The sequence below is a fragment of the Somniosus microcephalus genome, chromosome 3 (assembly GCF_052327205.1).
Source record: "Somniosus microcephalus isolate GS21.2 chromosome 3, FLI_Smic_1.0, whole genome shotgun sequence".
Classification (NCBI taxonomy): domain Eukaryota; kingdom Metazoa; phylum Chordata; class Chondrichthyes; order Squaliformes; family Somniosidae; genus Somniosus; species Somniosus microcephalus.
The window spans coordinates 148,350,869-148,421,342 of NC_140989.1; the positions used below are offsets into that span (position 1 = coordinate 148,350,869).

Consider the following 70,474-nt stretch of genomic DNA (forward strand, 5'->3'; position numbering starts at 1 on the left):
ATTCCAGGCCCCGAGTTTACTACAAGGTGTCAGCCACGGCTTAGTGGGTAACACTCTTGCCTTTGAGCCAGAAGATTGTGGGTTCAAGTCTCACTCCAGGGTCTTGAGCACAAAATTTAGGCTGACACTTCAGTGCTATACTGAGGGAGTGCTGCACTGTCGGAGGTGCCGTCTTTTGCATGAGACATTAAACTGAGGCCCCGTCTGCCCTATCAGGTGGATGTAAAAGATCTGATGGCAATATTTTGAAGAAGAGCTGGGGAATTCTCTCCAGTGCCCTGGTCAATATATGTCACTTAACTAACGTCACTAAAACAGATTATCTGGTCATTATCACATTACTGTTTGTGGGACCTTGCTGTGCGCAAATTGGCTGCTGCATTTCCTACATTACAACAGTGACTACACTTCAAGAGTACTTCATTGGCTGTAAAGTGTTTTGGGACATTCTGAATTTGTGAAACGCACGATATAAATGCAAATCTTTCCTTCTTACAAGGCTAACGGGGGTTAGAGAACCATTGAGTGAGCATGGGAGCACTCAGCAAATTTCCTGATATCCTGATAGCCAGTCCACCTCTGATAGCAGCCAAAAGAGCTGCCAATCCGTACCCTGATGATCTTTTTTTAAATAATAACTTTAATGTATTATTGAGTTACTCAATATAAAATGGTAACTTTGGGGCTGTGCCAAAGGTAATTAATAGATGATTATATAACTAACGACAGAGGCTGAAATTACATGAGAACTAGGAATAGCCCTGTTAGCAGAATTATCTGGCATCATATATCCACAGTTATTATTAGCAAGAGTAAGATGACTCACAGGAGTCAAAAGGACACCTTCATGGTTGTGTAACATGTTCAGTCAGTATTCATTTGGAAGAATCACATTTCAACTTTCTCGAGACAAATGCTGTCATAAGTATATTGGCTCATTTCATGGACAACATTAAGATTAGAAATATTCCCAAAGTCAGAGCAGAAGAAGCAGTTAGAGTGAACACGACATTGATTTGATTGATCCTCCCACCTGCTATGTTGGAGGGGGGGGGGGAATCACATGACGCCTTGTTTAGTTTGAATATATTTGTGTTTATTGAGGAGTGGCTATGTATATTTATTCTCACTAATTTTTAATTCCAGGTATTAATATTTATCTAATTTTTAAAAATTCTTATGTCAGCATGTCACATTCCAAAGTCTAACACATAATTATGGCAAAATTAATGATTGGCTGAAGTACGCATGTATCTGTTAAAGAAAAAAAGAACTTGCAATAATATAGTGCCTTTCACCACCTCAGTGTATCCCAAAGCGCTTCACAGCCAATGAAGTACTCATTCACCTCATTTTCTCCATCCACTTAGAAGGAGCACAGTTAGAAAGTAGAAGATACAGAGTAATACAAAAACAAAATACTGCAGATGCTGGAAATCTGATATAAAAACAGAAAATGCTGGGTATATTCAAGTCAGAGATCGATAGATTTTTAGATATTAAGGGAATCAAGGAATATGAGGAGAGTGCAGGAAAGTGGAGTTGAGGTAGAAGATCAGCCATGATCTTATTGAATGGCGGAGCAAGCTCAAGGGGCTGAATGGCCTACTCCTGCTTTTATTTCTTATGTTCTTATGTTTTTATATTCTGTCAGCAGTGGCGCAGTTGGTAGCACTCTCGCCTCTGGGTCAGAAGGTTGTGGGTTCAAGTCCAACTCCAGAGACTTGAGTACAAAAATCTAGGCTGTACTGAAGGAGTGCTGCACTGTCTTTCGGATGAGATGTTTAATCGAGGCCCCATCTGCTGTCTCAGGTGGACGTAAAAGGTCCCATGCCACTATTTTGAAGAAGAGCATGGGAGTTATCCCTGGTGTCCTGGCCAATATTTATCCCTCACCCAACAGCACAAAAAAACTCTGTTCAGGTGCTGAGACCTGGAGCAATTATGGGGCAATGACAACATTAACATTGTTTTTGAGTCCTTAATGAGCCTAATGCCCACTTGGGCTCTGCACGTGCCACTATGGGCGCATCTATGCCGCCTCCCATGGTGGAGTGACTGGGAAGCCCAGTTGCTGTTTCCGGCAAGATGCTGATTTCTACCCCCAACCCTGAAAAAGGGACTGCTAATTAAAAATGACTCTCCTCAATCTTTGAGGGTCCAAGTCATGATCCCGCCTAAATGCCCAAGTGTGGCTCACTAATGCTACTTGGGCTGGAGACACAGGAACTTTCAACACAGGGAGGCACTGCCCCCGAGCCCTGCCTCCTCCTACTCGATGGCCTTGCTTGGGGTGGGTGGATGTTCCGCCTCCAACAGGTCATCCAGGAAACTCCTGGGCAAGGTTGGGACCCGGTAATCCTGCCGGAATGGCCATGGATTATTGAGTCCTGGTATGCAGACTCTCTGTGCCACAGTTGCTTCCCACTGGATAATAATCTTCTTTGTGCAGTGTGTGCACAGCAGGCCTCAGCGCTTGATAACATGGGTCATTAGTGATTAAGGATGAAATCGCTTCAATGATAAGAGAGGATATAATAAGAGGTAAAGCAGGCAGTGGAGACTTTATGGGTAGAATTAAGAAATAGTAAAGGATTTAAGATTGTAGTGGGAGTTGTGTATAGGCCCCCTGGTAGTAGCCGTGAAGTGGTAAATTGTATAAATGCAGAGATTAGACAAGCGTGTATCAAAGGCAGAGTGGTTTTAATGGGGGATTTTAAGTTTCATATAGATTGGGATAAGCAGACTAGCACCTGTCAGAAAGATAGTGAATTTCTTGAGTGTGTCCGGGATAGTTTTCTACAACAATACAGTACGTCCTAGAAGCAGCAAGGGAGCATGCCATTTTAGATTTAGTAATGAGTAATGAGCCAGATTTAGTTAACACCCTAACTGTGCGTGAACATTTATCCAATAGCAATCATAACATGATTGAGTTCAATGTAGTATTTGAAAGGGAGAAACGTGAAACAGCTACTAAGATTCTAGATTTAGGTAAGGCCAATTTCAACAGGATGAGATAGAGACTGTCCACAGTAAAGTGGGCAAATCTGTTAATGGGTAAAATTACAGAAGATCAGTGGGAGATGTTCAAAAAAGAATTTAATGGCCCAGAACTTGGTGTCGGGGGCTTGCCGCGCGTGCAAGCCCCCAATGTGCACTTAGCCGGCGCGCCGACATCTGAAACCTGGCCCGCAGTGGATTTCCTGTCAGTGGCCCGGTTCTGATGTCGGCGCGCTGTGCTAACCTGACCCAGCGGCGTAGTTAGTGCGATGTGCCGGCTGGGATCAGGTGAGCACTGTTCAGCCAATCAGGGGAGGGGAAACTTCATTCATAAGTTTGAGAGTAAGAACTGTCAAACTCATGAAAAGTACTGCACACCAAAACACTACTTAAACTTTAAATAAAAATTTAAAAAACATCCCAATCATTAAATTAATCTATATATATAAATCGGTCGATTCTGTCTGTCATTCTGTCATTCTGTCTGTCATCGCGTGTGCATCTGTCGGGCTGTGCGCGCGAAAGTTACAGGGCGTACCTACGCGTGCGTTACGTCGAAAGAAAGCTTACCTTTCCAAAACGGTTTTAAGCGTATTTACGTTTCGGCCGGGCTAAAATCGCGCCCGCGGTATCCGAAAAACCTTAACATTCCGCTCATTAGCATCTCATTATCCGCTCATTAGCGACAGAGCGACCTCGAGCTCGACCAATCGTACGCCGGGTTGCTGGCGTGTGCCGCCGGGCCAATCGGTGCGTGTGTGGGCGGGCCTTATCGTTCTGAACCGAGGTGAGTCGCCGCCATCTTGATTCCAAACTTTTCCTTTCTTTTTTCCGCTTTCTGCGTCTTTAAAAAAAACGTTCCTTTTAAAACACATATTGTTTTTTAAAAAAATGATTTAGAAACGAATTAACTTATCTAATCTCATTAATTTTCCTACCTTTCCCCGTTTTTCCAGGTAGGCCTCGAAGCCTCGGCTTCTCCTCCGTACCCACGCCCGAGCTAGGCACCTCCCGGCCCCACTCGAAGGCTGGAGGGGCGGGCCTGCGCCGCTACCTTACTAAAGGGTGCGTGTGCAGCAGGAGCTGAGACGTGGCGTCTCTCTCTGGCTCGGCCGGGGGGGCGGGGCTTGCTGAGCGTCAAGGGTTACCCTGGCAACCGGGCCCGCCGGCCGTCTCGCACAGCCGCAATCGGCGGTCTTCACCTCGGGGGGGGCGCGACCCTCGGGGGGGGCCGCGACCCTTGGGGGGGCCCCCCGCCCTCCCCTCCCCCCCGCCCCCCCCCTCCCCTCCCTCCCCCCCTCCCCTCCCACCCCCCTCCCTCCCTTCCCCGCCCTCCCTTCCCCCCCTTCCCCCCGCCCTCCCCCCCCTTCCCCCCCGCCCTCCCTTCCCCCCCGCCCTCGCCCTCCCTTCCCACCGCCCCACCCTCCCCCCCCGCCCTCCCTCCCCCCCCCCAGTCACTCTCTCTCTCTCTCTTCCAACAACAACATGCCCTCGAAAAAGCCTCGGCACCGCCGGGCACTTCAGCTAGTCTATATATATAATAAAGGAATCGATCTGTCTGTCTGTCCTTCTGTCTGTCTGTCCTCACGTGTGCGTCTGTCCGGCTATGCGCTCGAAAGTTACAGAGTGTACCTACGCGTGCGTTACGTCGTAAGAAAGCTTACCTTTCCGAAACGCTGGTAAGCGTATTTACGTTTCGGCCGGACAAAAATCGCGCCCGCGGTATCCGAAAAACCTTCAACATTCCGCTCATTAGCATCTCATTTTCCGCTCATTAGCGACAGAGTGACCTCGAGGTCGACCAATCATACGCCGGGTTGCTGGCGCGTGCGGCCGGGCCCTCCTACGGTCGAGTGATGGGACGATTGACCAATCCTAGGCTTTGGTGACCTGACGGTCGACCAATCGGTGCGTGTGTGGGCGGGCCTTGTCGTTCTGAACCGAGGTGAGTCGCCGCCATCTTGATTCCAAACTTTTCATTTCTTTTTCCCGCTTTCTGCGTGTTTCTTTTCAAATCTACATTTCCAGCAAAAAAAAAGTTGCTTTTAAAAGACAAATTGTTTTTTAAAAAAGTTAATTAATTTGTAAATCTTTTGTCTAACCTCTATAATTTTCCTACCTTTCATCGTTTTTCCAGGCCTCAAAGCCTGGGCCGTCTGTTGACCAGCCACGCCCGAGCTAGGCGCCTCCTGTCGCGATCGACAAAAGGCCATCTTTGTGAAGGCTGGAGGGGGCGGGCCTGAGCCGAGCGTCGCCACCGCCGCCATCTTAGTCAAGGCGGGCGGGGCGGGTGTCAGCGTCCGCGTCATCTTCCGCCCGGAGCGCGACTTGAGTCCGGCCGGGCCTCACGCGGTAGGTTGCGCGGCGGCGTCTCTCTGGTCTTGAAGCCGGCTCGGGCGGGGAGCGGGGCTCGGGAAGGTGGAGCTCGGGAGAGCGGGGCTCTGGAGAGCTGGTGGGTGGGGCTCCGGAGAGCGGGAGGGCGGGGCTCGGGAGGGCGGGGCTCGGGCTGAGCCATGTCAGTGCGTGGGGCGGCACGGAGCTCCGCGGAGCCATCGGGTCTGCTAGCTAACCCCCTCCCCTCTTCCTCCCCTCCCCCCTCCCTTCCCCCCTCCTCTCCCCCCTCCCCTCCCCCTACACCCCCCTCCCTCCCCACATCCCCCCTCCCCTCCCCTCCCCATTCCCCCCTCCCCTCCCCCCCATTCCCCCCTCTCCCCTCCTCCCCACCCCCACCCCCCCCTCCCCCCTCCCCCTCCCCTTTCCCCTCCCCCCTCCCCTTCCCCCCTCCCCTCCCCCTCCCCCCTCCCCCCTCCCCTTCCCCACTCCCCCCTCCCCTTCCCCCCTCCCCTCCCCCCCTCCCCCTCCCCCCAGTCGCTCTCTCTCTTCCCCCCGTCGCTCGCTCTCTCTCTCTTCCCCCCAGTCGCTCGCTCTCTCCCTCTCTTCCCCCCCAGTCGCTCACTCTCTCCCTCTCTTTCCCCCCCCAGTCGCTCGCTCTCTCTCTCTCCCCCCAGTCGCTCGCTCTTTCTCTCTCCCCCCCAGTCGCTCGCTCTCTCTCTCTCTCCCCCCCAGTCGCTCGCTCTCTCTCTCTCTCTCCCCCCCAGTTGCTCGCTCTCTCTCTCTCTTCCCGCCAGTCGCTCGCTCTCTCTCTCTCCCCCCCAGTCACTCGCTCTCTCTCTCTCCCCCCCAGTCACTCGCTCTCTCTCTCTCTCCCCCCCAGTCGCTCGCTCTCTCCCTCTCTTCCCCCCCAGTCGCTTGCTCTCTCTCTCTCCCCCCAGTCGCTCGCTCTTTCTCTCTCCCCCCCGTCGCTCGCTCTCTCTCTCTCTCCCCCCCAGTCGCTCGCTCTCTCTCTCTCTTCCCGCCAGTCGCTCGCTCTCTCTCTCTCCCCCCCAGTCACTCGCTCTCTCTCTCTCTCCCCCCCAGTCGCTCTCTCTCTCTCTCTCTCCCCCCCCAGTCGCTCGCTCTCTCTCTCTTCCCCCCAGTCGCTCGCTCTCTCTCTCTCTCTTCCCCCCAGTCACTCTCTCTCTCTCTTCCAACAACAACATTCCCTCAAAAATCCCCTTGGCACCGCCGGGCACTTGAGCTAGTTAAGTATAAATGAGTTTTTAAAAATAATTTAAACAATTTTTTTTTTTGAAAAAAATAAATTTTTAATAAAAAGGGTCTAAAACTAAACTTACCTTATTGTAGATTCTTTAAAATAATAAACCTGTGGAAAAAAATTCTAAATTGCACTAAAACACCACTTACCTGTAAAAATAAATACTTAAGTGTGCTTTTTACAAGCGTAAAGACCGGAGGCCTTTACACATGCGCAAATCCCCCAAAACAGAAGAAATCCAAGACGCACGCACTGCCCCCTACAGCGCACGCGCTAGCCTCTTCACCTCTTGGGTTAGAGGAGAGGAAATGCCGGTTTTCAGCGCATGCGCTGTGCATGCTGAAAACCGGCATTTCCTCCGGCCAGACGCGTGAGTACCCCTTCCATACTCACGCGTTTGGGGAGGAATTACTGCCTGTGGTAAACCACTGTATTGTATATTGCCACCTCTGGGTGGCGCTGTGTATGGAGGCATGCCTCAGCTGACTCCACCCACCACTGTGTGGGTTTCGTTCAGACTTGTTCAGTCACTCACGAAGAAGCATGGTCTCTTCTTAGCTAATAAAAGCCTTATTCATCTCTTCTTTCGACTCATCATCTCTTCTTCGACTCATCACCTTTTATGAAGTAATTGATAAGCGTATCAATTTTATTAGCTAAAAGTTAAATGGCGACACCTGAGGAGCAACAACAGCAATGGATACAGCAGACATTGCTGAGAGCCCTCAGACCACCACGCCTGGACCTCGACCCTCAAGATGTGGGTGCATCAGCCAAGTTTGAACACTGGCTGAGCTGCTTTGAATCCTTCCTCGCAATCTCACAGGTTACAGAGGAGGATCACAAACTGAAAATTTTGACCGCCCAGGTGAGCCATCAAGTATATATGCTAATCCGGGACTCTAATACGTACGTGGCGGCCCTCGAGCTACTAAAAGGGCAATATACGCGCCCAGTGAACACAATTTACGCCCGACACCTCTTGGGATCCCGCAGGCAGCAACCGGGAGAATCGGTAGGGGCATTTGCACGGGCGCTACTGGCACTCTGCAGAGACTGCGATTGTAAAGCGGTAACGGCTGTGGAGCACGCGCAGGGACTCGCCTGTGATGCCTTCGTCAGGGGCCTCCAGTCAGACCACACCCGGCAGAGACTGCTAGAAAGCAAGGAACCCGACCTGAAGACGGCCATTGCCCTTGCGCTCTCGTTAGAGGAGGCCCACCGAAACCTCGAGGCATACCCCCGTAACGGCGCCGAGACATGGCAATCGAAACCGTGGGACACGGGACCGCCGCCCCCGGCACCAACCGCTGCAGCGACCCAACCGAGACAGCAGCCTCCAGTAAGAACTGCTTCGATGCCCAGTAACCAGGCCCAAAAATGCTATTTCTGTGGCCAGTTAAAACATCCCAGAGCGCACTGCCCAGCTAAGACAGCTACCTGCTCGGGCTGCGGGAAGAAAGGCCATTACGCTAACGCCTGCAAGGGGAAGCCAGCCAGCAGCGCAGCGTGCGGGCCGTGGGAGCAGCCATCTTATCCGCCATTTTGTGTACCCCCGGCCGCATGGCATCCGCCGCCATCGTATCCAACGCACTCAACCGCCATTTCGTCACCGGAACCGACCACCGTCTCGGCGGATGACTATAGTGACTCACTAAGCCACATACTGGCCTCCGTGACGCTGGATCAAGGCCACCCTCACCATCTATCCAGCTCCATGATGGATATCGCGGTAAACGGCCGCGCCACCAGTTGCCTGATCGACAGCGGGAGCACAGAGAGTTTCGTCCACCCCGACACGGTACGTAGCCACTCCCTCACGATTCTGCCAACGCACCATCGCATTTCTATGGCGTCCAAGTCCCAGTCAATGGACATCAGCGGCTACTGTGTGGTGACCCTGTCAGTAGGGGGCACTGAATATCAAAAATTTAAACTGCTAGTCCTGCCCCGTCTTTGCGCTGCCGTCCTGCTAGGGTTGGATTTTCAGTGCCACCTTAAGAGTGTCACACTAGCATACGGTGGACCCCTCCCCCCACTCACAGTCTGCAACCAACAACTTTTAAATCGCCCGCTGCAAACCACCTGCAGCCTTTCCACATTAAAAGTCCCCCCCCCTCCCCTGTTCGCTAACCTCACCCGCGACTGTAAACCCATCGCTACCAAAAGCAGGCGGTACAGTGCCGGGGACAGAGCTTTTATCAGCTCTGAGGTGGAGCGGCTCTTGAAGGAGGGCATTATCGAAGGTAGCACTAGCCCCTGGCGAGCCCAGGTTGTAGTCGTTAAAACCACTGCAAAACGCCGCATGGTAATCGACTACAGCCAAACCATAAACCGGTACACCCAGCTGGACGCGTACCCCCTCCCTCGCATATCTGATATGGTCAATCAGATTGCGCAATACAAAGTATTCTCCACCATCGACCTTAAGTCAGCGTACCACCAGCTGCCCATCCGCCATGAGGACCGCCAGTATACTGCCTTCGAGGCAAACGGCCGCCTCTACCACTTCCTTAGGGTCCCCTTCGGCGTCACCAACGGGGTTTCGGTCTTCCAAAGGGAGATGGACCGAATGGTTGACCAGAACGCGCTGCGGGCAACCTTCCCCTATTTGGATAACGTCACCATCTGCGGCCACGACCAGCAGGACCACGACGTTAATCTAGCAAATTTCCTCCGTACGGCCCAACGGCTGAACCTAACGTACAATAAGGAAAAATGTATGTTTCACACCAAGCGCCTGGCCATCCTCGGCTGCGTGGTGGAGAACGGAGTCATCGGGCCCGACCCCGACAGAATGCGCCCCCTAATGGAGCTACCCCTTCCCCACTGCCAAAAAGCACTGAAGAGATGCCTGGGGTTTTTCTCCTACTACGCCCAGTGGGTGCCCCTCTATGCAGACAAAGCCAGGCCCCTCATCAAAGCCACCTCCTTCCCCCTGACACCAGAGGCGTGTGCAGCCTTCACTCTTATCAAGAACGATATCGCGAAGGCCGCAATGCACGCGGTGGATGAGTCCATCCCCTTCCAAGTGGAGAGCGATGCCTCCGACTTCGCCCTAGCCGCGACCCTTAACCAGGCGGGCAGACCCGTGGCCTTTTTCTCAAGGACCCTCCAGGGCCCCGAGACGAGACACTCCTCCGTCGAAAAGGAGGCCCAGGCTATTGTAGAAGCGGTGCGTCACTGGAGGCATTACCTGGCCGGGAAACGATTTACCCTGCTCACTGACCAGCGTTCAGTAGCTTTTATGTTTAATAATAAGCAGAGGGGTAAAATCAAGAACGACAAGATCTTGAGGTGGAGAATCGAACTCTCCACCTACAATTATGATATCTTGTATCGGCCAGGGAAACTCAATGAGCCCCCAGATGCCCTATCACGTGGTACATGCGCCAACGCGCAAAGTGATAGGCTGCAGTCCCTCCACAATGACCTCTGCCACCCGGGGGTCACCAGGTTTTTCCATTTTATCAAATCCCGTAACCTGCCCTACTCCATCGAGGAGGTCAGGACCATGACCAAGAGCTGCCAAATCTGCGCCGAGTGCAAACCGCACTTCTATAGGCCGGACAGAGCAAGCCTGATCAAGGCCACCCGCCCCTTCGAACGCCTGAGCGTCGATTTTAAAGGGCCCCTCCCCTCCGCTGACCGCAATGTGTACTTCCTCAACATAGTTGATGAGTACTCCCGTTTCCCCTTTGCCATCCCTTGCCCAGACATGACCAGTACCACGGTCATCAAGTGTCTGAATGACATCTTCGCTCTGTTCGGGTTCCCCAGCTATATACATAGCGACAGGGGCTCATCGTTCATGAGCGACGAACTTCGGCAGTACCTGCTAACAAGAGGTATCGCCACGAGCAGGACCACCAGTTACAACCCCCGGGGGAACGGCCAGGTGGAAAGGGAGAACGCGACGGTTTGGAAGGCAGTCCTCTTAGCACTAAAATCTAAGGGCCTTCCGACCTCCCGCTGGCAGGAGGTCCTCCCTGCAGCGCTTCACTCCATTCGGTCACTGCTTTGTACTGCCACTAATGCGACCCCTCATGAGAAAATGTTCGTTTTCCCCCGGAAGTCTACATCGGGAACCTCGCTACCGGCATGGTTGACTTCTCCTGGGCCCGTCCTACTGCGGAGGCACGTGAGGACGCATAAAACGGACCCCCTGGTCGAGCGGGTGCACCTCCTACACGCCAACCCCCAGTATGCCTGGGTGACATACCCAGACGGGCGGGAGGACACGGTCTCCATACGAGATCTCGCACCCTCGGGTACCCCTGAATTACCACCGTTATCCCCCTTACCACCGTTATCCCCCTTACCACTGTTATCCCCCACCACCCCTCCCAACCCAACCCCTGCAGACGGCATGCCAAAGCCCCAGGAATCTTCGCCAACCACCCAGACACCAGACCCGACGTCGGATGCTGCAACACCACCGCCGCCACCATGACGATCAGGACGTCAGACAAGGCCTCCTGATAGACTTAACTTGTAGTACCCTTCACCCCGCCGGACTTCACATTAAACAAGGGGTGAATGTGGTAAACCACTGTATTGTATATTGCCACCTCTGGGTGGCGCTGTGTATGGAGGCATGCCTCAGCTGACTCCACCCACCACTGTGTGGGTTTCGTTCAGACTTGTTCAGTCACTCACGAAGAAGCATGGTCTCTTCTTAGCTAATAAAAGCCTTATTCATCTCTTCTTTCGACTCATCATCTCTTCTTCGACTCATCACCTTTTATGAAGTAATTGATAAGCGTATCACTGCCCCATTGTGATATCGATCCAGTTTATACCCCTAAGGGGTAAGAGCTCTACTTGCCAATAAAAACAGCCATGGATGACCAAACAGGTCAGGGGCAGCATTAAACTAAAAGAAAAAGCATCCAAAAATGCAAAAAATAGCACAGATCCTGGTGAATGGGAAAGATTCAAAGAACAGCAAAGGGTCACAAAACAGATAGTAAGAGCTACAAAAAGGGAGTATGAAAAGAAACTTGCAAGGGATATCAAAAACAACACAAAGAAGCTTTACAATTATATTAGAAAAAAGAGGGTAGTCAGGAGCAATATTGGCCCCTTAAAAACTGAAAGCGGTGATATTGTTGATGATGCTAAGGAAATGGCAGACATGTTGAATAATTACTTTGCGCCAGTATTTACAGTAGAGGAAGAGGATAGCATGCCCGAATCCCAAGGAAACTAATATTGAATCAGGGACAGGGGCTCAATAAAATTAATGTAAGTAAAATAATAGTAATGAAGAAAATAATGGCACTAAAGAGTGACAAATCCCCAGGACCAGATGTTCTCCATCCCAGAGTTTTAAAGGAAGTAGGTGAGCACATTGCAGATGCCCTAACTCTAATCTTCCAAAGTTCTCTTAATTCAGGAACTGCTCCTTTAGATTGGAAAATTGTGCATGTCACTCCGCTATTTAAGAATGACAAGCAAGGGAAACCAGGGAATTATAGACCAGTTAGCCTAACATCTGTTGTTGGGAAATTACTAGAGTCTATAACTAAGGATAGGGTGACTGAACATATCGAAAATTTTCGGTTGATCAGAGAGAGCCAGCATGGATTTGTGAAAGGTAGGTCATGCCTGACAAACCTGATTGAATTTTTTGAGGCTGTGACTAAAGCAGTGGACATGTCTATGGATGTTATTTATATGGACTTCCAGAAGGCATTTGATAAAGTCCCACATAAGAGACTGTTAACTAAGGTGGAAGCCCATGAAACTGAGGGCAAATTATTGACCTGGTTAGGAAATTGGCTGAGCAGCAGGAAACATAGAGTAAGGATAATGGGTAGGTAATCAAATTGGCAGGATGTGACTAGTGGTGTCCCGCAGGGATCTGTGTTCGGGCCTCAACTATTCACAGTATTTATTAACCACTCAGACGCTGGCATAGAAAGTCATATATCCAAATTTGCCGATGACACAAAGATAGGCGGGATTGTAGGCAATGTAGATGAAAACATAAAATTACAAAGGGATATCGATAGATTAAGTGAATGGGCAAAAATGTGGCAAATGGATTTCAATATAGGCAAATGTGAGGTCATCCACTTTGGACCTAAAATGGATAGAACAGGGTACTTTCTAAATGGTGACAAGCTAAAAACAGTGAAGGTTCAAAGAGACTTGGGGGTCCGGGTACATAGATCATTAAAATGTCATGAACAGGTACAGAAAATAATCAAAAAAGCGAATGGAATGCTGCCCTTTATATCTGGAGGACTAGAATACAAGGGGGTAGAAGTTATGCTGTAGCTATACAAAACCCTGGTTATACCACACCTGGAGTATTGTGAGCAGTTCTGGGCACCACACTTTAGGAAGGATATATTGGCCTTGGAGAGAGTGCAGTGTAGGTTTACCAGAATGATACCCGGACTCCAAGGGTTAAGTTACGAAGAGAGATTACACATATTAGGGTTGTATTCCCTCGAATTTAGAAAGTTAAGGAGTGATCTGATCAAAGTTTTCAAGATATTATGGGGAACAGATAGGGTAGATAGAGAGAAACTATTTCCGCTGATTGGGGAGTCTAGGACTAGGGGGCATAGTCTAAAAATTAGAGCCAGACCTTTCAGGAGTGAAATTAGGAAACACTTCTACACACAAAGGGTGGTAGAAGTTTGGAACTCCCTTCCGCAAACAGCAATTGATGTTAATTGTTCATTTTTAATCTGAGATTGATAGCTTTTTGTTAACCAAAGTTATTAAGAGATATGGTCCAAAGGCGGGTATATGGAGTTAGGTCGCAGATCAGCCGTGATCTCATTGAATGGCGGAACAGGCTCGAGTGGCTCAATGGCCTACTCCTGTTCCTATGTCATCAGTGCCCAATGCCCATTAACACTATGGGTGCCCATCAAGGCAGCATCAGCCCCACAGAGTTTTATGTAAACTTAAGACAATGGTAAATGTTTTAATTAGGTTTGGTGTGCATTATATAGTAAAATCCCATTCTTGTATTTCTGTACATATAACTATGATAAAGGAAGTAGTCATATCATTGCTACTTTTTGTGCTCAACAGCAGTCTTCCTGTTAGGAAAAAATATTTAGTTGGTAACTTGCTGAAGGAAAAGAGTTGGTTTGAGGAACACTAGCACTGAAAAGGGAGATTTTTTTTTATATAATACTGGAAATACTCAGCAGGTCAGGCAGCATCTGTGGAGAGAGAAACAGGGTTAACGTTTCAGGTCATTAACCTTTCATCAGAATTTTTTAATATGCTTTTATGATTATTGAGTGTTGAGGTCTTCTGGTTAGGGCTTATTGAAGGTGCGTGCAGAATTTAAAGCAGAGCTGTGTTCTGTACTCCTGTGCACTAGGATCTAAACTTGAGACTGGCAGAGTTAAATTCATTTATAAACCATTACTCACCATCAGTAAGAGAGCTTCCTGTGGGCTGAATTCATCAGTATAGGCCGAGGTTTTTAATTTTCTCTGTAATTAATGACTCGCTAACAAAATGGCAGAAGCACTTGCCTTTGAAACATGTTGGGAGTTAAATTTCACACTGGGCTGGGGCAGAAAACTGACTGTTGCAGATAGTCATTGAAGTCAATGGAAAGGAAATTCAGGCTGGGTGTATGAGGGATGGCCGATCCAGTTTTCCACCCGTGCGGGAAATGAAAATGAGCCCCCGCGGTTTCTAATGTGATCTCATTAGCAGACCCTGAATTGTGGAGAATGATGTGAATTTTTCAGTTTATTGGTAAAAGAGCAGATTCACTCCTTACGAGGTTTGTTAAGAAGTAAACAAATGTAAGAAGTCACACAACACCAGGTTATAGTCCAACAGCTTTATTTGAAATCACAAGCTTTCGGAGCGCTGCTCCTTCTTCAGGTGAAGGAGCAGCGCTCCGAAAGCTTGTGATTTCAAATAAAGCTGTTGGACTATAACCTGGTGTTGTGTGACTTCTTACATTTGTCCACTCCAGTCCAACTCCGGCATCTCCACACCAAGAAGTAAACAGTAACTGAACTTGACTCTTATCCAGCCATGCTCTCTGGAGATTGGAGGATAGATTTTAATGAGGCTGCACTTCTGGCGTGGATTAAACTGCTGGAAAATTGGGCTCCTATGTCCGATTCTCCACGCCATACTTGTTTTGAGCGAGGTTTCGCATTGAGTTTGCAGCCTTGCAAAATTTACCCTTTCGATGTGAATAGGTTTGTGTAACATTTTTGTAAACTTGAACAAATTCAGCATAATGTCACTTTGTTCACATGTACAAAGGAATAAGGAAATAAATTACAATTTTACTCTTTGTTCAATGGCATACAATTTTTTTTTTGTGGATCACGATCTTTGCTTCTCAAACCTCCGGCTCCTTTCATGTCACCCATCCCCGATTGAAAGAGCAAGCAGGCAACCTGCTGGCAGGTCACTGCCAGTGCGGCTCCTGATGCAGCCATTGGGAGGTATGTGAGCTGGGCCCAGGGAGACGTGTCCATCAACTGTTCCTCTGGGGAAGATAAGGAAACCTGCAATAAGAATAGTAGTTTTAGTCCACCAAGCTCATTCTTTTGACAGACTGCGTACAAGCTGCTTCATCGCAGACAGGAGTTAATCATCCGGGAAAAGGTGCTGCAAAATTAGTCTCTGCTGTATCCCAAAGTAACTCGAGCAGAAATTCACAATACCTGTTTCACTTTACCTCCCACATTATTTGCTTGGTACAACATTTCTATGGTGCCAACAGCTTAAGAACTGCCATGTTCTCTACTTATCTTTAAAACCCGGAGCATCAAGACCTCCTGAAAATTGTAGGGGTGGAGGTTCAAATCAACATTTTGTGGCTCAGCACATTAACCACCAAGGTGAGATCAATATTTTTGGTCAGTTTTCTCTTCCTTCTCTCCTAAATGGTTGACTTGCACTCTTGTACACAGGCTGTTTCACCACAGGTGGGCATCATAGCTGTGGAGACACATACTCACTTCAGCAGAGGTAGCTGGATAGAAATAAGGAGCAGGTATCCAGGCTAGTTCCCCTTCCTTGATACAGGGGACCTGATGCCAAATTGTAGCTCTTCTGCTGCCAACTCTTCTCAGACCAGCTCACTCAGCACAGATCAGCACTTGAATTTGGGTGGCTGAGTTACTCAATGGATGAACTCATTAAGCTAACAAGGGAATGCTGAAATTAGTTCTTAAGACTAATTCACTGAGTACTGCCATTTGCTGTTCCAGAATTATTGAACATTTGCATATATTTCAGTTAATGTAATGTTAAAGTAATGCATGCAACTATAGGACATGCTTAACAGTACAATTACATCTAAACCTTGTAAATGTTTTCCTTTATTTAGGCCGCAAGTGCTAGTGCAGTCCTGCACTAAGTCATGATCGTCCCTAACTGAATTAGTTTATTCATCAGAAGTTTCAATATGTAACGTAACTGCCCCAATAATATCCTGAGAAACAAATAAGTTCTCCATCATATGGTCAGTTCAAAACAAAGATGCAAAATATTGGACAAAAGTAAAACAATTTATTGCAATTTTAATTGGTCTATCATTTAAACAGAGGGCTTTATTTAAATGAGGCAGAAGAATTGTAATAATTTCCATATTGCTTTTACAATGTATGCACATAGCAGTCCTGATACTCCCAGTGTCAATAGTTTAGGAGAAAGAAATGGTTCATGCAGGCTTGTTTTACAGATGTGAATAGTGATGTGAGATTTCTTTTTTTGTAGTTTGACCTAGAACAGCTCAAGAATAAAGTAGAAACAACCTCAGCATGGCCAAAGCCAGCATTAAATTCAGCAGATCCTTTGACATGCACACACAAATGATAATTCCAACTGGCTACCAAAGGAAGAATAATGAATAACATAGCATGATCACTGGGTTGATATGGCCACTATTCATTATCCACTATGTAGTGTTAGCTGTGGCTCAGTGGGTAGCACTTCTTGCCTCTGAGTCAGTCCAGAGATTTGAGCACAAAAATCTAGTGTTACACTCTAGTGCAGTACTGGGGGAGTGCTGCACTGTCAAAGGTGCCATCTTTTTAATGAGACATTAAACCGAGGCTCCGACTGCTCTCTCAGGTGGACATAAAAGATCCCATGGCCCTACTTTGAAGAGGAGCAGTGGAGATATCCTCGGTGTCCTGGCCAATATTTATCCCTCAATCAAAATAATAAAAAACGATTATCTGGTCATTATCACATTGCTGTTTGTGGGAGCTTGATGTGCGCAATTGGCTGCCATGTTTCCTACATTACAACAGTAACTACACTTCAAAAAATACTTCATTGGCTGTAAAGCGCTTTGCGACATCCGCAGGTTGTGAAAGGCACCCATATAAATGCAAGTCATTCTTTCTTTGATTATTGTTTTTGTACAATAATTGATAACATTATAAAAGAAAATCAAATTACGTATTCTTACACCTTGGATTAAATTAAATTATATTACCAGTTGTTCTCATTATATTCTTTTAACTTCCTTTTCTTAATAACAATAGTTTACAATTATATGGAACCTTTCATGTAACAAAATATCCCAAAGTGCAATTCAGTGGAAAATGGGAGACACCAAACTGGAAGTAGAAGGGAATTTAGGGGCGGTGACAGAAGGCAAGGTGGAAGATGTTGAATTTGAAGCTCAGCGCAGGGTCAAAAAGGACACAGAGACTGTGCTAAACACAGCTGCTCCACAAACAGCAAGACTGGTATAAGATGAACAATTGAAATTAAGAGTGTGTAGGTATTCGGGTTCACCTATTGAACGAATGCCTACTAAATAATCGAGTTCGACTTCAGGAGAACAATCAAGAAGTTCTTTAATTCAAGAATAACCGAATTCCAACAGGTAGGTACAGGAAACAGATGAAATACAGCAGGTAAGAGAGATGGATGCAGGAGAGCCTTGGAGTAGGTCTTTCCCCAGCGGGGACGCCACGAGGACTGAGTCCGCAGTCCTGTGGATTGCATGATGAAGTCATCACGTTTGCGTCGTGACGTCATCACGTTGTCCGTGTTTTCCTGCGCTTGGGGCGGTCACGTGATGTGCGTCGTGACGTCACCACGTTTGCCCGCGCTTAGGGCAGTTACGTGATGTGCGTGATGATGTCAGCGCGTTAGCCCGGCACTGCAGCTGGCCGTTGCGGCCGAAGTCGGGAGCAGGAGGCCGAACCGGGCCGGCGGCTGCCGCGGGACAAGAGGCCGAACCGGGCTGGCGGCCGCCGCGGGAGCGGAAGGCCGAACCGGGCCAGCGGCCGCCATGGGAGCGGGAGGCCGAGCTGGGCCGGCTCACGTCTTGGTGAGTCACATGATGCGTGACATGACGTCACCATGTTACGTCGCGTTCTTAAAGGGCCAACAGCCCGAACAGGTAAGTTATATACATACACTAGCTGGAGTATGCGGTGTTGCCGAGGGAACTGAAGAACCCTCTGCCATGTTTATAAAACTGTTTATAAAACTGTTGGGATTAAAGAACTCTTCCTAAGCACCCAGGAGGTGGTTCTTTAACTTCGTTTTTTGTTAATGGGGATCGCCAGTAGCCATATACTCCAGGTTTTACAGTTTTGGGTATGTCTCGCCTGGTCAACAGCTTGCCGTGCCTGAGTCTGGTCAGGAGTCTCTGACTCCCCCTTCCCTCTCCCTCCCTCCCTTCCTCTCCCTCCACCTCTCTCTCCCTCCCTCTCACTCTCTCCCTCCCTCCCCCCTCTCCCTCTCACTCCCTCCCCTTCACTTTCTCCCTCCCTCCCCCTCTCTCTCCCTCCCCGCACTCCTTCCCTCCCTCTCCCACCCCCTCACTCTTTCCCTCCCTCCTCCTCTGTCTCCCTCCCCCTCTCTTTCCCTCCCCCATCTCTGTCTCCCTCCCCCTCCCTCCGCGCTCTCTCTCTCTCCCCCCCTCTCTCTCCCTCCCTCCCCCCCTGTCTCTTCCTCCTTTCCTCTCTCCCCCTCCCTCTCCCTCCCCTTGTCTCCTGCTCACTCTCCCTCCCTCCCCTGCCTAACAATCTATCTCTTCCAATTGTGCCTTCAGTGTCCTTGCCCGCTGTACTTTGTCCTTGCTGCCCATCCCTGCCCCGGTCGAGAGAAGTGCCAGATGAATGCAAGTTGCTGGCGAGGAGGTGGGTAGTATTGGCATCGAGCAGGTTGACGGGCAGCTGCAGGGCAGAACGAAATAGATGGAGACCGGAACCGTTCACAGTAACTCCAAGTGTGGTTAGGAGAGAGAGAGGGGGGGGGGGAGGAGAGAGAGGGGGAAGGAGAGAGAGAGAGGGGGGGGGAGAGAGAGAGAGAGAGAGGGGGAAGGAGAGAGAGAGAGGGGGAAGGAGAGAGAGAGAGAGAGAGGGGAAGGAGAGAGAGAGAGAGAGAGGGGGAAGGAGAGAGCGAGAGAGGGGGAAGGAGAGAGCGAGAGAGGGGGAAGGAGAGAGAGGGGGGAGGAGAGAGAGGGGAGGAGAGAGAGGGAAGGAGAGAGAGAGGGAGGGAAGGAGAGAGAGACAGAGCGAGAGAGAGGGAAGGAGAGAGTTAGGGAAGGAGATAGAGAAGAGAGGAAGACACCCCAGGGAAGGGGTTGGACTCAAGAGTCCGGCCGCGGGGACCCGGAGCCCCCGTGCGCGGCCTAGCGCCTCAGGCCCGGCCCGACTCACCTCAGCTGAGCTCCGGCCCGCCGCCGCTCCCCTGCTCGCTGTCTTTGGGGGAAGGAGAGAGAGAGCGGGGGAAGGAGAGAGAGAGAGGGGGGGAAGGAGAGAGAGAGAGGGAAGGAGAGAGAGAGAGAGGGAAGGAGAGAGAGAAGGAGAGAGAGAGGGAGAAGGAGAGAGGGGGAAGGAGAGAGAGAGGGGGAAGGAGAGAGAGGGGGAAGGAGGGAGGGAGAGAGAGAGAGAGAGAGAGAGGGGGGAAGGAGAGAGAGAGAGGGGGAAGGAGAGTGAGGGAAGGAGAGTGAGGGAAGGAGAGAGAGTGAGGGAAGGAGAGAGAGTGAGGGAAGGAGAGAGAGGGGGGGAAGGAGAGAGAGAGAGGGGGGGGAAGGAGAGAGAGAGAGAGGGGGAAGGAGAGAGAGAGAGAGTGAAGGAGAGGGAAGAGGAGAGAGAGGGAAGGAGAGAGTGTGGGAAGGAGATAGAGAAGAGAGGAAGACACCGCGGGGAAGGGGCAGGACTCAGAGCCCGGCCTTGGCGACCCGGTGGCTCCTGCTACGGACCGCCGCTGCTGCTCCCCTGCTCACTGTCGCTCGGGCTCTCGTGCCGCGCAGTTGTATCTGTCTCTGTCGGTGCATGCTCGATGTCTCTCGGGGTCTCGGGCCGCGTGGTTGTCTCAGTCTCTGTCTGTGCATCTGTTTTCCCGCTCCCGCACTGATGGCAGGCTGCAGGATTAGGCCCCACCCACACACGTCATGAAACGCCCCCCGTGACGCACCGCGCTTCCCCCGTAGGATTGGTCAACCATCATGTCACTCAACGTTAATGAGCGGATTTTGTCTGTTTTTTGAATGTTTTCTGTATACTGTCCGAGCAATTTTTGTCTGAGCAAAAAGTAAATACGCCTATGACACTCCCCTAATCATAAGCTTTCTTTTGATATAACATATGTGTAGGCACGCTCTATAATTTATGAGTTTACCGCGGACATACACACAGACAGATAGACAGACGGACAGATCCTTTTATTATATACTAGCTGGAGTGCCCGGCGGTGCCGAGGCTTTTTCGAGGGCATGTTGTTATTGGAAGAGAGAGAGAGCGACTGGGGGGAAGAGAGAGAGAGCGACTGGGGGGAAGAGAGAGCGCGACTGGGGGGAAGAGAGAGCGCGACTGGGGGGAAGAGAGAGAGCGACTGGGGGGAAGAGAGAGAGCGACTGGGGGGAAGAGAGAGAGCGACTGGGGGGAAGAGAGAGAGCGACTGGGGGGAAGAGAGAGAGCGACTGGGGGGGAAGAGAGAGAGCGACTGGGGGGAAGAGAGAGAGCGACTGGGGGAAGAGAGAGAGCGACTGGGGGGAAGAGAGAGAGCGACTGGGGGGAAGAGAGAGAGCGACTGGGGGGAAGAGAGAGAGCGACTGGGGGGGAAGAGAGAGAGCGACTGGGGGGAAGAGAGAGAGCGACTGGGGGGAAGAGAGTGAGCGACTGGGGGGGAAGAGAGAGAGCGACTGGGGGGGAAGAGAGAGAGCGACTGGGGGGAAGAGAGAGAGCGACTGGGGGGGAAGAGAGAGAGCGACTGGGGGGGAAGAGAGAGAGCGACTGGGGGGGAAGAGAGAGAGCGACTGGGGGGGAAGAGAGAGAGCGACTGGGGGGGAAGAGAGAGAGCGACTGGGGGGGGAAGAGAGAGAGCGACTGGGGGGGAAGAGAGAGAGCGACTGGGGGGGAAGAGAGAGAGCGACTGGGGGGGAAGAGAGAGAGCGACTGGGGGGGAAGAGAGAGAGCGACTGGGGGGGAAGAGAGAGAGCGACTGGGGGGGAAGAGAGAGAGCGACTGGGGGGGGAAGAGAGAGAGCGACTGGGGGGGAAGAGAGAGAGCGACTGGGGGAGAGGGGGGGGGGAAGAGGGTGGGAAGGGGAGGGGGGGGAAGAGGGTGGGAAGGGGAGGGGGGGGAAGAGGGTGGGAAGGGGAGGGGGGGGAAGAGGGTGGGAAGGGGAGGGGGGGAAGAGGGTGGGAAGGGGAGGGGGGGAAGAGGGTGGGAAGGGGAGGGGGGGAAGAGGGTGGGAAGGGGAGGGGGGGAAGAGGGTGGGAAGGGGAGGGGGGGGAAGGGGAGGAAGGGGGGGAGGAAGGGAGGGTGGAGGGGGGAAGGGGGAGGGAGAGGGGAGGGGGGGAGGAGGAAGGGGGGGTGGAGGGGAGGGGGAAGGGGGGGAGGGAGGAGGGGAGGGGGAAGGGGGGGAGGGAGGGGGGAGGGGGAAGAGGGAGGAAGGGGGGGAGGGGGAAGGGGAAGGGGGGGAGGGGAAGAGGGAGGGGACGGGAAGGGGGAGGGGACGGGAAGGGGGGGGACGGGAAGGGGGGAGGGGGAGGGAGGGGAAGAAGGGGGGGGGAGGGGAAGGGGGGAGGGGCGAGGGGAAGGGGGGAGGGGAAGGGGGGAGGGGAAGGGGGGGGGAGGGGAAGGGGGGGGCGAGGGGAAGGGGGGGCGAGGGGAAGGGGGGGGCGAGGGGAAGGGGGGGGGGCGAGGGGAAGGGGGGGGGGAGGGGAAGGGGGGGGCGAGGGGAAGGGGGGGGCAGGGGGAGGGGGGGAGGGGCGAGGGGGAGGGAGGGGCGAGGGGCGATGGGGAGGGGGGGAGGGGGAGGGGCGAGGGGGAGCGAGGGGGAGGGGGAGGAGGAGGAGGGGCGAGGGGAGAGGGAGGAGGGGCGAGGGGAGAGGGAGGAGGGGCGAGGGGAGGAGGGAGGAGGGGCGAGGGGAGGAGGGGGGAGGGGCGAGGGGGAGGAGGGGAGGGAGGGGCGAGGGCGAGGGGCAAGGGCGAGGAGGGGCGAGGGTCGAGAGAGGGGCGAGGGCGAGAGAGGGGCAAGGGCGAGGGGGGAGAGGGGCAACGGCGAGGGGGGGGGAGAGGGGCAAGGGCGAGAGAGGGGCGAGGGGGAGAGGGGCGAGGGGGAGGGGGGGAGAGGGGCGAGGAGGGGGAGGGGGAGGGGGGAGACTGGCGAGGGGGAGGGGGGGAGAGGGGCAAGGGCGAGGGGGAGAGGGGCGAGGGGGGAAGGGGCGAGGAGGGGAGAGTCCCCGAGCCCCGCCCTCCCCCCTTCCCTTCCCCCCGTGATGACATCAGCGCGTTAGCCCGGCACTGCAGCTGGCCGTTGCGGCTGAAGTCGGGAGCAGGAGGCTGAACCAGGCCGGCCGCCGCCGCAGGAGCGAGAGGCCGAATCAGGCCGGCGGCCGCCGTGGGAACGGAAGGCCGAACCGGGCCGGTGGCCGCCGCAGGAGTGGAAGGCCGAACCGGGCCGGCTTGCATCTCGGTGAGTCACGTGATGCGCGACTAGACGTCACCACGTTACGTCGCGTTCTTAAAGGGGCAACGGCCCCAACAGGTAAGTTATTACATACATAGTTAAGTTAAAGGGAATTTTATGTATTATAAGTAAGGGACACCCGGTGGTACCGCCACAAGTGAAGGTTTTGAATATGCCAGAATTAGTTATTAAGAGGTAATCATTATATTGGTATTGATCCAACAATTATCTAATGTAATTCCTAGCCCTGATTAAAACTTGAGACATCCAGATGGTGTTTAGGTTTCCTTCATAAAATCTTAATCACAGTTCCTAAAATAAATATTTTCATGATATATTTTTCCCAATCTTCCTGCACTCTTCTCAATCCTCTTACTTTCATAGCTGAAAGGATTTCCTGGAAATCAGACTCTGACCTTCACCACTGCTGCCCAGTAGTAGGCAGTTAGGAAGTATGAGAGTTGTCCAGGGTGACCGACCGTCTGACTTCACTTCCTACCATGTGCAAGAAGCACCTACTTTCAGAGGAGACGTTAAACCGGGGCCCTATCTACCCTCTCAGGTGGACGCAAAATATCCCATGGCACTATTCGAAGAGGAGCAGCGGAGTTCTCCCTAGTGTCCTGACCAATATTTATCCCTCAACTAACATCACTAAAACTGATTATCCGATCCTGTATCTCATTTTGCCTCTGTGTTTCCCTAAATCACAACAGTGACTAACAATTCAGAAGTACTTCATTGGTTGTAAAGCGATTTGAGACATCCTGAGGCCGTGAAAGGTGCTATATAAATGCAAGTCTTCTTTCTCTTTCTTATTTCTATCAGATTGGTATGCTACCTGACTAATAAAAACTACTTAGAAGGAATTCAGTGTGAAGTGACCAAGGGAGGTAATAGTTGTAATGTCAACATTATAAACATTGATGCTTGCAGCATACCAAATATCATTTCTGGCCTGAACACATTTAATGAGATGTTGTAATTGGTAATGTTACAGGGTTAACCATTTAAGTTTCTATGTTTGTTTTGAGAGGGTTATGTTGAATAGTACGTAGGAACATAAGAACAGGAGTAGGCTATTCTGCTCCTCATGTCTGCTCCGCCATTCAATGAGATCATGACTGATCTGTATCCTAACTCCATCCATCTGCCTTGGCTTCATATCCCTTAATACCCTTGGCTTTCTATCGATCTCTGAGTTAAAATTATTAATTGAGCTAGCATCTACTGCTTTTTGTGGTATATCAATTAAGTACTTTTGAAGTGTAGTCACTGACCTGATGTAGGGAAATGCAGAGGCCAAATTGTGCACTGCAGAGTCCCACAAACAGTAATGAGATACATGCACAGATAATGGGGGGAAAATTCGGTACCGTCCCATTTGGGGCGCCATTATTGGCGGTGCGCAAAGTTCAGCGCCTGGCGCTAATTATCGCCTCCGACAGCAAACTTGGCTTTTATCGCCCCTGGAGGTGATTGGAGTGCTAAATCAGGCGCTACACACCTCTCTTAAGGCGCTAATGCCGAGGAGCGAGGCGCTACCTCAGAGCGCTGGCGAAGCTCATGTGATGTCAGTCAGCAATGGAACACAGACACATTGGCGCCGGCCAATTCTTAAAGGGGAGGGTCGATCTTGCTCTCCATCCACACCTTGTTCATTGCAGCCTTGCATCTCGGACTGGAGAGACCTGTACATCAAATCTGCTGGAAAGAACAATGGAGAGGCTTCAGGAAAGAGCTCAGAGTGCAGCCCCCATAGTATCTTCTAAATCAATGCAAGGAAGATCAAATCAAAAAGAACCTGCAAAGTGCTGCTCAGTACCAAAACTCCTCAACACAAAACTCCTGCAGTCTCTGTCTCTCACTCAGAATGCATGGTTAAAAAATTTCGCCGACCAAAAAAAGGGGCACTACCGGGGCGTTGCACGCTCGACTGACGTAACGATCTGCAGGCGCAGGAGATCGTGGCGGTAGTGTTTAGTGCCGCCGCAAAATGTCCGGTCAATTTCGTGAGAGGCGCAGATATCGCCGCACCCGGGCGCTAGTTGCTTTGCGCTCCACTTGGCACCCTCTTAAGGCGCTAATGGGAGGTGCAACCAACTGAATTTTTCCCCCAATCAGTTTAGTGTACTATACAGTGCTGTATAGGTATTTGCTGATATGGGTATTTGCATGAATTATTTTTATTGTGCTTTAATGATATTAATTAGCAAACAAGCTATGTTCATATGTTAATCTATTAAATTGGGGTCCAAGTGTAACACAAGGCTCTAATATTTACAAATCTTATGGCAAACTTGATGCGCTATCAATTACTCATAAAAGACGGAGAGTTAGGAGAGTAACTAAAGGCTTTTATTAGCAAAGAACAGAGCATGCCTCTCGTGGTTGACTGGGTTCCAAGAAGGCAGGGGGCTGCAGGGCAATCACCTTTGTACCTGGGCCTGTGGGTGGAGCCAGGGGCGGAGCCAGCAGAGACATGCTGAGGCATGCATAGGTACAACAGTGTGCAACAACAACAACAACAGTGAACAACAATAACAGTGGTTTACCACATTCACCCCTTGTTTAAAATTGAGTCTGGCGGGGTGAAGTGTACTAAAGGTTCGTGTAAGTAAATCTATCAGGTGGCCTTGTATGCCGTCCTGATCGTCGTGGTGGCGGCGGTGATGGTGCAGCATCCAACGTTGAATCTGGCGTCTCATTGAGTGGTTGGGTGGTCAATGACGGGTCCTGGGGCTGCGGCATGCCGTCTAGCGGGGTTGGGTTGTGGGTAGTGGTGGATGGCAATGGTAGTGTTTCAGGGGCACCCAAAGGTGCGAGATCTCGTGTGGGGGCTGTGTCCTCCCGCCCGTCCGGGTACGCTACGTAAGCGTACTGGGGGTAGGCGTGGGTAGTGGTGGGTGGCGAGGGAGGTGTTTCGGGAGCACCCGAAGGTGTGAGGTCTCATATGGAGACTGTGTCCTCCCGCCCGTCCGGGTACACCACGTAAGCATACTGAGGGTTGGCATGGAGGAGGCTCACCCTCTCGACCAGGGGGTCCGTCTTATGGGACCTCACGTGCTTCCGCAGTAGGACGGGTCCTGGAGAAGTCAGCCATGTCGGTAACGAGATTCCCGATGTGGACTTCCTGGGGAAGGAGAACATTCTCTCGTGAGGGGTAGCATTGGTGGCTGTACAGAGCAGTGACCGAATGGAATGGAGCGCCGCAGGGAGGACTTCCTGCCAGCGAGAGGTCGGAAGGCCCTTAGATTTCAAGTTTAAAAGGACTGCCTTCCAGATCGTCGCATTCTCCCTTTCCACCTGGCCATTCCCCCGGGGGTTGTAGCTGGTGGTCCTGCTTGTAGCGATACCTCTCGAGAGCAGGTACTGCCGGAGTTCGTCGCTCATAAAGGATGAGCCCCTGTCGCTATGAATATAGCTAGGGAAACCGAACAAGGCGAAGAGGTCATTCAGACATTTAATGACCGTGGTACTGGTCATGTCTGAGCAAGGGATGGCAAACGGGAAACGGGAGTACTCATCAATTATGTTGAGGAAGTACACATTGCGGTCGGAGGAGGGGAGGGGCCCTTTAAAATCGACGCTCAGCCGTTCAAAGGGGCGCGTGGCTTTGATCAGGCTTGCTCTGTCTGGCCTATAAAAATGCGGTTTGCACTCGGCACAGATTTGGCAGTTCCTGGTCATGGTCCTGACCTCCTCGATGGAGTAGGGCAGGTTACGGGATTTGATGAAGTGAAAAAACCTGGTGACCCCCGGGTGGCAGAGGTCATTGTGGAGGGTCTTCAGTCTATCGACCTGCGCGTTGGCGCATGTACCGCGTGATAGGGCATCTGGGGGCTCATTGAGTTTCCCGGGCCGGTACAAGATATCGTAATTGTAGGTGGAGAGTTCGATTCTCCACCTCAAGATCTTGTCGTTCTTGATTTTGCCCCTCTGCTTATTATTAAACATAAAAGCTACTGAACGCTGGTCAGTGAGCAGGGTAAATTGTTTTCCGGCCAGGTAATGCCTCCAATGTCGCACAGCTTCCACAATGGCCTGGGCCTCCTTTTCGACAGAGGAGTGTCGAATCTCGGGGCCCTGGAGGGTCCTTGAGAAAAAGGCCACGGGTCTCCCCGCCTGGTTAAGGGTTGCAGCTAGGGCAAAGTCGGATGCGTCGCTCTCCACTTGGAAAGGGATGGACTCATCCACTGCGTGCTTTGTGGCCTTCGCAATATCTCCTCTTATGAGAGTGAAGGCTGCACAGGCCTCTGCTGTCAGGGGGAAGGAGGTGGACTTGATGAGGGGTCTGGCTTTGTCCGCATAGTTGGGCACCCACTGAGCATAGTACGAGAAAAACCCTAGGCATCTCTTCAGTGCTTTTTGGCAGTGGGGGAGGGGGAGCTCCATAAGGGGGCGCATCCTGTCGGGGTCGGGGCCGATGACTCCGTTCTCCACTACACAGCCAAGAATGGCAAGGCGCTTGGTACGAAACATACATTTGTCCTTGTTGTATGTTAGGTTCAGCCGCTGGGCCGTACGGAGGAATTTCTCTAGATTAACATCATGGTCCTGCTGGTCGCGGCCGCAGATGGTGACGTTGTCTAGATAGGGGAAAGTGGCCTGGAGCGCGTTCTGGTCAACCATCCGGTCCATCTCCCGTTGGAAGACTGAAACCCCGTTGGTGACGCCAAAGGGAACTCTGAGGAAGTGGTAGAGACGACCGTCAGCTTCAAAAGCTGTGTACTGGCGGTCCTCAGCCCTGATGGGGAGCTGGTGGTATGCCGACTTCAGATCAATCGTCGAGAACACCCGGTATTGTGCTATCTGATTGACCATGTCAGATATGCGGGGGAGTGGGTATGCATCTAGCTGGGTGTAGCAATTGATCGTCTGGCTGTAGTCAATAACTAGGTGCTGTTTTTCGCCACTCTTCACTACCACCACTTGTGCTCGCCATGGGCTGGTGCTACTTTCAATAATCCCTTCCTTCAGGAGTCTTGCTACCTCGGATTTAATAAAGCTCCTATCCCCGGCACAGTAACGCCTGCTTTTGGTAGCGATGGGCTTACAGTCGTGGGTGAGGTTAGCGAACAAGGAGGTGGGGGGGACTTTAAGGGTGGAGAGGCTGCAAATGGTGCGCGGCGGGCGATTTAAAAGCTGCTGGCTGCAGACTGTGAGTGGGGGGGGGTCCGTCGTACGCTAATGTGACACTCTTAAGGTGGCACTGAAAATCCAACCCCAGTAGAACGGCAGCGCAAAGATGGGGCAGGACCAGGAGTTTAAAATTTTTGTATTCTGTGCCCCTTACTGAAAGGGTCACTACACAGCAGCCACCGACGTCCGCTGACTGGGCTTTGGAAGCCAAAGAGATCCGATGTCGCGTCGGCAGGACCGGGAGAGAGTAACTGCGCACCGTGTCGGGGTGGATAAAGCTTTCCGTGCTCCCGCTGTCAAAAAGGCAGGTAGTGGCGCGGCCGTTTACCGTAATGTCCATCATGGACCTGGACAGTTGATGAGGGAGAGATTGGTCCAGCGTCACGGAGGCCAGCGTATGGTCGAGCGAGTCGATGTGGTCGTCAGATGAGGCGGTGGTTGAGTCCGGGTCCCCCGTGGTTGAAGTTGGAGACGTCCGAGATGGCGGACAAAATGGCGGCGCCCATGGTCCCGATCCCCACGCGGCTGGGGGAGCCCAAGATGGCGGACAAGATGGCTGCCCCCACGGTTCGCACGCGGCGCTGCTGGCGTTAGCGGTTTTACCTTTGCAGGCGCTGACATAGTGTCCTTTCTTCCCGCAGCCGGAGCAGGTAGCGTTTCTCGCCGGGCAGCGTGCTCTGGGGTGTTTTGCCTGGCCACAAAAATAACATTTCTGTGCCTTGGACATCGCAGCAGCAGTTGAAGGTGGCGGTCCCATGACCCAAGGTTGTGGCGTCCACGTTGCGGAGCGGTTAGGGGAGAAGGCGTCCATATTCCTGTGGGCCGCGTCGAGCGAGAGCGCGAGGGACACTGCCTTTCTCAGGTCCATTTCTCCCTTTTCCAACAGTCTCTGCCGGGAGTAGTCGGACCTTAGACCCGCAACGAAAGCATCTCGGATCAGTCCCTCCGTGTGTGCTGCGGCTGATACTTCTTTGCAATCGCAGTCTCGGCCGAGTATCCGTAGTGCCCGTAGGAAGGCCTCCACCGATTCCCCGGGCTGCTGTCTGTGGGATCTTAAGAGGTGCCTGGCATAGACCGTATTTACCGGGCGTGCGTATTGCCCTTTTAGCAGATCGATAGCCGCCGCGTAGGTCGTCGCGTCCTGGATTATTGTATAAACTTGGTGGCTCACCTTTGAGGCCAAGATTTCCAACTTGTTTTCGTCCAGGGTCACAGTTGAGGCTTGCAGGTAGGCCTCGAAGCAACACAGCCAATGCGCGAATTTGGTAGCCGAACCCGCTTCCTGGGGGTCTAGGTCCAGGCATGTTGGTCTGAGGGCTCGCAGCAGCTCCTGCTGCTCAGCGTTTGGTGCAGCAGCCTGCTGCTCAGCGTTTGTCGACATTTTGTTTTTGCTAATAAAATTGATGCGCTATCAATTACTCATAAAAGACGGAGAGTTAGGAGAGTAACTAAAGGCTTTTATTAGCAAAGAACAGAGCATGCCTCTCGTGGTTGACTGGGTTCCAAGAAGGCAGGGGGCTGCAGGGCAATCACCTTTGTACCTGAGCCTGTGGGTGGAGCCAGGGGCGGAGCCAGCAGAGACATGCTGAGGCATGCATAGGTACAACAGTGTGCAACAACAACAGTGAACAACAATAACAGTGGTTTACCACAAAACTATCACACACTCTGGTAATAAGCTGCAGTATCATAGTTCAAGTCCAAATATTTGGAAATAGTAAGAATAAATTAGTGACAACAACTACTTATATTTTATATAGCATCTTTAGTGTACAAAAATATCCCACAGTGCATCACAGAGATTAGCTTGGTAAGAAACTAAAACAGTTCCTTGTGAGGACATTGCTTATTTGGCATTCCGATAACATGCTCTTTTCCTACCCACGCGATGTGAACCTGGTAGTTATCTGTGAGCACAGGATCAGTACATCCACCCTGTAATATTTCATCTTGTCACTGTTCTAGAAGATAAATCGTTCCCTTCATATTTTTCGCACTTTCAATATATTTTTTTTGGATCAACCTTTGCAGCATTCTAAAATATACTTTCGAAAATAAAATGTGTATGATTATAACTTTTCCTAAAGCTCTTATTTTAAACATTGTTCAGTGGAATTTGGGAACTGTACAGAAACACAGAATTTCCCCCCCCCGCCGCCACACTCCTTCCCTGTTTCCTTACCTCTTATAATGAATCCTGTGACCACAAAGATCTTGAGTTCAATCCCTGATCTGTGCTGAGTTAGCTTATCTCAGCCAGCTTCACTAAGTCTGGGCTAGGCAAAACAATAGAAAAACAGCCTGGGTTTCTGTTCATCAATGCTATTCACTGCTCCTGCTGGAAAGTGTGGATGTTAGGAGAGGACAGAACAATTCTTAGCTGCAATACCTCATAAATGAATAGCCCACTGGTACTCACTGTCCAGATTCACATGGGCCAAATGCTGTCTGGCTGCTGGCATCTACGGAACCATAGCAAAGAACAGGTCATCTTCTCTAGTCCTACAACCCTCTGAGATCTCTGTGCTCCTCTAATTCTGGCCTCTTGAGCATCCCTGATTTTAATCGCTCCACCACTGGTGGTCGAGCCTTCAGCTTCCAAGGCCCTAAGCTCTGGCATTCCCTCCCTAAACCTCTCCATCTTGCTAACTCTCTTTTCTCCTTTAAGACGCCCTTAAAACCTACCTCTTTGACCAAACCTTTGGTCATCTGCCCTAATATCTCCTTATTTGGCTCGGTGTCAAATTTTGTTTGATTAGGTTCCTGTGAAGCGCCTTGTGATGTTTTACTATGTTAAAGGCGCTATATAAATACAAGTTGTTGTTGTCATGGGTTCCAGGAAGGAAATTGAGGGTGGGTGGGAGCTAATCTATTAGATTTAGTCTTGCTTAACCTGGTGCAGAAACATAGAGGGTAATTTTCATCTTCACCACTGGTGGAGTGCCTTGCTTGCCAGTTAAAGACCTTGCCCGATTTTCATCTACATTGGAATCACGTTTCTCCTAAAAGAAATGTTTTACTTTCATCTCTAATGTTAATAAAGTTTCCACCAGTGGAAGTGTCTAAGAGCACCTTACGAGGAGAGGTGGGCACCGAGCAGGTGGTGAAGGAATATGGGGAGAAGAGGGGAGACTGAAGTCGAAGAGAAAATGTTATGAAATCACGCTCACAGCCTGGAACCACGCCTGATGGGAACGCGTATTCTGGGAATGCATGGCTGAATTGCTAATTTGCACACTGGTGGGCAAGGCTATGCGCTGGGAGCAACATTTCGTAAAAGTACCCCTATAGTTTTCTTTGGAGGCTTCTGTAGGCAGGGAGAGAAAGAAGCCTCGCTGAGATATTGATTCTTCGCTGGCCTAGGAATGTAAATAGATTTTTGTATTTGTACTGTGGGCTAAATAATTCCGGTTGAATGATTTATTATCTGACTTAAAGAGGCACACAGACGTAGTAAGAGAATTATGAAACATAGAAACATAGAAGATAGGAGCAGAAGTAGGCCATTCGGCCCCTCGAGCCTGTTCTGCCATTTAATGAGATCAAGGCTGATCATCCAAATTCAGTACCCTGTCCCTGCTTTCTCCCCATATCCCTTGATCCCTTTAGCCTTAAGACATATATCTAACTGCTTCTTGAATATATTTAATGAATTGGCCTCAACTGCCTTTTGTGGTAGAGAATTCCACAGGTTCACCACTCTCTGGGTAAAGAAATTCCTCCTCATCTCTGTCCTAAATGGCTTACCCCTTATCCTTAGACTGTGACCCCTGGTTCTGGACTCCCCCGCCATCGGGAACATCCTTCCTGCATCTAGTCTGTCTAGTCCTGTTAGAATTTTATAAGTTTCAATGAGATCCCCTCTCATTCTTCTAAACTCCAGCAAATGTAAGCCCAATCGATCCAATCTCTCCTCATACGTCATTCCTGCCATCCCAGGTATCAGTCTGATGAATCTTCGCTGCACTCCCTCCATGGCAAGAACATCCTTCCTCAGATAAGGTGACCAAAACTGCACACAATAGTCAAGGTGTGGTCTCACCAAGGCCCTGTACAACTGCAGCAAGACATCCTTGCTCCTGTACTCGAATCCTCTCGCTACGAAGGCCAACATACCATTTGCCTTCTTAACCACCTGCTGCACTTGCATGCTTCAGCGACTGGTGCACAAGGACACCCAGGTCTCGTTGCACTTCCCCTTCTCCCAATCTATTGCCGTTCAGATAATAATCTGCCTTCCTGTTTTTGCCACCGAAGTGGATAACCTCGCATTTATCCACATTGTACTGCATCTGCCATGCATCTGCCCAATCACCCAACCTGTCCAAGTCATACTAGAGTTTCTCGGCATCCTCCTCACAGCACACACGCCCACCCAGCTTTGTGTCGTCTGCAAACTTGGAGATATTGCATCTAGTTCCTTCGTCTAGATCATTAATATATATTGTGAATAGCTGGGGTCCTAGCACCGATCCCTGCCGTACCCCACTAGTCACTGCCTGCCACTCAGAGAAAGACACGTTTATTCCAACTCTTTGCTTCCTGTCTGCCAACCAGTTCTCTATCCAAGTCAGTACCTTACCCCCCATCCCATGTGCTTTAACTTTACATGCTAATCTCTTATGCGGGACCTTATCGAAAGCCTTCTGAAAGTCCAAATACACCACATCCACTGGTTCTCCCTTATCTATTCTACCAGTTACATCCTCAAAAAATTCCAGTAGATTAGTCAAGCACGATTTACCTTTTGTAAATCCATGTTGACTTTGTCCGATCCTGTCACTGTTTTCCAAGTGCTCTGCTATTACATCTTTTATAATGGACTCTGGCATTTTCCCCACTACCGATGTCAGGCTTACCGGTCTATAATTCCCTGTTTTCTCTCTACAACCTTTTTTGAATAGTGGGGTTACATTAGCTACCCTCCAATCCATGGGAACTGTTCCAGAGTCTATAGAATTTTGGAAGATGACCAGCAATGCATCTACTATTTCTAGGGCCACTTCCTTAAGTACCCTAGGAAGTAGTTTATCAGGCCCTGGGGATTTATCGGCCTTCAATACCGTCAATTTCCCTAACACCATTTCCCTACAAATACTGATTTCATTCAGTTCCTCCCTCTCATTAAATCCTATGTTCCCCGACATCTCTGGGAGTTTATTTGTGTCCTCCTTTGTGAAGACAGAACCAAAGTATGTATTTAATTAGTCTGCCATTTCTTTGTTCCCCATTATAAATTCCCCTGATTCTGACTGCAAGGATCCTATGCTTGACTTCACCTATCTTTTTCTCTTCACATATCTATAGAAGCTTTTACAGTCAGTTTTTCTGATCCCTGAAAGCTTACTCTCATACTCTATTTTCCCCCTCTTAATTAATCCCTTTGTCCTCCTTTGCTGAATGCTAAACTGCTCCCAATCCTCAGGTTTGTTGCTTTTTCTGGCCAATTTATATGTCCTCTCCTTGAATCTTATGCTACCCCTAATTTCCCGTTAGCCACGGTTGAGTCACCTTTTTTGTTTTTTTTTATGCGAAACAGGGATGAACAAATTCTGTAGTTCATCCATGCGATCTTTAAATGTTTGCCATTGCCTATCCACCATCAACCCTTTAAGTAACGTTCCCCAGTCCATCCTAGCCAACTCGCGCCTCATACCATCGTAGTTTCCTTTATTTAAATTCATGACCCTAGTCTCTGAGTCAAATACTTCACTATCCATCTTAATGAACAATTCGATCATATTATGATCGCTCCGCCCCAAGGGGCCTCACACAACAAGATTGCTAATTAATCCTTTCTCATTACATAATACCCAGTCTAAGATGGCCTGATCTCTAGTTGGTTCCTTGACATATTGGTCCAGGAAACCATCCCGTATACACTCCAGGAATTCCTCCTCCACAGTATTGTTAATAATTTGGTTAACCCAATCTATATGTAGATTAAAGTCACCCATGATAACTGCTGTGCCCTTATTGCACGCATCTCTAATTTCCCATTTAATGGCATCCCCATCCTCAGCATTACTGTTTGGGGGTCTGTATACAACTCCCACTAACGTTTTCTGCCCCATGGTATTTCTCAGTTCTACCCATACAGATTCCACATCATCAGAGCTAATATCCTTCCTTACTATTGTGTTAATCTCCTCTTTAACCAGCAACGCTACCCCACCTCCTTTTCTTTTTTGCCTGTCTTTCTTGAATATTGAATACCCCTGGATGTTGAATTCCTAGCCTTGGTCACCCTGGAGCCATGTCTCCGTAATCCCAATTATATCATATCCATTTACATCTATTTGCACAGCTAATTCATCCACCTTATTACGAATGCTCCTCGCATTAAGACACAAAGGCCTAGAAATTCGGTTGGTTGCGCCAGCGATTAGCGCCTAAAGAGCCCAAGAATTGGGGCGTTACTCAATGTTCGGGCGGGTGCAGTGAAGATAGCGACACCTCCCATATTGCGTATCCATTTAGCGCCAGCACTAACTCTTAGCGCGCGCCCGCGTGTGCAGGCAGTTAATGACGTCATTTCAGTGTGCAATGCCTTTTTGGCGCCCCTGACCGGATATTCGGTGGCGCCCGGAACCTTTCCGCCTGGCGCTATTAGTGACAGTTGGATGGAACGTTCCCAGGCCCTTCTCGGAGTCGGGGGGCGCTATTTAAAGGGGACAGCTCTAGCATAAAAGCTGCAGGCACTTGGCCTGTTCATTCTGTTCATTGCTGGAGAGAGTTGGTGAACTACTGTTGCACACTATTATTCGGATTTAGCCTTCGAAGACTTGGGACCTGCAGGCCTGTCTGGAGCAGTTGGAGCGCTAGACATTACTGCGTGTTGCCCGTCTGGCATAGCAATGGGAGCTGCTTTGGAGGGGAACGTCCTCATGGCCGGACACTTGGAAGGGGCACAGAGACGGCGGGAGAGAGGGCCGGGATTGGCCAGAAGGAGGAGGGGCAATGGAGGTCGGCCAATCCGACGATACGCTGCGAGGGTTTTCAGGCAGCAGGTGTCATACCTTACCATGTCCGAGGAGCAGTGTCTGCGAAGGCTCAGATTAGGTAAGGAGGTTGTGACTGAGCTGTGCCACCTGCTTGCTGAGGACCTGCAGCCGCGTCTACAGTGCAGGACCTCTCTGTCGGTTGCCGTCAAAGTGACTGTTGCCCTGAACTTTTACGCAAGCGGATCCTTTCAGTCAGCCACTGGGGACATCGCGAATATAACACAATTTGCAGTGTATTGTTGCATCTGGCAAGTGACAGCTGCCCTCTATAGAAGGAGGCGTCAATTAATCACCTTCCCTGTGACCCTGGAGAAGCAGGCGGAGCGCACGCAGGGCTTCGCTGCTATTGCGGACTTCCCCATGGTGCAAGGGGCCATAGATTGCACACACATGGCTTTGCAGGCGCCATTGCAGAATCCAGAGGAGTTCCGCAACCGAAAGGGGTTCCACTCCCTCAATGTCCAGCTGGTCTGTGACCACCGCCAGATGATAATGGCAGTCAACGCACAATTCCCTGGGAGCAGCCATGATGCGTTCATCCTGCGGCAGACCTCAGTTTCTGACCTTTTTGAGGGCCCGGCTCATCCACGAGGCTGGCTTCTGGGCGACAAGGACTATCCTCTCTGCCCATGGCTCATGACCCCACTCCGTTTGCCCGCCACCCCGGCGGAAGAGCTTTACAACAGCAGCCATCAGGCGACCAGGAACATTGTCGAGCACACTATTGGTGTGCTCAAACAGCGTTTCCGCTGTCTGGACCATTTGGGGGGAGCCCTGCAGTACTCGCCGGAGCAAGTGGGTCGCATCGTCGTCGTCTGCTGCATGCTCCACAACTTGGTCATTCGACGAACCCAGCCAATGCCAGCCGACCCTCAAGGTCCAGCAGAGCAGGCGGACGAGGAGCAGGAGGAGGAGGAGGAAGAGCAGGCGGACGAGGAGGAGGAGGAGGAGCATGCGGATGAGGAGGAGGAGGAGGAGGAGGAAGATGGGAGGGCTCCTGAAAGTGGAAGGGCAGTCCATCAGAGGCTCATAAGGACTCGGTTCTAGGCCCCTCTGACGGAATGATGGCTGTCATTCGTCCTGCGCACTTCGGATCATTCAAAGCCTAGGAAGTCCACCATGAGTGTAAATAGTTACGAGTACCATTGTAAATAAAAAAAAATTCTTTATTGTCAAAAAAGTGCTTCCTTCCAGCATAACAACTTCATGTCAACAGAAACCATAACTAACGAAATAACAGTCAACTCTCTGGCTAAGCAGCAAAACTAAACAAACCATCACAAACAATCACAACAGGTGAGGGCGTCCTTGAATTTGGACGAAGAAACGTCTCAGCAACTCCCTCTACTGCTGGCCCCTTGATGGAGACCGACTTCTCTTTCGCGGTCGGCCCCTTCCCTCCCTGCTGCTCCTACGTAATTGAACCCCAGTGGTGGGGTCAAGGCTGGGGGATGCCTGCTGACTGTCTGGAATCGCAGAAGCCCCTGAGGGATGGCCTGGACGACCTCTGGGCTTGGAGGGTGCGGAGGCTGGCTGCTTGATCTGGGCGTGGCTGGAAGCAGTGTGCACTGCAGGTGGTGGCAGCTGCATTGCAGACGTTCCAGCGGTGGCATGAGCAATGGTCACCTGCCGAGAGAGGACACCTGCACCATGGTCGGACGACACACTGGCTCTCTGAGGGGACCGGTTCGGCTCAGCCGCCACAATCGACTGCTCCACTGATTCCTGGCCTCAATCTGGGTCTGGACGAGGCCAGCAAGTGACTGCGTGGCAGCAGTGAGGACCTGTGTGGCAGGTGCCAGTGCTTCGGAGAAGCCCTGGACATTTCTTTCCATTGCTTCGGACAAGGCCGGAGCAGTCCGTTCCACTGCCTCGGACAAGCCCTGGACAGACCTTTCCAGGGATTGTCCGAAGCTCTGAACAGTCCTTTCCATAGCGGCCTCGAAGCCCTGGACAGTCCTCTCCATTGCTGCCCCGAAGCCCTGGACAGTCCTCTCCATTGCTGCCCCAAAGTCCAGCACACTCTTTGCCAGTGTTTCTATCGACTGAGGCATCCTCCCCACTGCAGCCATAAGCTCAGTGTGCCTGAGCCGGGCCTGAGTGCTCATTTCAGCCAGACTCCGCACCTCCTCTGCACTCTGTGCAGCAGTCATCGTTCCCTGCCTTGCCCTCCGGGGAGCCGGTGGCCGAACTTGCCTACCCCCCTCGCGTTGCTGCAGGCCGCTTGTTCCGGCAACTGGCTCCTCATCAGAGCACCCCCCCTCCCCTCCAGGGAACTACTATCCCCAGTCTGCAGATGTGAAGGCTCCCCTGCGGCTGGAATGGATGGTCCGGCTTCCTCCTGATCCTCGCCTCTGGAGGCACTGGCACTGGCAGCTTCAGGGCCCGGATCCCGAGCTGGTGATGCAGCATCTGAAAGCAGGGAAGTGGAAGAGTGGTTTTAGCAAAAGGACAGGTTGGCAGCAAGGCATGCCAGATTGCGGCAAGGCTATGACATGGCTCCACAGTGAGAAAGCATACTGGCAGGGGGACCAAGTGGAAGGAGACAGCTGTAAAAGGTGAGAACCTTACCATCGCTGTCGACAATGGGGTCGGCAGCTGCAGTGGTAACAGGACCACTCAGATGTCCTCCAAGAATCTGGTGCACTCTCTCCTCGAGATCCGTGAGAGTGACCACTTGTGGAGGTCCTCCACCGGTTCGAAGCTGGTCTTTGCGATTCTTCGCCAGCTTGGACTGCAGGGGAAAGAAGGGGAAGTTATGTTACATGATGCCCTGAGTCATTATCTCATGCCCCCCATGGTGGAAGAGCCCTTACATGATGCCCTGAGTGATCATCTCATGCCCTCCATGGTGCAAGAGCCCTTACATGATGCCCTGAGTCAAATGTGCATGTGTGTGCCCAGAAAGGGCCATGGGTGCTTGCTGACACATGGCCATTGGGGCATCGCGCACCCTGTAGCCATAAAGTCAGGTGCAGATGGAGGGATTCAGAAGTTTGAATAAACACCACTCACCCTAACGACCCGAGTGAGGTCGTTGAATTTCTTCCTGCACTGTACAGGGCTCCTGGTCACCATGCTGCTGGAGTTAACCCTCTGAGAAACATCCCTCCAAGCTCGGCGGTATTCCTTTTGATTCGGCCTCCTGCCATTGTCTGGGTAGAGAACATCTCGCCGGCGCTCCACTGCGGCCACCAATTGCTCCAGAGCCTCATTGCTGAAGCGCTCTGCTCTCTGTCTCACCTTCTCCATCTGGTCCAAGGTTTTTGCGCCAGAGAAGGGCCTGCGCCGATTCTGAGGCCTACAAGGCGATGAGTGTGGAAGCTGAGGCTGACTGACCCACCCCTTTAAGAGCCGGCCGGCGCCTGGAAGTCTCGTGGTTTTCGGTAATTGAGAGCACCTGCGCTGCGCCCGTCTGCGCCGATATTGAGTTGCGCCGGAAGTTTTGCGCCTTAGGAGTCCTGTGCAACGTCTGAATTCGCGCCTCAATCACCTTTGGGGACGATGCAACCCAATATCGCGCTAGGCGGCGATAAGTTTCGTCTGGCTATAAACTTTGCGCAGCATCAGTTCTAACGCCTCAAGCGGGGCTATACCCATTTTCTAGGCCAAAGCCTTCAGGCTTGTTTTTTTAACACTCTTAGACGTTTTAAAATTATTATTTACTGTGGCCATGTTTGATTTACACCCTTGATTTCTCTGACTGCCACTTTTGCTTTTCTCCTTCCTGTCTTTTGCTTCTATCCTTGCTTCCCTTTCCTCTGTCTCCTTGCACAGGATCCCAACCCCCTGCCATTTTAGTTTAAACCCTCCCCAACAGCACTAGCAAACACTCCACCTAGGACAACGGTCCCGGTCCTGCCCAGGTGCAAACCGTCCAGTTTGTACTGGTCCCAACTCCCCCAGAACCAGTTCCAATGTCCCAGGAATTTGAATCCCTCCCCCTTGCACCATTCCTCTAGCCACGTATTCATCTGAAATATCCTTCTATTTCTACTCTGACTAGCACGTGGCACTGGTAGGAATCCTGAGATTACTACCTTTGAGGTCCTATTTTTTAATTTACCTCCTAACTCCCTATATTCAGCTTTTAGGACCTCATCCCGGTTTTTACCTATTTCGTTGGTACCTATATGCACCACGACAACTGGCTGTTCACCCTCCCCCTCCAGAATGCCCTGCAGCCGCTCTGAAACATCCTTGACCCTTGCACCTGGGAGGCAACATACCATCCTGGAGTCTCGTTTGCGGCCGCAGAAATGTCTATCTATTCCCCTTACAATTGAATCCCCTATCACTATAGCTCTCCTGCTCTTTTTCCTCCCGTCCTGTGCAGTAGAACCACCCACGGTGCTAGGAAGTTGGCTGCTGCTGCCTTCCCCTGATAAGCCATCTCCCTCAACAATATCCAAATTGGTATATCTGTTCGAGAGGGGGATGGCCACAGGGGACCCCTGCACTACCTGCCTGCGCCTACTACTCTGCCTGGCGGTCACCCATTCCCTTCCTGCCTGTGCAGCCTTTACCTGCGGTGTGACCAACTGATTAAACGTGATATCTACGACGTCCTCAGCATCGCAAATGCTCCAGTATGTATCCATTCGCAGCTCCAGCACCGCAATGCGGTCTGCCAGTAGCTGCAGCTGGATACACTTCCCGCACACATGGTCGTCAGGGACACAGGAAGTGTCCCTGATTTCCCACATAGTGCAGGAGGAGCATGCCACGGGGCCGAGCTGTGCTGTTATGACTTACCCTTTAATTAATTTAAACTAAATCAAATCAATACCACCAATTACACTACAATTAACTGACTGATGAGTATTTCTGACTTCTCAATAATTCAGTCAGTTGGGATAAAAAATGATTGGGCTATGCCGTTTTCCGTAAAAGGATAGTTAATCTGTCGGAACAGTGAGTGCAGTGAGATTTAAGCAACCTAGAACAGACGGCTTTGAACCCCTGGACGGAAAAAGAAGAAGCTCTTTATGGGTGGAATAGTCAGAAGACTATGGACTTGACAGGCCATTGTAAACAAAACCAATGCAACAGTGTCATAGTACAATAAAATTTAACACAAGGCAGCTGTTGGAACATTACGAACAGGAGTAGGCCATTTAGCATTGCTGATCATTATTTCCGGAGGTGCCGTCTTTCGATGAGATGTTAAACCAAGGCCCCGCCTACTCTCTCAGGTGGATGTAAAAGATCTTATGGCACTGTTCTGAAGAAGAGCAGGGGAGTTATCCCTGGTGCCCTGGCCAATATTTATCCTTCAATCAACATCACTAAAAACAGATTATCTGGTCATTAACGCATTGCTGTTTGTGGGAGCTTGCTGTGCGCAAATTGGCTGACGCATTTCCTACATTAAAACAGTGACTATACTTTAAAAAAAGTACTTAATTGGCTGTAAAGCGCTTTGGGACTTCCAGTGGTCATGAAAGGTGCTATATAAATGCAAGTCTTACTTTTTTTCAATTCCATTCATACTAACTTGTACAGAATCTTTTAAAAGATGTATTAATCCCAATTTGCAATATTTTTAAAATCACCCTAGACCTGTTCCCATTCCCCAGCTATAGGGTAGGCAGGGTTTCCACCACTTATACTCACACTATCAATCTGCCACTTCATTCTGCGTCGAGGCTGGGTGAGGTTTCCTGTGTTCCTATGATATCTCCCTCTTTTCTGTTATTCCAGGGATATGTTCGTGGGCCCCTTTAATCCTGTAGCTTTTTGCATTGGCCTGTGGGTGGGCAGTTCTTGGGGTTACCAACATAACATTCTTAGACAGCCCTCATGTTAGTTTCAGTGTCTGTGACATTGTGTTTTTTTTTCTCTCTTCCTGGTGTCTTTGTTCCTACTGATGCTGGTTTAGTTCAGATTCAGGGAGAAGGGCTTCTGTGAACCGGCAGTGTTTACACTGCTAAATCCAATGTAAACACTGGGACCCAGTCTCTTGGAATTTTAGCTAAAACAGTGTTGGCGTAAAAGTGGCTTCAGTGTATGCCTTGGCTGACTTCTCTGTGTTTGGTGGATTTTTCATTGTAATTCACCATGAGTTATCTGCTGTTCTTTTTACAGTAATTTAAATTCACTGATTGAAGTTGCCTTTGTGTCTGTATGTATTGCATTAATTGATTGTCTTTGATCTGTACTCATAATTGTAAAAAATCGCAGATTTGGCAAAAAAAGAGGCTGTGGAGACAACCTACTCCCAGGCGCTTCCACTAACGCAGCTCTTGAACCCAGTAGTTAAATCAGAACTTGTTATGATGGAGCATTCAGTTCATCTCCTTGGCCTTTTGTAACCTTTGATCTCAGCACTTGTGACCTCTGATACTGACCTTTGTTGTCAGCTTATTTTTAGTGTTTGTACTGAACTCAGTCAGTAAAATCACTCAAACAGGAAAAAAACCAAACACAGGGACGTTACCTTTCGAATGCTCCCTTTATATTACAGAACTGCTTGAACTACACAGTGCTGTGATCAGATTATATAAGATCACAAAATAATTATGGATGAGGAAGACCATTTGGCTCATATTAGTTCATCCATCCAGGAGCACCTTACAGCCACCCCATGGCAATATCTAATTGTTTCTTCTGTGTGGAGAAGAACTTCCTGATATCAGTACTAAAGTTATCTTTTACTAGTTTGAACCTATGTCCCCTTGTCCTACTCCAACAATTTAATTTAAAGTAATATTCCGGATTTATCTTTTCCGTGCCATTTGCTATTGCACTTCTTTTCCAGCCTGAAAAGTCTTTCCTCAGATCTCAGATGCCTGACACTAGAGTTTAATGTTGTGGATCTTCTTTGCACTGCTTCCAGGACTTGAATATGTCCCTGGTGTCTCAACAACAACAACAACTTGTATTTATATAGCGCCTTTAACGTAGTAAACCGTTCAAAGGTGTTTCACAGGAACGTTATCAAACAAAATTTGACACAGACACATAAGGAGATATTTGGGCAGATGACCAAAAGCTTGGTAAAAGAGTTGGTTTTAAGGAGCGTCTTAAAGGAAGAAAGAGAGGTAGAGAGGCGGAGAGGTTTAGGGAGGGAATTCCAGAGCTGAATACTTGGCCACCAATGGTGGAGTGATTAAAATCAGGGATGCTCAAGAGGCCAGAATTACAGGAGTGTAGGTATCTCAGAGGGTTGTAAGGCTGGAGGAGATCAGAGATAGGGAGGGGCGAGGCCATGGAGGGATTTGAAAACAAGGATGAGAATTTTAAAATCGAGGCGTTGCTTAACCGGGAGCCAATGTCGGTCAGCGAGCACAAGGGTGATCGGGACCTGTTGTGAGTTAGGACACAGGCAGCAGAGTTTTGGATGACCTCAAGTTTACAGAGGGTAGAACGCGGGAGGACAGCCAGGAGTGCGTTGGAATAGTCAAGTCTAGGTTTCAGCAGCAGATGAACTGAGGCAAGGGCGGAATTGGGCGATCTTAGTGATGGCGTGGATATGTGGTCGGAAGCTCATCTCGGGGTCAAATATGACACCAAGATAGCGAACAGTCTGGTTCAGCCTCAGACAGTTGTCAGGGAGAGGAATAGAGTTGGTGGCTAGGGAACGGAATTAGTCTCTGCGACCATTACTAAATGCAGTACTTAAGGTGTGGCCTAATTGGAGCACTGTACAGTTGGACCATGACTTCCTCTCAACTGTTTTGGCTATGCAGTTCAACATTCTTTTGGCTATGTTGACTGCTGCTTTGCATTGGTTGTACATGTTTACTGTAGAGTCTATCAAGATTCCTAAGTCTTATTCCACTTCATTCTTAGCTAAGTCAACATCATTTATGGAATACTAGCTGAAGTGCCCGGCGGTGCCGAGGGTCTTTTGAGGGCATGTTGTTGTTGGAAGAGAGAGAGGGAGCGACTGGGGGGGAAGAGAGAGAGCGACTGGGGGGGAAGAGAGAGAGCGACTGGGGAGGAAGAGAGAGAGCGACTGGGGGGGAAGAGAGAGCGCGACTGGGGGGAAGAGAGAGAGCGACTGGGGGGGGAAGAGAGAGAGCGACTGGGGGGGGAAGAGAGAGAGCAACTGGGGGGGAAGAGAGAGAGCGACTGGGGGGAAGAGAGAGAGCGACTGGGGGGGAAGAGAGAGAGCAAGAGACGGGGGGAGTGAGCGCGACTGGGGGGGAAGAGAGAGAGCGACTGGGGGGAAGAGAGCGAGAGACTGGGGGGAAGAGAGAGAGCGAGAGATGGGGGGGAAGAGAGAGAGCGAGAGACTGGGGGGAAGAGAGAGAGCGAGAGACTGGGGGGAAGAGAGAGAGCGAGAGACTGGGGGGAAGAGAGTAGCTTATTTTTCCATTCTGTGTGCACTTGCCTATATTAAATTTCATCGGCCATTTATCTGCCCACATACTTATTTTGTCCAACTCACTCTGTCATTTTTGAGCTGCTTCTTCTGATTCAATTAACCCTCCCACCTTGGTATCGTCAACAATTTTGACCACTTTGCATTGAGTTTCTGAGTCTTAAATCATTTTTATAAGTGAGTCCCAAAACTGAGCTCTGGGACACCCCACTTAGTATTTCCCCTCCACCCCGACATAACTGTGCTAATGAGTAGCTGTTGCGTCCTACCCTTCAATTGATTCCTTATCCATTTCCCGAGTTTACCCTGAATCCCCGTAGCTTTGAGTCTGACTAATAACCTTTCATGAAGGGCTTTGTCAAATGCATTTTGGAAGTCTCGGTGCACTATGTCATAGGGCTTTCCACAGTACACTTGAAATATTATTCCTGATAGAAAGAAAGGAGGTTGGTCAGGCATGATCTTTCCCTTCTGAATAGACTGACTACTATTTGCCGGGTTATTATTATCCAGATATTCCTCAAGCTGTTGATGATTCTGCTATTCCCATTTACACCTCTTCTGGACCCATCTTTTGTTTCTTTACTTGTTCCATTACCATCTCCTTTTGCCTTGCACCATCAGCCCTTTTGTCATTTAATCACTTCTGCCTTCCACCCTATCACAGACCTTCCCTTTTGTTCTTTCCTTCTGCACCGCCCCCCCCACTTTCCTGCCTTTGTACTTGCTTATATACTGGTACATCTCTAACGTTTTCCAGTTCTGACGAAAGGTCATCGACCTGAAACGTTGGGCTGGATTTTACCAACCTCGGCAGGTCCATGGCGGGCGACACCGGTGGCGGGTCCCGGCCTCACTGCTGGCTCTAGCCCGCTGTGTAAAATGATTTTCCCCTGATTGGGCTTGTTAAGCCCACCCAGTGCATTTGCCGGCCAATTGAAGGAAGCGGGTCTAATGACGTCCTTAAAGGAAGCATGCGCAAATTGATTATGATATTTGTGCTGTCAGTGTTCGACAGCATTGAGGTGCTGCAAACACCGACAAGCACTGTACAAAGGTGCTGTCAAACATTGAAATCTTTATTTTCAACACTTTGTGTTCTTGGACAGATGTGTGTGCACCTTTGGAAGTGGCTTAGTGAGTTGCAGTGAATGGTGAGACATAACGGTACCCCCCACAATGGTGATGAGTGTGAACAGAGGGACAACCAGTAAACTAAGACAAGAGTATATATAAACAAGGCGAAAATATATTTATAAACTCAGGGATATACCTGTTTATACACTGTATGAATGGAACCGCGTTTATGTGTTCAACCATAAATGTATTTTGATGCTTTGGCAACATAAGATGTACCTTATCATGCCAATAAAGCGATTTGTATTGTATTGTATTGTATTGTGAAAGGAATGGCTTGAGCATTGTAGGGATGCTTTATTGTGTTGGTGTGGGGTGATGCCAACCTGGCTCATCATGTGGCAGCCAGGGTATGCAGTGTCAAGCGAAGTAAATGTGACCATAGTGAGGCCACCCCTGGCGTCCTGGGTAGCAATGTGGTTAGATGCTGATGCCCTGTGTCCTGTGCAGCATCAGGAGATTGCAGCGAAGGTTGGTGTTGTTGGGGCAGGTGTGCCTGGTGATGCTGGTGTTGGGGCTGATCGTGGTGGGATTCTGAGGACCAAGGTGAGATATTTTCAAGGGCACCGATGCTAATCGAGTAGGTGGCAGGTGAAGTAGAGATGACAGAAGCGATCTCTCAATGGTGGGAGAGGTAATGAGGTCAGACTGGATGGAGACTTGTGTAAAGACTTGCAGCATTCTGAGTCTGTAGTGGAAATGCAGTTTAGAGAAGCTAGTGGCTAAGGGAAGATATCTGATTCAGCTGGGAGCTGTGACTTGATATTTGAAGCTGTCAACTCATGAGATGAAACAGTGGCAAGTCACCTCGTGCTTCAGCTTCACTGACGAGGTCTAGGCACAGCAACCTGTCAAAATAAAGAAGCTGGGAAAAAAGCATTGTTAAGTAGCTGTAAACAAGCCACTAATGATTTCAATTGCCTCCCCCGCTGCTGCGTGTCTGGTCTGCTCAGCGCTAGATTATGTGCTAAAGTGTCTGGAGTGGGGATTCAACCCACATCCTTTTGACTCTGAGGTGCGAGTGCTCCCACTGAGCTACGGCTGACACTGGAGTTGATTTTTGCCTCACTACCGCCTCTGTTTCTGCTGAAAAACAGGGTGATAGCGAGAAGAAAATCGCAAGCGAAACTTACCCCCGACATTCCGTGTCATCGCGCCCACTGCAGTTTTGGAGGGGAGCCTTGAAACAGGCAGCCAGGCCTCCTGTCAGAAGCGGGGGGGGGGGGGGTGGCGCCACATTAACATGTGTAAACTATGACGTATTTAGGACCCCGATGAAAGTTTAGTCTTCCACTGGGTGGAGCAGATGATCGTCATACTCTGCCCAGTGGAACTGAATGTAGAGTGGCCTACCTGGCGGTCCTTAAAGGGATCACTGGAGGCTGCTACAAAACACATAAAAGGTTCAATCGATGTCCGCCCAAATCAAAAATCATCCCCACATACTTTTCACTGCTGCCTATTTTCCTCTGGAACGCACTCCTATTTGAAGCAACAATTAGATAATGAGGACACCTAAGCAGATGCCAACTAACTACATCTTGGGTCAAAATTCAACGATAGCATCACCTATATATTCTTATCTATCTATCTTATATATATATATAATTGCTCTTCTGTCTGTCTGTACTCTATACACTCAAAAGTTATAGAGCGTACCTACACGCGTGTTATATCAAAGGAAAGCTTACGATTCCGGAACGGTCATAAGCGTATTTAATTTTCGGTGAGACAAAAATTGTGCTGACGGTATCCAAAAAACGTTCAAAATTCCGCTCATTATCCCCTCATTAGCATTGAGTGACGTGAAGGTTGACCAATCGTACAGTCGAGTGACCTGACGGTCGACCAATCGCTGCGTCACGGGGGCGGGTTCATTGCGTGTGCGGACGGGCCATCCTACAGTTGAGTGACGTGATGATTGACCAATCCTACAGTTCAGTGACCTGATAGTTGACCAATCGGTGCGTCACATTGCGTGTGTGGGCGGGCCTAATCCTTCTGACTGGAGGTGAGTGGCCGCCATCTTGATTCCTAACTTTATTTATTTTTGCCACTTTCTGTGTGTTAGGAAACTAAGGAAAAGAACAATTTATTTCAGTTTTAAATTGTTTTTAGGAACAGTTAGAAATGAAGTGATTCCCCTGCCCTTCGCCCGGAGGCTCGCCTACTTTGATGGCCATTTCGAGCGGCTGTGCCGGTGCCGGGCGCAGCCTAGCAGCCCAGGAAGACTGGGCCTTGAGTTCAGCGGATTCCTGGCGCGATGCCGCTGCCCCCTGGGCCCGAGGCGGACGCCGATCGATTTGTTTTAGTCGCCAGTTTAGACAATGCCGGAACCTGCTGAAGACCGTTCATTTCCGCGACCAGGTCACCGTCTTCGCCTCGGCCAACGGCATCAGGGCTCGGCTCAGTTTGCGGCTGCGGCCCGGGGACTCACTTGGGCTTTCACCCCTTCGGCCCGGTCCCGGGGCTCCCCGCAGTGTCAACCGCGCCGCCCGAGAGCCGGACCCAAAGCCACCAGGTGACCGGCCGCGGCAGTCCGTGCCGGGAGCCGCCGCGCACAAAACTTCCCCGCGGCGTCAACAGCCCCGCCCCAGAGCCCGACCCAAAGCCACCAGGTGAGCGGCCGCGGCGGCCCAGTCTCTCTCTCTCTCTCACACTCCCAATCTCTCTCTCTCTCACACTCCCAGTCTCTTTCTCTCTCACACTCCCAGTCTATATCTCTTTCTCTCACACACACTCCCACTCTCTCTCTCTCACACTCCCAGTCTCTCTCTCTCTCACACACTCCCAGTCTCTCTCTCTCTCTCTCACTCCCAGTCTCTCTCTCTCTCTCGCACACTCCCAATCTCTCTCTCTCTCTCTCACACTCCCAGTCTCTCTCTCACACACACTCCCAGTCTCTCTCTCTCTCTCACTCCCAGTCCCTCTCTCTCTCTCTCTCACACTCCCAGTCTCTCTCTCTCTCACACTCCCAGTCAGTCTCTCTCTCTCTCACACACACTCCCAGCCTCTCTCTCTCTCTCTCACTCCCAGTCTCTCTCTCTCACACACTCCCAGTCTCTCTCCCTCTCACACACTCCCAGTCTCTCTCTCTCTCTCTCACTCCCAGTCTCTCTCTCTCTCTCTCACACACTCCCAGTCTCTCTCTCTCTCTCTCACCCTCCCAGTCTCTCTCTCTCTCTCACTCCCAGTCTCTCTCTCTCTCTCACATTCCCAGTCTCTCTCTCTCTCTCACTCCCAATCTCTCTCTCTCTCACTGCCAATCTCTCTCTCTCTCACACTCCCAGTCTCTCTCTCTCGCTCACACTCCGTCTCTCTCTCTCACACTTCCAGTCTCTCTCTCTCTCTCTCACACTCCCAGTCTTTCTCTCTTCCCCCAATCTCTCTCTCTTTCTCTTCTCCCCCAGTCTCTCTCATCTCCCCCCAGTCTCTCTCTCTCTCTCTCTCTCCCCAGTCTCTCTCTCTCTCTCCCCCAGTCTCTCTCCTTCCCCCTCTCTCTCCCCTTCACTCTCTCTCTCTCTCTCTCCTTCCCTCTCTCTCTCTCTCCTTCCCCCTCTCTCTCTCCTTCCCTCTCTCTCTCCTTCCCTCTCTCTCCTTCCCTCTCTCTCTCCTTCCCTCTCTCTCTCACTCCTTCCCTCTCTCTCTCTCCTTCCCTCTCTCTCTCCTTCCCTCTCTCTCTCTGCTTCCCCCTCTCTCTCTCCTTCCCTCTCTCTCTCTCACTCCTTCCCTCTCTCTCTCCTTCTCACTCCTTCCCTCTCTCTCTCCTTCTCTCTCCTTCCCTCTCTCTCTCTGTCTCTCTCTCCTTCCCTCTCTCTCTCACACTCCCAGTCTCTCTCTCTCTCTCTCTCCCCCAGTCTCTCTCTCTCTCTTTCTCTCTCTTCCCCCCAGTCGCTCTCTCCCCCCAGTCGCTCTCTCCCCCCTAGTCTCTCTCATCTCCCCCAGTCTCTCTCTTCTCCCCAGTCTCTCTCTCTACTTCCCTCTCTCTCTCTCCATCCCTCTCTCTCTCTCCTTCCCTCTCTCTCTCCTCTCTCCTTCCCTCTCTCTCTCCTTCTCTCTCCTTCCCTCTGTAGAAGTGCCTTACTTCTTAGCTCTGGGTAATGACTCAATACACACTTGGATTCGTCAGACGGACAGGCCTTTTATTTAACTTCTCTTGCAAGGGGAATCAGCACCTCCACTCAAGGGGTGAGGCTACTATTCCAATGATACAGTGTAAACGTTCTATATTTATACAGTGTAACAAACAAGTTTGATTGAAATCCCTTTGTTCCTCTATCAGGATACATTTTAGATTAATCATCAGGTAGAAATAACATATTGACAGAAGGATCCTGGACACATAAGTCAACCGTTAATCTATAACAGGGCATGAATCGTGTAACCGGAGGTCCTCTTTAATCATATATAAGGGAGGCAAGCTTTGCTTTCGGTCACAAGTTATCAGGTCATTGGTACATCAAAGAAACTCATTATTCCACTTCTACATTCTCATTAGGTGGGTAGACATCTGTTCCTGGCTGCAGTCCGAGTACTTACAATAGCTCTAGTTACACATCGACACTTGCCCAGTGTCAAGTCTGAAAACTTTTACCCAGCAAGCACTTGAAATTAACCCCTTATATCATGTAGATTTCCTCATTCCCCCCTTTTGTCCTTTCTAAGGACAATCTATCTCGCTAAGTTTAAGAAACTCTACATCAAAGGTCTCACCCTTAATATCCTCATATTCAGACATCATTGGTACTGGAGGAGTTGACGCTAATAAGGAAAGGACTTTTGTACACAATAATTTTAAACAACCAATCAATAAACTAATTAAAATTATTATCATCACAATTGCGATAAAAGCTTCCAAAATTTGCTTTCCCAATGCTCCTCCCCATCCTGAAATCCAATCCCACATTGACCATGGTTCAGGTTGACGTAGTTTCTCTACGGCCTTCTTTATGTGGTTTACCAGATTGGTGATATTTTCTGAGCTATCTGGGATATAGGTGCAACATTCGGTTTTTATGATTGCACATGTGCCCCCTTCTTTTGCCAACAAATAGTCCAGAGCCATGCGGTTTTGTAAGGCAACAGTGCGCAAAGCCACCATTTCTGCGTTTACATCACTAAGAGCATCTGCAGTATCATTGGCTATTTGTTCCAACACTGCTGCCATGTTTATAGATTCTCTTGTTAACTTCCCTGTTCCATACCAGGGAAATGCTATAGCAAAGAACCTTTCAATTTCTGTAATGGCTCGTTTTGCTCGTGTCCCAGGGTGGCTATCCAAAGATAAAATGTGATGTATATAAGGCACTACATATCCCAAATAACATGACCCAGTCCAATTTTGTGGTAACCAGGGGTATGCTCTATGCCCACAGATGAAATAGGTGTTATTATAGGCTTCAAATTTGTTCCATATCTGGTGCATCATTCCTATTCCGTATTCTCCTTTCCAGATTTTTTTTTTGCTAGTCAAATTTTGTACTGTGGACAGATTCCACCATCCCCAATAAGGCCATTCGATTGCACAATGGGACGCGTGTATCCATGTTGGTCGCTCCTTTACTTTTACAGCGGTGTTTGTGGTCAGGAGTACTTGGAAGGGTCCCTCAAATCTGGGTTGAAGGCCATTCTTTCGTTTGAAGATTTTTATGTAGACGTTATCTCCTGGCTCGAAAGTATGGCACTTTCCTTCAGCGGGATCGACCTGGGCTTCCTTCACCTGTTGATGGAAACTAGAAATGCATTTGGTTAGTGCAATGCAATAACTCAACATATCTTCCTCCATTTTATGGATGTCCATTTGTTTAGCTGTTAAAGGTGCCGAAAAAGGCAATCTTTGTGGTCTTCCCATGACGATCTCGTGAGCCGACAATCCTGTAGTTCTGTTGGTAGCAGACCGCATTGTCATTAAAGCTATGGGTAACAAATCAACCCATTTAAGTCCAGTTTCTTTACATAGTTTTGCAAGCTTGTTTTTCAGCATCCCGTTATATCTTTCCACTAGTCCAGCCGACTGTGGATGATAACTGCAATGAAGGTGCTGGTTAATCTGTAAAGCTTTGCATAGTTCCTTAATCACTGTTCCCGTAAAATGGGACCCATTGTCACTTGACAGTTTTGCTGGTATCCCAAAGCGAGGTACAATGTCCTTCAATAAACATTTAGCAACAGTAGTAGCGTCATTCTTTCTACAAGGAAACGCTTCAATCCATCTTGAAAACATATCAATAATAACTAATATATATTTAAAGCTCATACATACAGGTAATTCAATAAAATCCATTTGTAAGTGTACAAAAGGGCCCATGGGGTTTGGGTGGGATGCGGGCTGTACCTTCTTTATTTTCCCTGCCTGGTGCATACCAGGTCTTGAGGATATAGTCCGCCATCCCCCTTTTGCCCGCATGGGTGAATTTATGAACACATCGGGCAATTGGTGATAGTAATGATTTGGGTGCCACCATGCGGCCGTCATGATGAACCCATAAGCCGTCAGTGTTTTTTAAAACAATGATTAACAACCCATTCCTTTACTTCATCAGAACTGGCCCTATCTTGATGGGTCAGCACATCATCTAAGGACGGGGGCTGCGGTATCTCTGGCTTTTCCCTAACAGGGAAGGCTGAAACTTGTCGTTCAGTACTTGATATAGCTACTGACTTAGCAGCGCTATCTGCAGCAGCGTTTCCAAGCGCAACCTTGTCCAAATGCCCCGTGTGCGCTTGGCACTTAATAATTGCAATCTGTTTACGTCTCTGAATAGCTAGTAAAAGATTTTTCACTTCTTGTGCATTTTTAATCTGGGTTCCCGAGGAAGTCAGGTAACCATGAATTTTGCAAATTTGTCATGCTCATGTATTCATTGTCTACAATAGCCAGTCATTCCTAGAAAATGCTTCATTTCTCCTTTAGTTTTTGGCAACGATGTGTTGCAAACAACCTTTATTCTATCCGGCGTTAACTCCCTGTTTTAACAATGATCTCATCACTGGCTCAACTCCTTTTTCTGCTTTCTCTGACAATGGATACTGTGACCTTTTGGGTAATGGTGCAGCTGGATTAATTGTAACTTTATAGGGCTGTGCAGTCTAATAGTTAGGAGGTATTTTAAATTTAAAAACGGCTGATAATCTTGTCCTGTTTTGTCATAGCAGGCCGTACAGTGCAATTTTGAATGCCATTTCCCTAGTTTCAGGGATTCCTGGTGTTGTTTTATGGAGCTTGTAACGAATCCCCACGCTCCTAACAGACTGACAAGTTTGGGACTCAAACTTGGGTCGGCAATTTCCCATGCGTAAAGAACAGGGTGTTTTATTTCTGTTACTGGGTACGCATATGCCTTATCTACTTGGATTTCTACCATTACTCCTGGGGAGCAAATAATTGTAGCATTAATTTTGCACAGCAAGTCTCTTCCACATAAATTCATAGAGACATCTCCTGATAACAGAAAGGAGTGTTCTTCCTCAAATTCTTCTACTTTTACTGTGAGGGGAGTCGATTGATTCAAGCGTTGTAGTATTCCAGCCAATCCAGCTATCGGGGTCTTTTTCCCATTAATAGGCATTCCTTCAGAATATCCTTTCCCTAACACTGAAAAGGTTGCTCCTGTATCTACTAAAATGACATAGGTCTCCCAGCTATTTGCATTTTAATTTCAGGTTCGCTGCGTGAATTTAAAGAAACAACGGGCATTTGGTGGTCTGTGGCGCCTGGGGCTGCTGGTGTCAGTCAGTAATTCTGATCTCTATTTCTAGAGACATCTCCTGATCCTAAATCCCTGTCCGTTTGTAGGGTAACCTCCTGACTGGTCCGAAAAAGGGTTATGGACAGTGAAATTAGGACCTTTATTCTCTAACGGAGGTCCATTATTGGAGGTTTTATTCTGACGATTTTTCGCAGGGCATTGGTTTGCCCAATGTCCGGGTTGTCCGCAATTGTAACAATTACCAGATCGTCCATACCCTCTTACTCTACCACGTCTTCCTCTATATTCCCCTCTATTCATCCTTCTATAGTTACCTTGTTATCCTACCATAATAGAGGAGAAAGGTGTTTCTTCGGGGTAATTTTTTTTTCTGACTCAACAAACATAGAGGCAGTCTTTTTATCTGGCTGTTCTCTATTTCTCTCTCGTCCGTTAAACATTTCTCGAGGCAAGTAATTCTTTCTATGTTAAATGACTATCTGAGGGAAAGGGTCTAGTCTTATTTACAGTCCATTTGGACCAATTTGGTAGGTGATCAATGGATGATTGACCAGTTCTTTAACATAAAGGCTGCTGGCGTGCCTTTCTCGGGTGGCTTACTGGCGCTAGCACTCATTTTAGCAGCTTAAATGGTTCACTTAAAACAATCTAAACTCCCGTGACAATCCATGATCTGCGTTGTACGCCCCTACAGATCAGATTAATAAACTATACATACGTATAAAACTCGAGGGTTCTCAACCCTCGTGGAAGGTATTTCTAACTGGGGAAAATACTGAATCCACAATAGCTTAGTGGATCATGTAAAAGACATCACTATTTTCTCAACCATACATTCTGCCGCGGGACTCACTTCCCCGGCTTGGGTCTTTTCCAACCCCTTCTGCAGTTTTTTTTCAGCTTAAATATTTTAGTTAAAACATACAACAATTCCGTAACACTCTATGATCTGCGTGGGACGCCTCTACAGATCAGACATGACTAAACATTAATACATATAACAATAAACAATAAACAATACACTTGTTAAACAACAACCAAAGTGTTACTAAATCCCCAACCTATGCAGCCTTACTGGACAAAGCTGCAAAGTTGATTGATAATAACAAGTAGTTAAATACTCACTCTCATAAACATTAAACATTGACACTGTGTTTCAGACATCCGCCCACTCTTCTCTCTTTTTTTTACCCTATTCCCTTTAGCCAAATCTTTAGCAAAAAGGGCCTTCAATTTGTCCCAGCTAACTTCAAGCTCTTCTCTCCTTCTACCCTACTCCCTTTAGCCAAATCTTTAGCAAAAAGGGCCTTCAATTTGTCCCAGCTAACTTCAAGCTGGAACCTTGCTAGTTCAATTTCCAGTAAATCGCTAGCTCCTTAGTTAATCAAATTCCTGACTTAACCTTCTCTCTCAGCAAGCTGGAACCTTGCTAGTTCAATTTCCAATAAATCGCTAGCTCCTTAGTTAATCAAATTCCTGACTTAACCTTCTCTCTCTGGTACCTTTATTTCAGCGCTTCCTACAGTCCTTTTCTGCACGATCCTGTTCGCGGGGCGTCAGCGCCTCATGGCTGGTCCTCTGTTCCGTTTCTGAAAGGGAAGCAGTCACAACGGCAGTTTAACCCCCGAACCTTGTGAGTCAATTACCCGATGGCAGTGCTGTCCAATGGAATAAACAGACTGTGCGCAGCTATGCTTATGGCAGGGAAAGTCCCAAAAATGTGGCAAAACACCACCTTCGGCCGATGGGATTTTCCCAACCGAGCAACGTACTCGGCGTCTGTTAACTCACCAATTGGTACAGCAAGCCATCTCGGTGGAACCTCCAAATTGTAGAAGTGCCTTACTTCTTAGCTCTGGGTAATGACTCAATACACACTTGGATTCGTCAGACGGACAGGCCTTTTATTTAACTTCTCTTGCAAGGGGAATCAGCACCTCCACTCAAGGGGTGAGGCTACTATTCCAATGATACAGTGTAAACGTTCTATATTTATACAGTGTAACAAACAAGTTTGATTGAAATCCCTTTGTTCCTCTATCAGGATACATTTTAGATTAATCATCAGGTAGAAATAACATATTGACAGAAGGATCCTGGACACATAAGTCAACCGTTAATCTATAACAGGGCATGAATCGTGTAACCGGAGGTCCTCTTTAATCATATATAAGGGAGGCAAGCTTTGCTTTCGGTCACAAGTTATCAGGTCATTGGTACATCAAAGAAACTCATTATTCCACTTCTACATTCTCATTAGGTGGGTAGACATCTGTTCCTGGCTGCAGTCCGAGTACTTACAATAGCTCTAGTTACACATCGACACTTGCCCAGTGTCAAGTCTGAAAACTTTTACCCAGCAAGCACTTGAAATTAACCCCTTATATCATGTAGATTTCCTCACCTCTCTCTCTCTGTCTCTCTCTCCTTCCCTCTCTCCTTCCCTCCCTCTCTCACACTCCCAGTCTCTCTCTCTCTCTCTCCCCCAGTCTCTCTCTCTCTCTTTCTCTCTCTTCCCCCCAGTCGCTCTCTCCCCCCCAGTCGCTCTCTCCCCCTAGTCTCTCTCATCTCCCCCAGTCTCTCTCTTCTCCCCAGTCTCTCTCTCTCCTTCCCTCTCTCTCTCTCTCTCCATCCCTCTCTCTCTCTCCTTCCCTCTCTCTCTCTCCTCTCTCCTTCCCTTTCTCTCTCCTCCTCTCTCCTTCCCTCTCTCTCTCCTTCTCTCTCCTTCCCTCTCTCTCTCTCTCTCTCTTCCCCCCCAGTCGCTCAATCTCTCTTCCCCCCAGTCGCTCATTCTCTCTTCCCCCCAGTCGCTCTCTCTCTCTCTTCCCCCCAGTCGCGCTCTCTCTTTTCCGTCCAGTCGCTCTCTCTCTCTCTTCCCGCCAGCCGCTCTCTCTCTTTCTTCCCCCCAGTCGCTTTCTCTCCCTCTTTCCCCCAGTCGCTTTCTCTCTCTCTTCCCCCAGTCGCTTTCTCTCTCTCTTCCCCCCAGTCGCTTTCACTCTCTCTTCCCCCCAGTCGCTCTCTCTCTCTCTTCCCCCCAGTCGCTCTCTCTCTCTTCCCCCAGTCGCTCTCTCTCTCTTCCCCCCAGTCGCTCTCTCTCTCTCTTCCCCCCAGTCGCTCTCTCTCTCTCTTCCCCCCATTCGCTCTCTCTCTTCCCTCCTATTGCTCTCTCTTCCCCCCACTCTCTCTCTCTCCTCCCCCCACTCGCGCTCTCTCCTCCCCCCACTCGCGCTCTCTCCTCCCCCCACTCGCTCTCTCTTCTCCCCGCTCGCTCTCTCTTCCCCCCACTCGCTCTCTCTCTTCCCCCCACTCTCTCTCTCTTCCCCCCACTCGCTCTCTCTCTTCCCCCCACTCGCTCTCTCTCTTCCCCCCACTCGCTCTCTCTCTTCCCCCCACTCGCTCTCTCTCTTCCCCCACTCGCTCTCTCTCTTCCCCCCACTCGCTCTCTCTTCCCCCGTCACTCTCTCTCTCTCTTCCCCCAGTCGCTCTCTCTCTCTCTTCCCCCAGTCGCTCTCTCTCTCTCTTCCCCCGTCGCTCTCTCTCTCTCTCTTCCCCCAGTCGCTCTCTCTCGCTCTTCCCCCCAGTCGCTCTCTCTCTCTCTTCCCCCCAATCTCTCTCTCTTTCTCTTCTCCCCCCAGTCTCTCTCATCTCCCCCCAGTCTCTCTCTCTCTCTCCCCCAGTCTCTCTCTCTCTCTCTCTCTCTCTCCCCCAGTCTCTCTCTCCTTCCCCCTCTCTCTCTCTCCTTCCCCCTCTCTCTCCCCTTCACTCTCTCTCTCTCTCCTTCCCCCTCTCTCTCTCTCCTTCCCTCTCTCTCTCTCTCCTTCCCCCTCTCTCTCTCTCCTTCCCTCTCGCTCTCTCTCCTTTCCTCTCTCTCTCCTTCCCTCTCTCTCTCTCTCCTTCCCTCTCTCTCCCTCAGTTCCCTCTCTCTCTCTCTCTCTCTCCTTCCCTCTCTCTCTCTCTCCATCCCTCTTCCCTCTCTCTCTCTCCTTCCCTCTCTCTCTCTCCTTCCCTCTCTCTCTCTGCTTCCCCCTCTCTCTCTCCTTCCCTCTCTCTCTCACTCCTTCCCTCTCTCTCTCCTTCTCACTCCTTCCCTCTCTCTCTCCTTCTCTCTCCTTCCCTCTCTCTCTCTGTCTCTCTCTCCTTCCCTCTCTCCTTCCCTCTCTCTCTCACACTCCCAGTCTCTCTCTCTCTCTCTCTCCCCCAGTCTCTCTCTCTCTCTTTCTCTCTCTTCCCCCCAGTCGCTCTCTCCCCCCAGTCGCTCTCTCCCCCCTAGTCTCTCTCATCTCCCCCAGTCTCTCTCTTCTCCCCAGTCTCTCTCTCTCCTTCCCTCTCTCTCTCTCTCTCTCCATCCCTCTCTCTCTCTCCTTCCCTCTCTCTCCTCTCTCCTTCCCTTTCTCTCTCCTCCTCTCTCCTTCCCTCTCTCTCTCCTTCTCTCTCCATCCCTCTCTCTCTCTCTCTCTTCCCCCCCAGTCGCTCAATCTCTCTTCCCCCCAGTTGCTCATTCTCTCTTCCCCCCAGTCGCTCTCTCTCTCTCTTCCCCCCGTCGCTTTCTCTCCCTCTTTCCCCCAGTCGCTTTCTCTCTCTCTTCCCCCCAGTCGCTTTCTCTCTCTCTCCCCCCCAGTCGCTTTCTCTCCCTCTTTCCCCCAGTCGCTTTCTCTCTCTCTTCCCCCCAGTCGCTTTCTCTCTCTCTTCCCCCCAGTCGCTCTCTCTCTCTCTTCCCCCCAGTCGCTTTCTCTCTCTCTTCCCCCAGTCGCTCTCTCTCTCTCTTCCCCCCAGTCGCTCTCTCTCTCTCTTCCCCCAGTCGCTCTCTCTGTCTTCCCCCAGTCGCTCTCTCTCTTTCCCCCAGTCGCTTTCTCTCTCTCTTCCCCCAGTCGCTTTCTCTCTCTCTTCCCCCCAGTCGCTTTCACTCTCTCTTCCCCCCAGTCGCTCTCTCTCTCTCTTCCCCCCAGTCGCTCTCTCTCTCTTCCCCCAGTCGCTCTCTCTCTCTTCCCCCCAGTCGCTCTCTCTTCCCCCCAGTCGCTCTCTCTCTCTCTTCCCCCCAGTCGCTCTCTCTCTCTCTTCCCCCCAGTCGCTCTCTCTCTTCCCCCCATTCGCTCTCTCTCTTCCCTCCTATTGCTCTCTCTTCCCCCCACTCTCTCTCTCTCCTCCCCCCACTCGCGCTCTCTCCTCCCCCCACTCGCTCTCTCTTCTCCCCGCTCGCTCTCTCTCTTCCCCCCACTCGCTCTCTCTCTTCCCCCCACTCTCTCTCTCTTCCCCCCACTCGCTCTCTCTTCCCCCCACTCGCTCTCTCTCTTCCCCCCACTCGCTCTCTCTCTTCCCCCCACTCGCTCTCTCTCTTCCCCCCACTCGCTCTCTCTCTTCCCCCACTCGCTCTCTCTTCCCCCCACTCGCTCTCTCTCTTCCCCCGTCACTCTCTCTCTCTCTTCCCCCAGTCGCTCTCTCTCTCTCTTCCCCCAGTCGCTCTCTCTCTCTCTTCCCCCGTCGCTCTCTCTCTCTCTCTTCCCCCAGTCGCTCTCTCTCGCTCTTCCCCCCAGTCGCTCTCTCTCTCTCTTCCCCCCAATCTCTCTCTCTTTCTCTTCTCCCCCCAGTCTCTCTCATCTCCCCCCAGTCTCTCTCTCTCTCTCTCCCCCAGTCTCTCTCTCTCTCTCTCTCCCCCAGTCTCTCTCTCCTTCCCCCTCTCTCTCTCTCCTTCCCCCTCTCTCTCCCCTTCACTCTCTCTCTCTCTCCTTCCCCCTCTCTCTCTCTCCTTCCCTCTCTCTCTCTCTCCTTCCCCCTCTCTCTCTCTCCTTCCCTCTCGCTCTCTCTCCTTTCCTCTCTCTCTCCTTCCCTCTCAATTCAATTCAATTCAATTCAATTCAAATGCTTTATTGGCATGAAAGTTTACAGAGAACCATATTGCCAAAGCTTACATAGCAAAAAGGTACAGTTTTCCAACATTCTGTAGGTGTCAATCGATTTGACATTTGTTGGGTACATACAATATTACTTTTAAACAATATTAATTTTAAACAGTCTTTGTACTTCATTTGGTACGTTCAATATTAATTTTAAACAGTCTTCTCTGTCTCTCTCACTCTGTGTCTCTCTCACTCTGTCTCTCTCACTCTGTCTCTCACTCTGTGTCTCTCTCACTCTGTCTCTCTCACTCTGTGTCTCTCTCACTCTTTCTCTCACTCTCTGTGTCTCTCACTCTGTGTCTCTCACTCTGCCTCTCTCACTCTGTCTCTCTCACTCTCTGTCTCTCTCACTCTGTCTCTCTCACTCTGTGTCTCTCTCACTCTGTGCCTCTCACTCTGTCTCTCTCACTCTGTCTGTCTCACTCCAATTCCAATTCCAATTCAAATGCTTTATTGGCATGAAAGTTTACAGAGAACCATATTGCCAAAGCTTACATAGCAAAAAGGTACAGTTTTCCAACATTCTGCAGGTTTCTCTCACTCTCTGTGTCTCTAACTCTGTGTCTCTCTCACTCTGTTTCTCTCACTCTGTTTCTCTCACTCTGTGTCTCTCTCACTCTGTCTCTCTCACTCTGTGTCTCTCTCACTCTTTCTCTCACTCTCTGTGTCTCTCACTCCAATTCCAATTCCAATTCAAATGCTTTATTGGCATGAAAGTTTACAGAGAACCATATTGCCAAAGCTTACATAGCAAAAAGGTACAGTTTTCCAACATTCTGTAGGTGTCAATCGATTTGACATTTGTTGGTTACATACAATATTACTTTTAAACAATATTAATTTTAAACAGTCTTTGTACTTCATTTGGTACGCTCAATATTAATTTTAAACAGTCTTAATTTTTAAACAGTCCTCAGGTTGTGACATGTTGTTACATATTTGGCCCCAAGGTATGGTCTGTCTCCTTCTCCTAGGACTAATCTCAATTTTGACAGGTCATCCAATTCCTTGAAATCTGGGGTTGTTTGGCTTAGCTTGTTGAATAATATGTTTCTTGATGTGTTGAATTTTTCGCATTTTAGGAGGAAATGCATCTCTGTTTCAACCTCGCCGGCCAGACATTGATCGCATATTCTATTCTCTCTAGGCTGCCAGGATTTCTTGTATCTGCCTTTTTCAATTTCCAGTTGGTGGTCGCTTAGTCTGTACCTGGTGAGGGTCTGTCTCTGTTTTGTGTCCCTGATGGTCGTGAGGTAGTCTGCCAGTTTATATTCTCTTTTTAGGGCCCGGTAACATTCTAATCTGCTTTGGCTTTCAGTTATTTTGTTCCAATGTTCCAGGTAGGTTTCTTTGCATTTTTTAATGATTTGGTTCACTCGGATTGGTGTTTGGACGGCTGTGTTGGTCTGGGGCTGGTCAGGGTCCGGCTGAGTACTTAGTTTCAGTAGCAGCTGACTCAGGGGACTCTTTTCTGGGTTTAGCTCTTGGGTCTGAAAGGCTTTGAAATGAAGGGTGTCTGGGGAGCTAGATTTGAGGTGATTTAGGAAGTTTAGTGCTCGTTTTTGGATGTTTATTATCAGTGGGTATCTGCCTAGTTCGGCTCTGCATGCATTTGTTGGCATTTTTCTTTGGGTGCGAAGGATGCTTCGGCAGAATTCTGCATGTAGGGCTTCTATTGTATGTTTTTCCCATTTAGTGTAGCTTTGGTGATTTAGCGGGCCCCATACTTCACTACCGTACAGTGCAATGGGCAGGATTATGCTGTCAAATATTTTGAGCCAGATTTTGATTGGGATTTGGATGTTGTAGAATTTTCTTTTTATTGCATATAGGGCTCTTCGGGCTTTTTCTTTTAGTGCATTCACTGCTATGCTGAAGCTCCCTGATGCTGTAATAGTTAGACCAAGGTAGGTGTAGCTCATAGTGTGTCCTATAGTGGTATCACTGAGGGTAAACTGGTATTTGTTTTCCTGACATCTGGGCCTTTTTTGAAAAACCATGATGTTGGTTTTCTTTAGATTTACTGTTAGAGCCCAATTTTGGCAGTATTTGTCGAGTAGGTCTAGTTGTTGCTGTAATCCCTGTTCTGTGGGAGACAGCAGAACCAGGTCGTCTCTCTCCTTCCCTCTCTCTCTCTCTCCTTCCCTCTCTCTCTCTCTCTCTCCTTCCCTCTCTCTCTCTCCATCCCTCTTCCCTCTCTCTCTCTCTCTCCTTCCCTCTCTCTCTCCTTCCCTCTCTCTCTCTGCTTCCCCCTCTCTCTCTCCTTCCCTCTCTCTCTCTCACTCCTTCCCTCTCTCTCTCCTTCTCACTCCTTCCCTCTCTCTCTCCTTCTCTCTCTCTCTGTCTCTCTCTCCTTCCCTCTCTCCTTCCCTCTCTCTCTCACACTCCCAGTCTCTCTCTCTCTCTCTCTCCCCCAGTCTCTCTCTCTCTCTTTCTCTCTCTTCCCCCCAGTCGCTCTCTCCCCCCAGTCGCATTCTCCCCCCTAGTCTCTCTCATCTCCCCCAGTCTCTCTCTTCTCCCCAGTCTCTCTCTCTCCTTCCCTCTCTCTCTCTCTCTCTCCATCCCTCTCTCTCTCTCCTTCCCTCTCTCTCTCTCCTCTCTCCTTCCCTTTCTCTCTCCTCCTCTCTCCTTCCCTCTCTCTCTCCTTCTCTCTCCATCCCTCTCTCAGTTCAGTTCAGTTCAGTTCAGTTCAAATGCTTTATTGGCATGAAAGTTTACAGAGAACCATATTGCCAAAGCTTACATAGCAAAAAGGTACAGTTTTCCAACATTCTGTAGGTGTCAATCGATTTGACATTTGTTGGGTATATACAATATTACTTTTAAACAATATTAATTTTAAACAGTCTTTCTACTTCATTTGGTACGTTCAATATTAATTTTAAACAGTCTTACTTTTAAACAGTCCTCAGGTTGTGACATGTTGTTACATATTTAGCCCCAAGGTATGGTCTGTCTCCTTCTCCTAGGACTAATCTCAATTTTGACAGATCATCCAATTCCTTGAAATCTGGGGTTGTTTGGCTTAGCTTGTTGAATAATATGTTTCTTGATGTGTTGAATTTTTCGCATTTTAGGAGGAAATGCATTTCTGTTTCAACCTCGCCAGCCAGACATTGATCGCATATTCTATTCTCTCTAGGCTGCCAGGATTTCTTGTATCTGCCTTTTTCAATTTCCAGTTGGTGGTCGCTTAGTCTGTACCTGGTGAGGGTCTGTCTCTGTTTTGTGTCTCTGATGGTCGTGAGGTAGTCTGCCAGTTTATATTCTCTTTTTAGGGCCCGGTAACATTCTAATCTGCTTTGGCTTTCGGTTATTTTGTTCCAATGTTCCAGGTAGGTTTCTTTGCATTTTTTAATGATTTGGTTCACTCGGATTGGTGTTTGGACGGCTGTGTTGGTCTGGGGCTGGTCAGGGTCCGGCTGAGTACTTAGTTTCAGTAGCAGCTGACTCAGGGGACTCTTTTCTGGGTTTAGCTCTTGGGTCTGAAAGGCTTTGAAATGAAGGGTGTCTGGGGAGCTAGATTTGAGGTGATTTAGGAAGTTTAGTGCTCGTTTTTGGATGTTTATTATCAGTGGGTATCTGCCTAGTTCGGCTCTGCATGCATTTGTTGGCGTTTTTCTTTGGGTGCGAAGGATGCTTCGGCAGAATTCTGCATGTAGGGCTTCTATTGTGTGTTTTTCCCATTTAGTGTAGCTTTGGTGATTTAGCGGGCCCCATACTTCACTACCGTACAGTGCAATGGGCAGGATTATGCTGTCAAAAATTTTGAGCCAGATTTTGATTGGGATTTGGATGTTGTAGAATTTTCTTTTTATTGCATATAGGGCTCTTCGGGCTTTTTCTTTTAGTGCATTCACTGCTATGCTGAAGCTCCCTGATGCTGTAATAGTTAGACCAAGGTAGGTGTAGCTCATAGTGTGTCCTATAGTGGTATCACTGAGGGTAAACTGGTATTTGTTTTCCTGACATCTGGGTCTTTTCTGAAAAATCATGATGTTGGTTTTCTTTAGATTTACTGTTAGAGCCCAATTTTGGCAGTATTTGTCGAGTAGGTCTAGTTGTTGCTGTAATCCCTGTTCTGTGGGAGACAGCAGAACCAGGTCGTCCGCATAGAACAGGGACTTCACTTCTCCATCCAGGAGACGGAGACCTGGTGACTCGCTTTGCTCCAGCATGTCTGCTAATTCATTTATGTATATGTTGAACAGGGTCGGGCTCAAATTGCAGCCCTGCTGGACGCCTCTTCTCTGGGTGAAGAAATCGGTGCGTTTGTCTCCAATTTTGACCCCGCATTTGTTTTTCAGATACATTGATTTAATAAGGTCATAGACTTTGCCCCCTATTCCACACTGAAGAAGTTTATAATAGAGCCCTTCGTGCCATATAGAGTCAAAGGCTTTCTTGAAGTCGATGAAACAGGCGAATATTTTCCCATTTTTTGTTTGGTGTTTATGTTTTTCAATGAGGGTGTGAAGGGTATAGATATGGTCGGCGGTGCGGTGTTTTGGAAGAAAGCCTATTTGGTTTTTTCTGAGGATATTATGTTTGTTAAGAAAATCAAGTAATCTACTATTTAGAATACTGCAGAATAACTTCCCTAGACAACTGTTGACACAGATGCCGCGGTAGTTATTTGGGTCTGATTTGTTTCCACTTTTATATATGGGGGAGATTAGACCTTGGCACCAGATATCGGGAAAACAGCCTGAGCGTAATATGATGTTGAATAGTTTGAGTATCGCACCCTGCATCTCCATATTACTGAACTTTAGCATTTCATTTTTGATGTTGTCTGGGCCACAGGCTTTCTTTAGGTGGAGAGATTTTGTTTTTGTGGCCAGTTCTTTCCATGTGATTGGGGAGTCTAGAGGGTTTTGGTTGTCTTTAATTGTTGCTTCTAATGTGTGGAGTTTTTCTGTGACCTGATGTTGACTTGGGTTTGTTTTGTTTTTTGGGATGTCTTTGTAGAGGTTTTCAAAATGTGTTCTCCAGATGTCGCCATCTTGGATTGGTAATGCTTGCAATTGTGTTGTACTCAGGTTATTCCACATTTCCCAGAATTGTTTTGGATTGGTGGAGTTTTCAATTTCTTCGAGTATTTTGTGGGTATAGTTTTGTGTTTTGTTCCTAATGGTGTGTTTATATCTTTTGAGGGTTTCATTGTATCTAGTACGTAGGTCCGGATTGTTTGGTTGCCGATGCTTTTGGTTTGATATTTTTCTCAGGTCTTTTCTGGCATTTTTGCATTCGTGGTCAAACCATTTCATATTTTTATTTTGTCTTTTGTGATGCTTCCTCTTCTGTTTCACGAGGTCGGCTTTTACAGCTGCCTCATGGAAGATCATATTTATATCCTCTATGGCCGTGTTTACACCATCTCTGGTGATCTCATATAGATTTTCTTTAAATTTTGAAATTTTACTTGTGAGATCAGGTGAATTTAGTGCTGTGATGAATTTATCTCCACTGTCTGGGGCCCATCTGTATGTCTGGTTTATTTTATGTAGCTTACTGTGTTCCTTTTTTGTGTCTGTAGTTTGGGCAGAAAGTTTAAGGTACACATTTATTTGGTTATGGTCTGAGAGGGGGGATTGCTGCCTGACAGTGAATGCGTTGATATCGCAGGGGTCCAGGTCAGTGATTGTATAGTCCACCACACTAGACCCAAGAGTTGAGGAGTATGTGAGTCTCCCTAGGGAGTCCCCTCTGAACCTACCATTAACTATGTACAGGCCTAAGGCTCGGCAGAGTTGCACTACCTCCCTACCGCTTTTATTTATTTCACGATCAAGGTTGTTCCGATTTGCGATGGCTGGTGTGACATCTAAAGGGGTCTGGCCAAACTCTCTCTCTCTCTCTCTCTTCCCCCCCAGTCGCTCAATCTCTCTTCATTCCAGTCGCTCATTCTCTCTTCCCCCCAGTCGCTCTCTCTCTCTCTTCCCCCCATCGCTTTCTCTCCCTCTTTCCCCCAGTCGCTTTCTCTCTCTCTTCCCCCCAGTCGCTTTCTCTCTCTCTTCCCCCCAGTCGCTTTCTCTCTCTCTTCCCCCCAGTCGCTTTCTCTCCCTCTTTCCCCCAGTCGCTTTCTCTCTCTCTTCCCCCCAGTCGCTTTCTCTCTCTTCCCCCCAGTCGCTCTCTCTCTCTCTTCCCCCCGTCGCTTTCTCTCTCTCTTCCCCCAGTCGCTCTCTCTCTCTTCCCCCCAGTCGCTCTCTCTCTCTTCCCCCAGTCGCTCTCTCTCTCTCTTCCCCCAGTCGCTCTCTCTCTCTTTCCCCCAGTCGCTTTCTCTCTCTCTTCCCCCAGTCGCTCTCTCTCTCTCTTCCCCCCAGTCGCTCTCTCTCTCTCTTCCCCCCAGTCGCTCTCTCTCTCTTCCCCCAGTCGCTCTCTCTCTCTTCCCCCCAGTCGCTCTCTCTCTTCCCCCCAGTCGCTCTCTCTCTCTCTTCCCCCCAGTCGCTCTCTCTCTCTCTTCCCCCCAGTCGCTCTCTCTCTTCCCCCCATTCGCTCTCTCTCTTCCCTCCTATTGCTCTCTCTTCCCCCCACTCTCTCTCTCTCCTCCCCCCACTCGCGCTCTCTCCTCCCCCCACTCGCGCTCTCTCCTCCCCCCACTCGCGCTCTCTCCTCCCCCCACTCGCTCTCTCTCTTCCCCCCACTCGCTCTCTCTTCCCCCCACTCGCTCTCTCTCTTCCCCCCACTCGCTCTCTCTCTTCCCCCCACTCGCTCTCTCTCTTCCCCCACTCGCTCTCTCTCTTCCCCCCACTCGCTCTCTCTCTTCCCCCGTCACTCTCTCTCTCTCTTCCCCCAGTCGCTCTCTCTCTCTCTTCCCCCAGTCGCTCTCTCTCTCTCTTCCCCCGTCGCTCTCTCTCTCTCTCTTCCCCCAGTCGCTCTCTCTCGCTCTTCCCCCCAGTCGCTCTCTCTCTCTCTTCCCCCCAATCTCTCTCTCTTTCTCTTCTCCCCCCAGTCTCTCTCATCTCCCCCCAGTCTCTCTCTCTCTCTCTCCCCCAGTCTCTCTCTCTCTCTCTCTCCCCCAGTCTCTCTCCTTCCCCCTCTCTCTCGCTCCTTCCCCCTCTCTCTCCCCTTCACTCTCTCTCTCTCTCCTTCCCCCTCTCTCTCCTTCCCTCTCTCTCTCTCTCCTTCCCTCTCGCTCTCTCTCCTTTCCTCTCTCTCTCCTTCCCTCTCTCTCTCTCCTTCCCTCTCTCTCTCTCTCCTTCCCTCTCTCCCTCAGTTCCCTCTCTCTCTCTCAACTTCCCTCTCTCTCTCTCTCTCTCCTTCCCTCTCTCTCTCTCTCCATCCCTCTTCCCTCTCTCTCTCTCTCTCCTTCCCTCTCTCTCTCTCCTTCCCTCTCTCTGCTTCCCCCTCTCTCTCCTTCCCTCTCTCTCTCTCACTCCTTCCCTCTCTCTCTCCTTCTCACTCCTTCCCTCTCTCTCTCCTTCTCTCTCCTTCCCTCTCTCTCTCTGTCTCTCTCTCCTTCCCTCTCTCCTTCCCTCTCTCTCTCACACTCCCAGTCTCTCTCTCTCTCTCTCTCCCCCAGTCTCTCTCTCTCTCTTTCTCTCTCTTCCCCCCAGTCGCTCTCCCCCCTAGTCTCTCTCATCTCCCCCAGTCTCTCTCTTCTCCCCAGTCTCTCTCTCTCCTTCCCTCTCTCTCTCTCTCTCTCCATCCCTCTCTCTCTCTCCTTCCCTCTCTCTCTCTCCTCTCTCCTTCCCTTTCTCTCTCCTCCTCTCTCCTTCCCTCTCTCTCCTTCCCTCTCCATCCCTCTCTCTCTCTCTCTCTCTCTTCCCCCCAGTCGCTCAATCTCTCTTCCCCCCAGTCGCTCATTCTCTCTTCCCCCCAGTCGCTCTCTCTCTCTCTTCCCCCCCGTCGCTTTCTCTCCCTCTTTCCCCCAGTCGCTTTCTCTCTCTCTTCCCCCCAGTCGCTTTCTCTCTCTCTTCCCCCCAGTCGCTTTCTCTCTCTCTTCCCCCCAGTCGCTTTCTCTCTCTCTTCCCCCCAGTCGCTTTCTCTCTCTCTTCCCCCCAGTCGCTCTCTCTCTCTTCCCCCCAGTCGCTTTCTCTCTCTCTTCCCCCCAGTCGCTTTCTCTCTCTTCCCCCCAGTCGCTTTCTCTCCCTCTTTCCCCCAGTCGCTTTCTCTCTCTCTTCCCCCCAGTCGCTTTCTCTCTCTCTTCCCCCAGTCGCTCTCTCTCTCTCTCTTCCCCCCAGTCGCTCTCTCTCTCTCTTCCCCCAGTCGCTCTCTCTCTCTCTTCCCCCCAGTCGCTCTCTCTCTCTTCCCCCAGTCGCTCTCTCTCTCTCTTCCCCCCAGTCGCTCTCTCTCTCTCTTCCCCCGTCGCTCTCTCTCTCTCTTCCCCCCAGTCGCTCTCTCTCTTCCCCCCATTCGCTCTCTCTCTTCCCTCCTATTGCTCTCTCTTCCCCCCACTCGCTCTCTCCCTTCCCCCCACTCGCGCTCTCTGCTCCCCCCACTCGCTCTCTCTCTTCCCCCCACTCGCTCTCTCTCTGCCCCCCACTCGCTCTCTCTCTTCCCCCCGTCGCTCTCTCTCTCTCTTCCCCCCCAGTCGCTCTCTCTCTCTCTTCCCCCAGTCGCTCTCTCGCTCTCTTCCCCCGTCGCTCTCTCTCTCTCTCTTCCCCCAGTCGCTCTCTCTCTCTCTTCCCCCCAGTCGCTCTCTCTCTCTTCCCCCCAATCGCTCTCTCTCTCTTCCCCCCAGTCACTCTCTCTCTCTTCCCCCCAGTCGCTCTCTCTCTCTTCCCCCCAGTCGCGCTCTCTCTCTTCCCTCCAGTCGCTCTCTCTCTCTCTTCCCCCCAGTCACTCACTCTCTCTTCCCCCAGTCGCTCTTTCTCTCTCTTCCCCCCAGTCGCTCTCTCTCTCTCTCTTCCCCCCCAGTCGTTCTCTCTCTCTATTCCCCCGTCACGCTCTCTCTTCCCCGCAGTCGCGCTCTCTCTCTTCCCTCCAGTCGCTCTCTCTCTCTCTTCCCCCCAGTCGCTCTCACACTCTCTTCCCCCCAGTCGCTCTCTCTCTCTTCCCCAGTCGCTCTCTCTCTCTTCCCCCCAGTCGCTCTCTCTCTCTTCCCCCCAGTCGCTCTCTCTCTCTCTTCCCCCCAGTCACTCTCTCTCTCTCTTCCCCCCAGTCGCTCTCTCTCTCTCTTCCCCCCAGTCGCGCTCTCTCTCTCTTCCCCCCAGTCGCTCTCTCTCTCTCTTCCCCCAGTCGCTCTCTCTCTCTCTTCCCCCAGTCGCTCTCTCTCTCTTCCCCCCAGTCGCTCTCTCTCTTCCCCCCAGTCGCTCTCTCTCTCTCTTCCCCCCAGTCGCTCTCTCTCTCTCTTCCCCCCAGTCGCTCTCTCTCTCTCTTCCCCCCAGTCGCTCTCTCTCTCTCTTCCCCCCAATCGCGCTCTCTCTCTCTTCCCCCCAGTCGCTCTCTCTCTCTTCCCCCAGTCGCTCTCTCTCTCTTCCCCCAGTCGCTCTCTCTCTCTTCCCCCCAGTCGCTCTCTCTCCCCCCCAGTCGCTCTCTCTCTCTTCCCCCCAGTCGCTCTCTCTCTCTCTTCCCCCCAGTCGCTCTCTCTCTCTCTTCCCCCCAGTTGCTCTCTCTCTCTCTTCCCCCAGTCGCTCTCTCTCACTCTCTCTTCCCACCAGTCGCTCTCTCTCTCTCTTCCCCCCGTCACTCTCTCTCTCTCTCTTCACCCCAGTCGTTCTCTCTCTCTTCCCCCCAGTCGCTCTCTCTCTTTCTTGCCCCCAGTCGCTCTCTCTCTCTCTTCCCCCCACTCACTCTCTCTCCTCCCCCCACTCGCGCTCTCTCCTCCCCCCACTCGCTCTCTTTCCTCCCCCCACTCGCTCTCTCTCTTCTCCCCACTCGCTCTCTCTCTTCCCCCCACTCACTCTCTCTCTTCCCCCCACTCTCTCTTCCCCCCACTCGCTCTCTCTCTTCCCCCCACTCGCTCTCTCTCTTCCCCCCACTCGCTCTCTCTCTTCCCCCCACTCGCTCTCTCTCTTCCCCCCACTCGCTCTCTCTTCCCCCCCACTCGCTCTCTCTCTTCCCCCCAGTCGCTCTCTCTCTCTCTTCCCCCCAGTCGCCCTACCTCTCTCTTCCCCCAGTCGCTCTCTCTCTCTCTTCCCCCGTCGCTCTCTCTCTCTCTCTTCCCCCAGTCGCTCTCTCTCTTCCCCCCAGTCGCTCTCTTTCTCTCTTCCCCCCAATCGCTCTCTCTCTCTTCCCCCCAGTCGCTCTCTCTCTCTCTTCCCCCCAGTCGCTCTCTCTCTCTCTTCCCCCCAGTCGCTCTCTCTCTCTCTTCCCCCCAGTCGCTCTCTCTCTCTCTTCCCCCCAGTCACTCACTCTCTCTTCCCCCCAGTCGCTCTCTCTCTCTTCCCCCCAGTCGCTCTCTCTCTCTTCCCCCCCAGTCGTTCTCTCTCTCTATTCCCCCGTCACGCTCTCTCTTCCCCCCAGTCGCGCTCTCTCTCTCTTCCCTCCAGTCGCTCTCTCTCTCTCTTCCCCCCAGTCGCTTTCTCTCTCTTCCCCCCAGTCGCTCTCTCTCTTCCCCCCAGTCGCTCTCTCTCTCTCTTCCCCCCAGTCGCTCTCTCTCGCTTCCCCCAGTCGCTCTCTCTCTCTCTCTTGCCTCCAGTCGCTCTCTCTCTCTTCCCCCCAGTCGCTCTCTCTCTCTCTTTCCCCAGTCGCTCTCTCGCTCTCTTCCCCCGTCGCTCTCTCTCTCTCTCTTCCCCCAGTCGCTCTCTCTCTCTCTTCCCCCCAGTCGCTCTCTCTCTTCCCCCCAATCGCTCTCTCTCTATTCCCCCCAGTCGCTCTCTCTCTCTCTTCCCCCCAGTCACTCACTCTCTCTTCCCCCCAGTCGCTCTCTCTCTCTCTTCCCCCCAGTCGCTCTCTCTCTCTTCCCCCCCAGTCGTTCTCTCTCTCTATTCCCCCCAGTCACGCTCTCTCTTCCCCCCAGTCGCGCTCTCTCTCTTCCCTCCAGTCGCTCTCTCTCTCTCTTCCCCCCAGTCGCTCTCACACTCTCTTCCCCCCAGTCGCTCTCTCTCTCTCTTCCCCCCAGTCGCTCTCTCTCTCTCTTCCCCCCAGTCGTTCTCTCTCTCTATTCCCCCCAGTCACGCTCTCTCTTCCCCCCAGTCGCGCTCTCTCTCTTCCCTCCAGTCGCTCTCTCTCTCTCTTCCCCCCAGTCGCTCTCACACTCTCTTCCCCCCAGTCGCTCTCTCTCTTCCCCAGTCGCTCTCTCTCTCTTCCCCCCAGTCGCTCTCTCTCTCTTCCCCCCAGTCGCTCTCTCTCTCTCTTCCCCCCAGTCGCTCTCTCTCTCTCTTCCCCCCAGTTGCTCTCTCTCTCTCTTACCCCCAGTCGCTCTCTCTCTCTCTTCCCCCCAGTCGCGCTCTCTCTCTCTTCCCCCCCCCGTCGCTCTCTCTCTCTCTTCCCCCAGTCGCTCTCTCTCTCTCTTCCCCCAGTCGCTCTCTCTCTCTCTTCCCCCCAGTCGCTCTCTCTCTTCCCCCCCAGTCGCTCTCTCTCTCTTCCCCCCAGTCGCTCTCTCTCTCTTCCCCCCAGTCGCTCTCTCTCTCTCTTCCCCCCAGTCGCTCTCTCTCTCTCTTCCCCCCAGTCGCGCTCTCGCTCTCTTCCCCCCAGTCGCTCTCTCTCTCTTCCCCCAGTCGCTCTCTCTCTCTTCCCCCAGTCGCTCTCTCTCTCTCTTCCCCCCAGTCGCTCTCTCTCTTCCCCCCAGTCGCTCTCTCTCTCTCTTCCCCCCAGTCGCTCTCTCTCTCTCTTCCCCCCAGTCGCTCTCTCTCTCTCTTCCCCCCAGTCGCTCTCTCTCTCTCTTCCCCCAGTCGCTCTCTCTCACTCTCTCTTCCCACCAGTCGCTCTCTCTCTCTCTTCCCCCGTCACTCTCTCTCTCTCTTCACCCCAGTCGTTCTCTCTCTCTCTTCCCCCCAGTCGCTCTCTCTCTTTCTTGCCCCCAGTCGCTCTCTCTCTCTTCCCCCCACTCACTCTCTCTCCTCCCCCCACTCGCGCTCTCTCCTCCCCCCACTCGCTCTTTCCTCCCCCCACTCGCTCTCTCTTCTCCCCACTCGCTCTCTCTCTTCCCCCCACTCACTCTCTCTCTTCCCCCCACTCTCTCTTCCCCCCACTCGCTCTCTCTCTTCCCCCCACTCGCTCTCTCTCTTCCCCCCACTCGCTCTCTCTCTTCCCCCCACTCGCTCTCTCTCTTCCCCCCACTCGCTCTCTCTTCCCCCCAGTCGCTCTCTCTCTCTCTTCCCCCCAGTCGCCCTCTCTCTCTCTTCCCCCAGTCGCTCTCTCTCTCTCTTCCCCCGTCGCTCTCTCTCTCTCTCTTCCCCCAGTCGCTCTCTCTTCCCCCCAGTCGCTCTCTTTCTCTCTTCCCCCCAATCGCTCTCTCTCTCTTCCCCCCAGTCGCTCTCTCTCTCTTCCCCCCAGTCGCTCTCTCTCTCTCTTCCCCCCAGTCGCTCTCTCTCTCTCTTCCCCCCAGTCACTCACTCTCTCTTCCCCCCAGTCGCTCTCTCTCTCTTCCCCCCAGTCGCTCTCTCTCTCTCTTCCCCCCCAGTCGTTCTCTCTCTCTATTCCCCCCAGTCACGCTCTCTCTTCCCCCCAGTCGCGCTCTCTCTCTCTTCCCTCCAGCCGCTCTCTCTCTCTCTTCCCCCCAGTCGCTTTCTCTCTCTCTTCCCCCCAGTCGCTCTCTCTCTTCCCCCCAGTCGCTCTCTCTCTCTTACCCCCAGTCGCTCTCTCTCTCTTCCCCCAGTCGCTCTCTCTCTCTCTCTTGCCTCCAGTCGCTCTCTCTCTCTTCCCCCCAGTCG

The 70,474-nt window shown here is 50.5% G+C and overlaps 2 long non-coding RNA genes across 2 annotated transcripts; both read right to left on the minus strand.

Moving 5' to 3' along the window:
• Window positions 1-35,796: 35,796 nt before the first annotated feature.
• LOC147121466 (uncharacterized) lies at window positions 35,797-38,015 on the minus strand. The gene is made up of 2 exons (XR_015075399.1): window positions 37,216-38,015; window positions 35,797-37,056 (listed from the first exon to the last, which is right to left on the minus strand). It is a non-coding gene; the product is annotated as an uncharacterized LOC147121466 (long non-coding RNA).
• Window positions 38,016-48,230: 10,215 nt separating this feature from the next.
• LOC147121467 (uncharacterized) lies at window positions 48,231-54,256 on the minus strand. The gene is made up of 2 exons (XR_015077551.1): window positions 53,322-54,256; window positions 48,231-49,842 (listed from the first exon to the last, which is right to left on the minus strand). It is a non-coding gene; the product is annotated as an uncharacterized LOC147121467 (long non-coding RNA).
• Between the last annotated feature and the right edge of the window lie 16,218 nt (window positions 54,257-70,474).